General features: G+C 39.3%; 3 protein-coding genes across 3 annotated transcripts in view; 1 reads left to right on the top strand and 2 right to left on the bottom strand.

Annotated features, from left to right (window-relative positions):
• Positions 1-5,222: 5,222 nt before the first annotated feature.
• LOC307270025 (tubulin alpha-4A chain-like) lies at positions 5,223-11,487 on the top strand. The gene is made up of 4 exons (XM_080053154.1): positions 5,223-5,331; positions 8,538-8,760; positions 9,410-9,558; positions 9,931-11,487. Exons 1-4 carry the CDS (start codon positions 5,329-5,331, stop codon positions 10,903-10,905), a joined length of 1,350 nt encoding a protein of 449 aa, XP_079909280.1. The 5' UTR covers positions 5,223-5,328; the 3' UTR covers positions 10,906-11,487.
• Positions 11,488-14,489: 3,002 nt separating this feature from the next.
• LOC307269885 (inactive dipeptidyl peptidase 10-like) lies at positions 14,490-53,461 on the bottom strand (the record flags this gene model as incomplete). Its single annotated transcript, XM_080052967.1, has 27 exons — positions 14,490-14,624; positions 14,919-14,992; positions 16,898-16,970; positions 18,370-18,428; positions 18,764-18,863; positions 19,003-19,057; positions 19,717-19,782; positions 19,943-20,071; positions 20,505-20,574; positions 21,139-21,237; positions 21,531-21,578; positions 21,819-21,937; positions 22,049-22,096; positions 22,309-22,400; positions 23,337-23,444; positions 23,600-23,638; positions 24,057-24,180; positions 25,037-25,134; positions 25,458-25,612; positions 26,435-26,555; positions 27,261-27,342; positions 27,447-27,499; positions 28,615-28,689; positions 30,121-30,215; positions 36,187-36,282; positions 36,714-36,828; positions 53,402-53,461. The coding sequence occupies 27 exons, from the start codon at positions 53,459-53,461 to the stop codon at positions 14,490-14,492; spliced, it is 2,388 nt and encodes a 795-aa protein (XP_079909093.1).
• A 5,053-nt stretch (positions 53,462-58,514) lies between these two features.
• The window catches only part of LOC307270119 (sodium/hydrogen exchanger 2-like), a 7,611-nt gene continuing 6,688 nt past the window's right edge, over positions 58,515-59,437 (bottom strand). Inside the window, exon 13 of the mRNA XM_080053282.1 lies at positions 58,515-59,264. Coding sequence (XP_079909408.1) covers positions 58,948-59,264 — 317 coding nt within the window. The 3' untranslated portion in view covers positions 58,515-58,947. The remainder of the gene's footprint in view (positions 59,265-59,437) is intronic.

Below are 59,437 nucleotides of genomic sequence, written 5' to 3'. Positions count from 1 at the left end.
GTGAGTGAGTGAGTGAGTGAGTGAGTGAGTGAGTGAGTGAGTGAGTGAGTGAGTGAGTGAGTGAGTGAGTGAGTGAGTGAGTGAGTGAGTGAGTGAGTGAGTGAGTGAGTGAGTGAGTGAGTGAGAGAGTGAGTGCGTGCGTGCGTGCGTGCGTGCGTGCGTGCGTGCGTGCGTGCGTGCGTGCGTGCGTGCGTGCGTGCGTGCGTGTGTGTGTGTGTGTTTGTTCAGCACTGATAATAGTGGACCAATGGGGAAATACATGAGAGTATACGGTGGATCTCACAACTGAATAAAAACCTCAATATGGTTAATTTAGTCCAACCAAATCCTTCAAACCAAAGAAATGAAATCATTATAAATCACCCCAGCTGACTTGTTCTCAGCTTTAAATTGCCTGAGACAACGTGACATGTTTTTATCTGGCAGGTAAAATTGATTTTATGGTCTAAAAAAGGTAATAATAAAAATATAAAAGAACTAGTATGATGTTGCCAAAGAGGGTTTTAATGGGCCTGCAGATCAATAGTGGAGGCTGAGGCAGAGATAGAAAATCAATCGATGAAAGTATCGGAAAAACATCAAATTTATTCTGATGGTGAGAATTGACAGGTTGAAACATTAATAGGGGAGAGTGGGGGGAGCTGTGCCACTTTTTACTCAAAGTGACTTAAAAGTGAGGCCTTGACAGTAATGTCTCCAACTAAAATACATGTATGTATATTTCAGGATGTGGTGCATCCCCGGCAACAATAACTTTGGATCTGAAATAAACTTTTTAAGAATAGCTTTCGAAAAAAAGTTGTCTTGTGGCACAACTTGCCCCTGGTGTGGTGTAAGTTGTGCCTTTGGAGAGAATACCATGGGGTAAATTGTGCCATTGATATATATCTCATAAACTGTAATGCAAGACAAATCCATTAGACAATCACTTATTTAAGGTTTATTTAAAGTAAATATTTTACAAAGATTGAAGATCAATTTTCTTGAACAAGGCCTAGCAGATCTAATGGTTTTACCTGCCAAGCTCACAATGACAAAGTCACCATCATCATCTGTCTGGCCATCTGAACTCTCATCAGTGGTGTGGTTAAGTGGAATGGAGATGTCAGTCTCTTCTGAGCTACTGTAGACAATCACCTTTTTTTGGTGACTAGCGTATACAGCCATGCCAATGTCACAACTTTCAGAAATGTACTTTGCACTAGCTGCTCCGTGATTGTAGAACCAACTGCTACCTAGCATATGTGATTCCCCCTCCATTTCTGCCTTTAAATCAATATTAAAGGATTAAAGGTGGAGTCAGCAATTATGGAGAACGCTGTTGTCAAAATATATAGATAGAGACAACACCTTTATATTTATTTTTTATCTCGAGAGCAACAACAACTGGTGGGGTTCCTGAGCGCACACTTTGATCTGTGCATCCATCCAGCTTCAATACGGCTTAAGCCCTTATCACCGCCAGTCCAGAGATGGCCAGCATCAAATACAGATTTACAAGCCGGGTTACCTTCAACGTGTAATCCATTACAGATTACTACAGATTACTGAGCAGATGCCTCAATAGCTGCTGTAATTATAAACGGGTCACACACATATCCATTTGATTGATCCAATTTTTTTTATAATATAACATAATATAATAAATTGCTTGAATTTCAGATTTTCATTGTTCAAAGTACGCCTAAAACCTGTTCTTAGACGGCAAATATTACAGTTTATTGCATTGTTTGCATGGGAAACGGTGCATTTAGCAAAAATTTAAGATTTAATACAATGTTTTAACACTTTTTGAGTCAACATGTAATCAGTAAAACCCTTGTTCTTTTTTATTATTATTAAAAAAAACTGATTATATCCAAAAAGCTATAAAATACTCCTCTAACAATAGCTCAATGTGGATTTAGAGATAGAGAAAACATGGATGAATTAAATCACGTAGCTGTCTTGGAGGTCACTTTTTTTAAGACTTTGTGAGACTTCATTCAAACCACATGGTTTTTTATGAACAATGAGTGGATTTTGTATTAAAACCTAAGTATTTTGTCAGGGTGAAGGGTTCCACTCAGCGTCTAAATCTTCCTGTATTGCAAACAATAATTAAACAGGATTAGAGTTGGTTATCTTTTGCTGGGGGTAAACCCATTCAGGGAGTCCCTTGGCTACAGCTCAAATTAGCATTATCTGAAAACAGCTAACAGGCGTTCAAACACTTGAATCAGTTATTTGGATTATTTCAGACAGAAAGGGACTGAATAAACACCTCAAGATGATGAAATGTCCCATGACATTACTAGCTGAGGCAGATGAGAATTACTTTAGTTTAGTAGTAGTTTGATGATAATCCAAAGTTTTGGGAAAATGTCTAACTCACAATATCAGGTGATGATGTATTTAGTTATTTATGCTATAGTACTTATTGCGTCTTCCAACAGGTGCATTTTCCCACGACGCACACTATATAAAAAAACATTTGTTCTTTCTGTGGCGGTGCATTATGGCGGTTTTAGTACCTTTAAATGTGTACTTCAGTGACCTGCATACAGTTGGGTAGCCCTACTTGCAAAGGACAGATTTAACAATTGACTTTTTGCTGCAATAAGTTATTGATACTACATTTCCATGCGGCCCAAAGCATTACGTAGCATGGACGTAGCGGCATTATGGACCTATCAAGAAAGAGGGCGGCAAGCGTAGCGGACTGGAGGCGGGTGTCTCGTTCTGTAGCATCTAGCCTGGCGAAAACAAACTGAAAGCCGTTAAAAGCCGTTGGGCTAATAAAACGCTTGAGGTGGCGTTTTGAAATGAGAAAACTTACATTTTAATAGTATATGGTCTAAAGATAAGTATGAGCCTATGATTGATATCCAGAAAAAATGTGCAGAGACACAATCTTGTTCGCCGCTTGTACTGTGTGGACAGGGACATCTGCCTACGGGCCGCATGAAAATAAGCTCCACCCCTTACCATGCAATAACAATGGGTTGGCCACATGTCCATGCTGGCTGCTCGGAGAAGGCAGCATCCTGGGGGCCTGGTTTCCACAGGCTGAGTAGCATTCCTCGTAAAATGTATACAGACATTGTGAGGATGTTAAACACTATTACATGTCAAGCTTTCATAAGAATTATTTTGTAAAAGTTTGGTTCAAATGTTTGTCTTCCAAAAAGAGGAAGTTCTGTCAGGTCGCAGTGACCTTGTACCATAATGTAATTTGTTAGGAGTTTTACCTTCTTTAAAGCATTGCCTGCAACCACTGTGGACTTGTATACAATGCTCCACACTTTACCATTTAACACTCAAGGCAATTAACAACTGTTTTAACAAGTAATGAAGTAGTAATCCTTGTTATAAGTAAAGTACTTTGTAAGGAATGAATTGGTCTTTAAACAAATTATTTCGTTTGTTCAAGATTTTAAAAGGAAAGTTTACTCGGATACTTATTGTAAGAGGAATTACCCCTAAATTAAAAACTTAAGCACGTCCCAGTCTGTTTTTTAGTATATCTGTGTTAGAAAAGCTGCCAAACTATCAGGAGAAAGCAAGGACAAAATAAATAGTTTACAGTCTGAAAAGATGTAAAGGAAAAGTAATCCGTGGCCCTTGGAGGGGGGGCGGGGAGGATGACACACAACACTTGAGAAAAAGATTTTCCCATTATCCGTCTATCGAAAGAACTATCTCTCCTTTTCCAAACAAGAAAAAGAAAAGAAAAGATGCTTAGGGGAGGGGCGTTTGAAGAGGACTCAGGGGCTTGTTTGAGAGGATTATGAGGACGTTTACATTCAGAACCGGGGGGGCCAGTGAAAGAGTGATGGACAGGTGGAGCTCACAAACACAAAGCCTCCATGTTGTGCAGATGTAACATGCTGCTGTCATTTCAAGAAGTAGACAAACAAATAAAAAGTTTTTTCCTTGGTGCACTATCATATGCATATCCATAAGGTTAAAAGGTCTCTCCTAGGCGAAAGCAATAACTTTATTTTCAAATGACCGCCTGCTCCTATAAATATGGTTACAGGGGAAATTGTCCAGGTGCTGCGCTCACACATAAATAATGTGACAAGGACACCATCTAGTGGCTGCAAGATGTACTTGCCATGTAAAATGAGCTATAACAAGAAAATTAAAGATAAAAAAAAAAACGATATAGTGAAGGATTTTCTTGGTTGGTTTATGTGCATGGATATATTTATTCTATTCCAATATTATTTTTATTTGTAACAATGCAGCATATCGTTTTAAATTGAGTATAACATCTGAAAACTGCCCCTAGGAAGCCATATCTCACTGTACATCACTCACTGAGCTATAACAAGAGCATGAACATTTAAAAATTTAAATGTATTAATTAATAAACTGCATTGATAAAAAGCAACAAACCATAGTCCAGTGAATATGTTTATGTCAAAATGTAAGTACTTTTACTGGTTGTTTTGTGTGTGTGTGTGTGTGTGTGTGTGTGTGTGTGTGTGTGTGTGTGTGTGTGTGTGTGTATCTTTATTCTATTACATTATTATGTTTCTTTAAGGCCTATTCCAGTGATTTAGTCTTGAGTGACGCATTTACAAAAAAATGTGTTCGAAAATCATTACCACCGAGAGACCGAGATAACATGTATTCACTTCTTTGTTCGAATCAAGCTCCGAAAACACTGGATCCTAAATTTCCCACAATGCAACACAACACTCCTTGCCTACTCCATGCCCCAAGTTTGTATTTTTGTTACACATGACTCTGAGTAGTCTCAATTCCCGAAATTAAAATTGTACATAATACTATAGATTATTCTCAAATGGGTTTTTCTGCATGACGAATACTTTTTACTTTTGGTATTTTCCTTTTACTTTTGATCTTTGTAACAAGGTAAATGTTACTTATAAGAGTATATCCGCACTGTGATATTTCTCAAAGATCTAGTATTTATTTCACCTCTGCTGTTGCAACAAGTTTTATCTGCAACAATGCCGCATATCTTTTTTAAGTGAGCATAACATCTAGATGTGAAAAGTATAGCTGAAGTTGTCAGATAAATAACTTTATGCCCATTTCTTTTAAACACTCAAGTTAGGAGCTTCCGATGTTGCTTTTACACTGAAAAAGCCCCGACAGGAAGCCCTACAATTTTTTTGAACAGAACAATGCTGCAGCTGTTGATGGCTCCTCCTCATCCTCCTCCACCCCCTTGTAGTATCTATAAAAGTCCATGTGTCACCCACTGGTTAAGACTTCACTCACAGAGATCTCATTATAGGTGCCCTGTGAGAGCCGCAAAGTTTCAACTTTTTCTTCTTTTTCTTTTTCAAAAAGGACAATCAAAACATCACAATGGTAAGTATCCAGATGTTACAACTTTTATTCACTTAATTCCTTTAACTCTCTTGTGGGGAAAGGCAATGTTTTCAGTACTTTATGTTCTTCTGGTGAGTCACAACTGAAGTGCGCTTGTGTAATAACCATAGATTTCCTGTTTGCATGTGCGTACTTTAGACTTACTTAGATTTTGGCCTATTGTAATCACATTATTGGGCCACGGCAAAATAACTTTTCGGCATTGCTTTTGCACTTAAAAGTCATGTTTGAAAATGTTTTTTAAAAAAGCATATGCTCCCAGGCATGTGGCTCCAGCTCCACTAAAGGTTAACTGTTTCCATATGCAGCGCTGCCTCCTGTCTGGAGGGCGTGCTTGTTTGCCCGCCTGGCTGGCTCTGGGAAATGCTGATGTGGCTTTCAGTGGCTTCTTGTGTGTTTTACATTTTCTATTTCTGCCCTGTGCAATAACCAATGCTGATAAGCTGCTGCATTCCTGCACTGCCAGACCTAAAGACGCCACTTCTCAATGCATTAAAGGAACACACCGGGTTCAGCTTTAATCAACTAAAAATGCTTATTCTTGATTTTGAAACATGAGCTCAGGCACATGACGGTAAACCCCTTGTAGCCATGGATCAACATTTTTACAAGCTATCAGGAGCTAAAGAACCCTGAGTTAATTCTCCAGCACGGGTTCAGGAAGCTGACCTTTACCCTATAGAGTTTGTGCGTTTAGGGGAATGCGGGGGATGTGTGGGGGGATGTGTGGTAACATTTGCAGGCAATTTGCAAAGGAAAGACGAGGTGTGACTAAAAGCAGTTTGTTGAAGTGGGCAACTGCAAGAGAAATGTCCTGCTTCCCAAATGGTTTTTTAAGCTGTTCTCACTTCCTGTTGGACCATTTGGTGCGCATAACATGAAAGAGGAGGAGTTGTGGGGAGGCTTCCCGCCTTTAGTGTTGCTCTTCTGCCTTTAAAAAGTATTGTTTTTGTGGGTTTAGAAGGAGATCATTATTTGTATTCACTTTTACAATAAGGTTTTCTAAAGAGGATCCGTCAAATTAAGTCAGGGAAAGGTCACATGAAAGAATGAGAACTTAAAAAAAAGAATCCCTCTAGTTAGTTTTTATGTCAATTGCGAAACCATAAAAATGTAGTTTCTATGCTTCTTCATTCAGTCTTGGTAAACAACATACCAACAGTACAATCTCCCACTGTGTTTGAGCACCAGATTTAAGTCCCCCAAATGTCAGCCGTGACGTACTTTCAAGACGAGATACAGGAAGCAGATAATTACTCATTTAACCGCCATTGCCTTGAAGGGGAACGTTACACAGACAGTGTGTCTTGTAAACAAGAGCGGATGTGGTATGTTGCAACTCCAGGCAGGGGAACCACTTCCATTTACAAAGCTGTAACGGAATACGCTGAATATAAAACGAGTTTTGTGGTATCCTAGCATTGCATAATAGCATGTAGAGTTGCTCGCTTGGTCTTATTTTTAGCAGCACCCTGCAGTTCAAGCATGTTATTTCCATGGGAGGATTGAGCTTACAGTGTAAACAGGTCATTGGGGTAGAGTATAGGGCCCTCTGCGTGGGTCAAATGATTGAAGCTTCCCTCAAAATAACCTGGCCGCCATTACCATAGTTGGCGCCTCCCATGTGGCGGTGATGACCCTTCCTCCGCCCTTATCAAAGGCTTTTTGAGGGGGAGGAGGATGCCAAGGGAGTTCCTGGTGGTTGTCTATTTACATAACTGAACTGCCGAATGTTTGGTTATTCGTACTTCGACCACTTGTAGCAGTACCATTACAGGCTATATCACTGTGGCATTTCAACCGTTTACTTTTTGCTATAGCTCAACCATTTTCATTCAGCTCTATATCAGCTATTTAAACTATTAACTTTCAGCTATAATAGTGCAATCATTTATTGATTACTTTACATTTAACCATCACTTCCGGCTACATTTAAACCATTTACTGATCCTTTTTTTTAGCAATTTAACTATGTATCCATTACTGAAAGCTAACTATATTTACTTTTCTTTACTTACTTTTGATGCGCTATTTAACCCACTGTCTTACATTTGTATATAGCTTAATCAGCTAACACCAGTTTACGTGGTTTAAACTAAACGTATTTGGCTAACTTGAAAGAAAGTATAGGTCAGTTCATTTGATCACTTGTGTCAAGTAAATTCCTGATCAAATATCGATACGGGCAAGCCTTATTTGTTTTAGAGGAAAACTTAATCCCAAACTGCTCATCTTGTGAGCTCCTGTGCATTGTTAAGGCCTGGTTTGTTTGTTATGCTAAAGAGGTCTAACTGGAAAAAATGTGAAGAGCTGCCCAGTCAAGATGCCTTTAGGCTAAGCTGTAGGGCTCAAAGCGAGCCTGACTTAACAGGAATTTCACAACAACATGAATATTTCCCTGGCTCTACAAAGTAGGTCAAAGGTAGCAGTCGTGTCAAGCCTATTTTGCCACTGTGTCACCTTGCAAACAAAAAAGCAAGTTAAAAAATATCACAAGGTTTGCTTAAGTATGAGGAAAGACACACCAACAACGGACCGTTTGCATACGTACAACGTCGTTTGCATCCCTAACTTCCTCCGGCCACATCTCCCTTTTCCGAATGATGAGACCGAACCTGTTTCAGCCCTCAGCAAAAAAGACTGCACCCATTGGCCTCCCTCCTCTCCCACATCTTTTACTACGAGGACTAGAAATACTTCAGCAGGGTGTGGGAGCACTTTGGCCCCTGCAAACACTTTCACAAGGACATGTTAATCACGACCGCTCGCTTATTTAGATCAGTGGCTCCTGATTTCTATGTGTTACATCCTACTATACTCTATACTCATCCGACTACAATTTTACAGCTGTGTGCAAATTCCCCCACATATTTGAACACACAGAACTCCAGCTGCAGCGGAAAGTATCAAGAAAGAAATACCAACAAGTTGTTGAAAAGTCACTGTAACATGATGACTCCACCTGGTGTATTTGGCAGGTCAAGACAGGTTCACATTCCAAATCCAACAGGCATGGTATTTTGGTTTGCATGAGGAATTATGACATGTTGCATGTAGAAATGGGAGATAAAGTTGAAACTGATCATAATCTGAATCTAAGTCACATTCGAGACAGCAGAGAAAGACTAAATAAGTATAATATTGAATAGTATCGAAATATAAATTATTTTCTTTTTTGTCCACAGCGCGAATGTATCTCTATCCACGTGGGTCAGGCTGGTGTCCAGATGGGCAACACATGTTGGGAGCTGTACTGCCTGGAGCATGGCATCCAGCAGGACGGCACAATGCCCAAAGAGAAGCCCGCCAGGGGCTACGACGACTCCTTCACCACCTTTTTCAGTGAGACTGGCACTGGGAAATATGTCCCCAGGGCCATCTTTGTCGACCTGGAGCCCACTGTCATTGGTGAGAAAGTCTCACATCCCTCTGGTTCAACTCAGAGATAATGTTAAGGAGGTGGGAGCTAGAGAAAAAGCCTGATCTGGCCAAGTAACTGCAGATAGATGAAAGTGACAATAAAGCAATAAAGATTTACACCAGCTAATAATTACCCATTTTACCTTTTGAGTGTCCTAAATCCAGTCATATCAATTTATGTTTTGACCAAATTTCATTTCAAGCAATTCAAATTTGCCAATCAGTTCATTTTGACTGTGGCTATATAGTTAACGGTCAGAGTCAAGGTTTTGTTCACAAATATATATTAATTTGCTGTACATAATAAATGTAAATAGGTTAAGACAGGAAAACTAAAGCAAGGCAACTGTATACACTATATTTGGAGTTGTGAGGCCAACTAAAAGTCTTAAGTTTTTTAGGAACACTGCCCACATTTGAGTCATCTAATTATCTTTTGTTGAGATAACTTATCATTCATATGTAATGAAAATTTATATTATATATACAGGATACAAACTTCACAATTTGAGTTCTACAAAGAATTTCAAACAAGTTGTGTTTTAAACTTTTTCTCTGTTAAGCCCAATTTACTTTTAATTTCTAAACCCTAAAAAGTATAATCTTGATAAGACACTATCTCTTGTCCCTCCATCAGACGAGGTGCGAACAGGCCCCTACCGCCAGCTTTTCCACCCTGAGCAGATGATCTCAGGAAAGGAGGACGCCGCCAACAACTACGCCCGCGGTCACTACACCGTTGGAAAGGAGCATATTGACTGTGTGCTCGACAGAATCCGCAAACTGGTGAGGACTTTAGAGGCAAAACAACCACACACTCAAATAAATTACAGCAAGATTTTAAAGAAGTCTATTACAGTGATATAATTTTGGCTCTACATACTAATAATGTCGAACATTAACAGATGTGCAAACTAGTTCTCGGTCATACAGATAACAAACAAAACCAAGTCAGTGGAAATGTTGATTCAAACATTAAACAGTGTTAAAACTGCCTGTAAATCTTTCTGAACAAAGAATAAAAAGTTGGCACCATGCCGAACAACTTTCTGGGGGAAACCCTGCAATCGGCATGCAGATACAGTATATATCAAAATATGTTGAATCAGCACACTTTGTACCACACTTATGATTACTAATCCAACCTCTGTCGTTCAGTCTGACCAGTGCACTGGGCTCCAAGGATTCCTGGTCTTCCATTCGTTCGGTGGAGGAACCGGCTCTGGCTTCACCTCCCTGCTGATGGAGCGTCTCTCAGTCGACTTTGGAAAGAAGTCAAAGCTGGAGTTCGCCATCTACCCTGCTCCTCAGGTGTCTACTGCTGTGGTGGAGCCTTACAACTCCATCCTTACCACGCACACCACCCTAGAGCACTCCGACTGCGCCTTCATGGTGGACAACGAGGCCATCTACGACATCTGCCGCAGGAACCTGGACATCGAGCGTCCGTCCTACACCAATCTGAACCGCCTCATCAGCCAGATTGTCTCCTCCATCACCGCGTCCTTGCGATTCGACGGAGCCTTGAACGTGGACCTCACAGAGTTCCAGACCAACCTGGTGCCCTACCCACGCATCCACTTCCCACTGGCCACCTACGCTCCAGTGATCTCAGCCGAGAAGGCCTACCACGAGCAGCTCACCGTGGCTGAAATCACCAACTCCTGCTTCGAGCCGGCCAACCAGATGGTGAAATGCGATCCTCGCCACGGCAAGTACATGGCCTGCTGTCTGCTCTACCGTGGCGATGTTGTGCCCAAAGATGTCAACGTGGCGATCAGCAACATCAAGACCAAGCGCTCCATCCAGTTCGTGGACTGGTGCCCCACTGGGTTCAAGGTTGGCATCAACTACCAGCCACCGACTGTGGTTCCCGGAGGAGACCTTGCTAAGGTGCAGAGGGCCTTGTGCATGCTGAGTAACACCACAGCCATCGCAGAGGCATGGGCGCGACTCGACCACAAGTTCGACCTGATGTACGCCAAGAGGGCCTTCGTCCACTGGTACGTTGGTGAGGGCATGGAGGAGGGAGAGTTCTCTGAGGCCAGAGAAGACATGGCCGCACTGGAGAAGGACTACGAGGAGGTCGGCCTCGACTCCTTCGAGGAGGACGAAGAGGGCGAGGAGTATTAAAAAGCAGGCGGGCTGTGTTTAAACTATAGTGCGTAACTTTTTCATAGAAGTGAATGTCGGTTACATTCAAGCCTCTCAGCTCCAGGTAACTCTCTCTCTCTGTATTTCTCAGTATGGCAGCATATACAAACTGGTGTTGTTCCTCTGGCACTGGCGCAGGGGCTCAAAAGAATCCCAAGAAGTGTCAAAAAGTTTTAAATTGCTGATTCTACTGCTAAGAAAAAACCTGGACGTACAGCAGCGGGTAATAAATCCATGCGCGATCACCAAAAGCTTACCTCATGTAGATGCACCGACAGTTTTGTAATTATTCATAATTCCTCATGTGGGCCACAGGAGTTACGCACTATAGCCTTAAAGAAAGGGCAAAGTTCTCTCCGAATGTAACTGATTGATTTGAAGTGTTCATCATGTGCAGTTTTAACGACTGGATTGTAGACCACCAATAAACACTAATGTTACTGCAGGGCAGCAGTTTGTCCGAGCTCAATCCCATGGTGTTTGGATTATTTAAAATAAAAAAGGACTCTCCGATGTGCGCAAATGTGCCTTTACCTTCTTTTTCTAAATAAAGATGTTTGCACCAAATTCTCTCCATCAAATCTTTCTTGACTTCCAAGAGTAACAGAGCTGTGACTTATCTTGAATTATTAGCCTGTGGGGTTTGATTATGTTTACAAATAATGTTGGTAAATGAAGACTTTTTCGTTGTTTTAAACAGAAATTTCTTATATTTATAGTTAAAGAGTGTTGATATAAATATGATTTTAAACGACAGATCATTGAGGCCACGCTTAGTTGAACGTTTCCATATACTTATACATAACAGTGTAACAAACTGTGTTTGCGACTTTGTGTGCAAATAGTCTGTTAAATATCTTAGAAACTTGTAGAAACTTCTCAAAATGCAACAAGGTTATTAGACACGGTGTGAAATATTTCCAGATCGAGCATTATTGAGGGGGAAACATCTTGTGGTGAAAATGCAGTTTGAAATCATTTGTATCCCCTGGAAACTTTTAAGTATTTCACAAAAAAAGCACCTGATAGACACTGAGTATACTAGACTGAGTATACTATAAATGATTTAAAAAAATATACAACGAAATAAAAGCTTTTACACTTAAAAGTAAACCAACCAAAATTATAACGTCAGAAACTGTAACCAAAAAGACCTAACCTCAACTAAAAAGCAATTGTTAATGTATTTATTGCATTTAATTCAACATCAAAGTGGGAATTTGAAAACTTACCCTTGAGCATGCTGGGAGGCTTCCCCACACGTGTAACTGCAGTCACATGATCAGCACTCAGCCAATCATATAAGTGCTGCTGGTTTCAACTATCGGCCCATTCTGCCACGATTTCAAAATAAGAGGCGCTCACTTTAATCAATTTTGGTGAACTGTGGGTGTTAAACCACAAGGTGACAGTGTTGCCTTACTCCATTCATAACAGCCACATAGTGGGAAAGATGAAAAAGGCCACTCAAATCTGAATTGAGAGATCTTAAGGCCACCAGCTTTCACTGAGGTAGCTCTTTCTTCTTTATAAAAGTGACAGACGGTTCAGTCTGTCTCTGGTACTTGTATTAACTAATTGTTTCTGAAGTTTTTTTTACTCTCCTCCTTTCCTCAGCGGACGAGGCCTTCATACCGGCTCTCTAATTGCTTTGATGTAATTAAGTCTATGCTGTGTGGACATGGGACTTAGAAAGGGCATAAAGGACAGAGAAAAATAATTTTTTTTTCTATTGTGCTGCCAAGTTTTGTAAAAAAAAAAAAAAATAACAGGGAGATGATGCATTGCTGTAGATTAAACTAGCCATGTGCTGATGTGCACACTTAATTAATTAAAAGTAATTTAAATAATTTAAGTAGACTACATATTTCTGATAACATTTCAGAAACATATTGAACTCAGGAGGTTTAATAAAGTATTTTTGGACCATGGTAATTTATTCAAAGTACTAAAGACACAAAGGGGGGGAAAAAAGCTTCAAAGACTCAGAAATGGTCTTATTCATTATTCTTTAATATTAAAACAGCCCAAAAATTACAAAAAGACAACTAGCTTTTCTTTATCCTTCCTTCGACCACATCATTAATGTACACAAAGAATAAATAAATTAAACTCACAGTACAAACCCTTATACAAACAATAAATGTGGCTCCACAGACAGCTCATCAAGTTTGTTCTCACCAGTGTGAGGCAGTTTTACGCAGCCCCTTTCATACTAGAGTGGTTGTATCCAAGCATAGACATATATACGTATATTATATCTATGGTATCCAAGGACATATAACTCCCCAGTCGGCATGGCGATCAACAGCTGGAAACAGACGCACTATGCTGCAAAAGTGAAGAGCGACTGAAATGACTCATCCACAAGATTCTTTTCAAGTTTATAATACTAAAGAAAAAAAGTATTTGCAAATAGAGAAAGCTAATTAAAGAGGAACATTGAAGTGTTTTTTTATAAAATATTAAAACATAAAAATTTAAATAGTAGCAATCAAAACATTAGATGACGAGTTTAGTACAGCAGAAATTGTCAGATCAGACAGTGACTGAAAAATTCACTTATTGCCTCTTTAATCTAAATATTGAGAAGGAAACTGTTGATGTGAAACAATAAAAACCCAATTTTATTAATAAATTAATAAATAATAAACCTCAGCAGAAACACTGATACTGACATTGAGGCGGATATAGTATATAAAAGAAAACATCATATCATGTAAATCTGTTTAGCACTATTGCACAAATCCGTTACCATATATAAATGTTGTTCTCCGCATCCATGTGCATGATGACCACATTCAAGAAAAGTTTTCTTCTTCTTTTACTAGCTCAAATTTGTTTAAAAAAAAGCAAACTTTACTGAAACCAAACCTCCACAGTCCTGATGAGGCAGACCAGACTTTTATGTCTTAAAATAATCTATCTTCTTGGCATTTTAATAATAATAATCTATCTTCTTGGCATTATCGGATTCGTTATAATAGTTATTATAAGTTATCATTGTTCATCAGCTTGGCGGTAAACTCTAAAGCACATAAATATGTAAAGTTTTATTTATAATAAGGATGGTTTTAATTGTCATTTAGATTTTTGCTCATTTAGTCACAAACATTTCAACATAACTATGCTATTTTATTATACATATACCAAGAATGATCTTTCTTGTATGTGCACTTTGTCCTATTTTGAGCTGCAACTGCTGCTCAATTATTTCCTTCGGGATGAATGAATACATTAAGTATTATCTTTCATTTTCTTATACCTGCTAAAGTTGCCTCAACATGGCACGATCATTTTATCAGAATTCAAAAACACAAAAAGGAGCCATTTTCTGTGTTTTGTCCAAAACAGGGAATATTTCAGGTGCTTCAAACCTCAAATAGACTGTTATGATACATTGTCCATCAAACTTTGTGCTACACGTATAAAACACACACACACACACACACACACACACACACACACACACACACACACACACACACACACACACACACACACACACACACACTCTCTCTCAGTCTACCAGGGAGGAAAATTCACAGCCCAGTAACAACCTCTCAGTCGTCTTCACGCTGCTGTTTCTCCAGTAACGTTGACGCGTGGTGCAGACACGCTCTGAAATAACCAATCAGGGAGTGAGTCAGCTGGGTCCGACTGCGTCTGGACAGGAAGTGGCCCTCATCCGGGTAAATCTGTCCGTCACAAAACACACACACAAAACATAAATCTATTGGTGCTTTCCATTTCCAGGCAAACATATTTAAGGCCTTGTTTTTGGCATCTTTAACACTTCTTCATCTATTTCTAGTCTAGTGCGTTCCAGTGCAGTATGGAACAAGGGATATAATAATTATAATTCCTGACTCACATATAAGGATAAAGGATAATAACGGGACTTAATTAGCAGGACACATTGTTCATTTGAGAAAAAATCGAATCTGAAAAATGTTAAAATCCTTGTGTGTCACTTTGTCTGCAGCCCTTACCTGCATAGTGTAGTTGGCTCCGATCTTAATTAAGTGTTTGATGAGCTCTGCCGAGTGCGCAAAGTGGACATTTGCTGTGGAGGGAGAACAACATTTGAGGAGGTTAATTTACTCCACTGCTAGATAACAGGCTCCCGGTCCAGTTAGTTATCGCCTGTCTTTAATAACACACATTACTGGCTGCTGTGGGAATGACATCTTCACACTATGCTATGTGTAAAGACATGGTGTGTTGCAGGCCCGGAGTGGCTAATCGGGAGAACCGGGAGCATTCCCGGTGGGCCGCTCTGGTTTTTGGGCTGCGAGGGCCGGCCCAGTCATGGCACTGGGTTAAAATATCATTTTACCTATTGGTGCATTAAAAATCACATTATTAGTCCGCAGTTAAGTTACTGCTAATGGAAACTGACCATTTCCTACAGCTTCAGTTTCACATTAAAAGCATCTAACTGGCGTAACGTGAGATTACTTTTATTTTGAAGCAGAATTTAGGGCCTCCTAGCCCTGCTGCGTGTCTCTCTCTAGCAGCATGTCGGACTACGAGGTGAAAGATAACTTGTAATTCTGCGCTCATACCAAAGGCTTTATGAAAGTTAGTCACAGCCCCCAGTCATATATGTTCAATGCATGCTCGGGACAATGGCGACTGGAGCGTCGGCTGCACTGGGATGAGCCAGAATCCGAACATGTTGGCCTATTCGGATGAGCACGGATAATGAGATGATCGATCCGAATATGTTTACTTCGCGAATAATCTCGTTATTATTCAGGAAACAACTATTTATTTATTTTGCCTATCATGCACTAAATTGACGCGGCGCGTTCTGCCTTAACATGAGTGGCACCTATCAGCTGTTCATCTCCGCTGCCGTGGCAGAAAAGAGATAGACCAGCTGCATTTATGCATGGCCCCGTGAGCTGCGGTCTCTCCATTCCGCTGGATGTTTGTGACCCCGAGTCACCTTCAGTCCCTCCTGACTTTTATTTATTTCAAATCTCTGAACGTGAACCACGTCTCTTCATTTAATAAAATCGATCTTTAAATATTCGATCTGCAAACACTTCGCTTGTTTAGTTCATACAATCTGTTTATAACTAAGAGATTTGCTCAAAAAAAGTTTCGTTTTTGTGCGTTGATCAATTAGACCTCTAGATTATAAAACGCTGTTTCCTAGTCTAAAGTAATTATTCATTGAACTAAGTTAGAAATTAAAAAAGAGAGGGAGAGAGAGATAGCGAGACAGAGATAGGCCTATGAGAGACAGAGGGAGAGTGAGAGAGAAGAGGGAAATAAACGGGCAAAATAAATCTTATCTAGATCGATGATACAACTTAGTTTAGTTAAAAATAAAAAGGGACAGAGATGAAAAAATAAAATAAATTGGGCAAGTTTATGATTTACTGTGATGTAATAGGCCTACTGTTTCAGACTCTGAATGTTCAATGTCCCCCAATCAAACGTGTAGGGGCTTAGACAGTTATAATGAGAGAGAGAAACAGATGAGTACAGTATGAGGAAAATATGCCTATCTCATTATTGATAATATGCCAATATTAAATCAATTTGAGGCTCTGAAGGGACAATAATTGTTGTTTTTTTCACACATAAGCCCATAAGCCCCAGCCACTTCCGGTTTCATATCCGAATACAGGTAGCCTACATATAGATAGGCTAATTGTGTTTGTTGAACAGATAGCCTACAGATAATGACGTCTCCGTACACTCCTACTGCACATAGTAGCACCATGGCAGGCACCTGAGTAGGCTATAGGCTAAACAGGAGCATTTGAGTCCACACAGTCTAAAAACACAGAATTACAAGGGTGCAGAGAACAGTGCACTTTTGCAGACGTACATATTAAGGTTGTTATTACATTACATTAATAATGTCGGCGTGAAAGTGGGCTGATCTGAGGCATGAAACTCCAGGGCTGAAAATGAGTCCCACTTCGGCCCTGGTGTGTTGAATTGTCCGTACCGTCAGCGGTGCCGTGAGCCAGAAACAGAGATCCTCCCTGCAAGCCTTTCATGTTGGCCAGTACTCTGGACGCCTGCAGGACAAAAAGATATACAGTACATACCAGTTTACAGAGCCTAGGCTGTGTACAAACACTATTTTCTTTCCGGCGCACACACAGTACAGACAGGTAGCGGACAAAAAGTTATTTTGACAAGAAGCATTCTCCAGAATCACTGACTCCACCTTTAAGGCATACAATTCAATTCGAAAATCTCAAGCAAATCTCAGTCGCTTGGATGAAGAGGATTTTCCGGTCAGTTATATGCCCTTTTCTAATCCATTTCTTTCTACTCCGTTGGTCTCAGAGGACGTAGACAAGGGCTGATTTAGTGTATGATCACAGTTCCCGTTCGCCACACACCGCCACAGAAATAGCTGGCCCAGTTTGGAGGCATGGCAACCCACTTTGAATGCAACCTTCACTTAGGAGGACAATCCTGTGGGTTTTCTTTCTTTTTTAAGCCCACACCTCTGGCATTTGTGTGTGTGTTTTTTGTTTTTTTTACACTAATGTCGTACCTAAAACGATTTGGAGCGTTGCCGGAAATTGTGGTGGACTTAACCAAAGCTGATAGCTGTGTGACCTTTACCTTGACACACAAAAAGAAATTAGATATTGTGGAAAGAAATTAAATCATTAACTAATTGCTGTATTTTTGTGTGTGTTTTAAGTCACTCTTTGGTGGAACTACTCACAGCTCATTGACATTATGCAACATGTTTATTTAAGGCGAGACACTGCAGGCAAAAATGATGATGAATGAGATTGTTGTCTTTTATGCCTCCATAACATATCTTCTCTCATACTAAAATAAGTAAAAGGTCTAAAATGTACATTTAGGTGTTAATTTGACTAAACCTTGTCTGTTTGCATCACTATATGTATGCATCGTATTTCCCCTACGGACCCATCTTTAATTTATCTCATTATCGGCCATTATCTCAATTTTTTTTTTTTAATTCTCTGAACCAAATCTCACCTATAAAACAAACTTGCCTTGCCTTGCCTATAAATTCTGATTTATTCAAGTCTGGACTTTGCTGTTGTAGCTTGTAGAAGTGGAGCTTTAACCTCATTTATATACAAAAATATATTAGAAACAAAGACCAAGGGTCACAAGATAAATGTGATTAAAAACGACAAAAGCAATGAACTTGGATTAATTCTTGGAGCTTTTCTCTAATCTTTGCCTCTTTAGGCCTTGAACAATTATCTCGATGTCCCTACAGTTCTACACTGGCGCGACCTTCAGCTATTTTTCTTGGAAGTCGGTTATATATTTTATTCTTTTTCCAGCTTTGCCCATTATGCTGCTTCAGATGAATTGAATTCGATTAAAAGCCCAGGATCATGGAGGTCAGACTGAAAAACGCAGTGAGCTCCGACAATCCACATTTTATTAATTTTATTTGCCGTTTATATGTTTTACCTGGTATCTGTCCTCCTCAGCTGACGGTGAGCCAAGGTATCTCTCCGAGAACGCAGAGGCTAGAAAACAGAAACAGAAAGAAAATTACTGATTTTATATGTAAAAAATACAGAAAATATTCTCCTGCTCTTGTTAGTAAACACTTCAGTCTATTAAAGGTGCCGTTAGTTAATTATTTGGCAACAAACCAACAAATGCTACCTTTGTAAAATACAGCCGGGGGGCCTTTAAATGACTATATATTACATTTGGTTGAAACATATGCTTTTTAAGGTGCTTGCTATCATGCAATTATCTCCCAAAATGACATAGTTAGAAAGATTGTGTGGATTTGGGTTTACAGGGAGCTTTAAAGAATAGGATGAGATGTGTGTGTTTACTGTCCAGCGCTCACCGTACATGGACCAGTCGATGACGGGAGCCTGAGCCGCTGCACATCTGATCAGCTTCTCTGTCGACTTCAGCATCACCAGCGCTAGGAAGCCGCCGTAGTCCTGTAAGAGGATCAATGTTCAGTTTAACACTGCAAGCTCTTTTCTACCGAAGTATTAGGGCCACGGGAGAGGGGGACAAACAGTATCATTAGTAGAGGTGTAGCTCAGGGTCCAAAGTGTTATGATTGAACGGACCAACCTCTCCGAAGACTCCGACACGAGTGCGGTCGATGAACGGCAACTTCACCAGGTGTCTGGAAAGTTTTAAAAACACAAGGAGACCGGTCAATGGATTTATTGCGTTTGAGTTTAATTCGCAAGAGTGGTCGCTGTGAACTACTGTGTTCTTTTTTTAAAGTTTGCTTTATTATATTATTCTAAACCATCCAAACCTGGTACAAAAATCCAATTTATTCTGCTTTTTATGAGAAGTTTGGTTTTGTAGTTTCCAATATTTCTTAACACACTGATATCAACAGCTCTTTATCATCCAGACGACAAAATTGAACCCATCACTCTAATCTGTTCCTCAAAGATGCATCTGGAGCTGCAGTGATTAATCTGCCAATATTTTCCCAATCCATTCATTATTTGTTGTGTAAAGAAGTGTTATTTATAAAAATAGTGATTTACAATCTTCCGGGCACAATTAAATGTTTGCTCACAGTACAAAAGCCCCTAAAATATATATATATATTTCACCAACATTAGAGTCGAAGAAAATTAGAAAATTAACATTTGAGAAACAATATATTATCACAATTATCTGAACCAATTGTGTTTAATTGTGCACGAGAAGAAAAAGGCAGAAGAATAGTGTTTTTCCCTTGCTATGGGACATTTAATAACATTAATAAAATATAAGAAAAAAAAAGAAATGCAGGAAAGAGTTGGTAGAATGTGTTATACGTACTCCAGAGCTGCTAGCTGGTCCTGTGCATCCACTGTGCCGAGTCCTCCATGGAGCTGCTGCAAAACCCTGCAAGATGTAGATGAATTAGAATTAAAGGTGCAGTCAGTGATTCTGGAGAATGTTTGTCGTCAAACTCTTGAATCGCTGACTGCACCTTTAATTAAAGTATGAATTAAAAACACGGCGTCAAAACTACCATAACATGTTGAGTGTTTGTGCATTATACCTTTGACCTTTGAAGCCTGACCCTCTGCCGTCCAGTCTTGCCACAACGACCTGGTCTGACCCCACCAACACCCAGTCCCAGTCCGGCTTCCACTCCTCTGTCACTGCCTGTTCCCCCGGAGAACTGCCGCTGTGTTGTACAAACCGAAAAAACAAACTCATCATTTTATCACATGCTAAAAGACTATCATCTTATTACTCAAGTTCTACTTCACTACATCTATGAGGAAAATGTTTTACTTTTTATTGCACTACATGTATTTAGCCCATTTAGGGCCGTTACAAAATGGTATGTGAGTATGTATAGTAACAGTTTGACAGCGGGTTCAGGAGAACGCTTGTTGTTAAATTTCCCTTTTTGTCAAAATCAGTGAATATCTCCCCACTGATCTGGACAACAGCTATTTTGACATCAAGCGTCCTCCAGAATCGCAGACTGCACCGTTAATTGAAGAGGGAGAAATTCAGCATTTTGCAACTTTACTGATACTTCTCTGCAAAAAAAAAAAGTTCATAAGTGAACCGAAATGTTGTTTGAATAAAATGTTATGAGGTGGAATTACAGGATGAGGAGGAGGCCGTAGATGTTTAACTCTGAGAAGTCGGGAGGATAGGTGAGCTTCAGAGGCAGTTCTGTGAGGAGGAGAGACAGAAACATATCTTATACTTAAATATTGTGTGCAAATCAAACACACACACATCTGTTAAAGGTGCAGTGGGTACAAGTTATATCGGAATGTTTAGTGGCATCTGTTGAAAGTTATAGATTGCAATGTTTCCTTGCTAACCCTTCTCTTTACATTTAAAAAAAAAGCTACGGTGGCCTTCAATGACAAGAAATTACTTACTAAAGATGCCATCATCCACCACTGCCTCAAGTCTTTCCACAATATCATGTGATGCGGAGAGAATATATATTTGGTTCTTTATTCTATAGTACTTCCTAGGTGCATTTCCCCAGGACACCCCTTATATATAAAAACACATATGGCCGTTATGTTTGTCGATTCTGTGACCCGTTTCTATGTAGATATAAAAGGGTCATTCTAGGGAGATAAAAGGAACAACTTTTTTTCCAAGCGATTATTCACTAGTTAAAGCATACTTTTGAACATCATATTCCCTTTCTACCAAGTCTGTTCTGAAAAATGGTCATACATTCTACACACTGAACCTTTAATGGCAGATCATTCATACCAAAGTTGTCATTAGTGATCATCCGGATTTGTGTCTGAACCGTCTTCTTGGTCTCCAGCGCAGAACGCAGCGGGAGGTTGTTCTCCAGGATGAAATAGGCTGAAAATTACAGGAAAAAATGACATAACAGGGGAAACCAATAGCTCCATTAGAAAAGCACAGAAGTTCACCAGACGTATATTTACCCAGGATGCATTTGGTGAGAAAAACAGAAAGGCACATGGACAGCACTTTTACAGACTTATTCCAATTATTTTACATTTTCAACTCTATCTTCCTCTCTAAACTGTCTGTACTACTACCGTAGCTTTCCATATGCCATTTAAATATACTCTGCTTTGTACTATATTTTCCACTTTCAGAGCGGACAAGAGAGAGAGAGAAACACTCACAGTCCACGTCATCAAGACTTAGAAGAAGCACAGCTGGAACTCCAGGACCTGCAGATGAGATTTATATTCAAACATCCATGTTGTTTTTATGAATGTGACACCAGATGCTGAGAAGACACGTTAGAAATCAGAGCTTGTGACTAATTTGGGAGATAAAAAAAAAAGGTAAGGGCCAGACTTAATGTGTAAGTTTTGTTGTATTTATCAGTTACTAATAAAAGGTACTATAGTGTATTATAGATAACTCATTTAAGCCTAACATGTGTATATTTCCTTCTCTTCTCTGACCTTTGCAGTGCAGTATGGCATGCTGTGCGTCGGCCCTGACGTCGGCGGTGAAGAAGGAACACTCTTCCTTCAGCTCGCAGGTCAGGCATCGCCGTGGATACAGGCCCAGGGCGGAAACGCTACCGTGGAAACAATGAACGGCATGCTTTTGTTTTTTTATACCTTTTACTGCAAATATACAATACAAATTGGCATAGTTAATGAATGGATTATGTATTCATGAGCTTTACCTGTAAAAGTGTCTCTGCTGAGGCGAGCCCTCGGTGCTCAGGAAATATCTGCAAACCATGATGAACACCTATTGATACAGTCATGAAGCCATTTACAAAGCTCCTGTCTTCTTCTACAGACTAGTCTGTATACCAAATGTGTTTGAAGATCGGTCGAATATCCCCAACAAAAATTAAGTTTCCGGCATGTTAAACGATTTTGATTGCAAACCAAAGTGAAAATATAAGACAGACAGACATGCAAGATAAGATAAACGTACATGATCTGGTTGTTTTCATCATATGCGACGATTTCCGTCACCTCCCAGACTCCTGACGTAAGGTGTCGAACTTCGTCGCGGTCGCTTCGCAGCTGAAATCAGATTCAGTTTTTAAGAGCTTGGAAAAAATGCCAGAAAACAATACAAACATAAAGGGATAGTTCAGTATTTTTGAAGTGTTGTATGCATACTTATGCATAGTTAGTCTGAGACCTTATGGAAATGGTGATCAGCGCAGTCATTTTAAAGGCAAAGACACACCAGGCCGACTACCGACCGTCGCCAGAAAATGGAGTCTGCAGATTCAGGCAGCTCCAATCTCCCCGACGCGGTCAAAAAAGTGCGAAGAACACAAGCCGACTACCAAATTGCCGTGCATTCTGCGCTTGTGCGGGATGACATTAAGTAGGATGTTATACCGTAGGCTGTCATTATAACGGAGAGAATGCATGCTGCAGACACACACACACTGACACACACACACACACACCTGTGGCCGCTCATCGCCCACACTACCTTGACTATTACTGAAAACATGTGAAAACGTCGTGCACGGACAATCTAATGCTGTGTGCTGATTGTGTTAAGCCTACATGAAAATCCGAACATTCTCAGATTCTATCGATTGCTTCCTAAATCATGTTTGACAAAAGTGAAACTAATATCTGCTCCGCTGCCGTGGCAGAGCAAAGACGAGCTAGCCCTCCACCAATCAGATTGCTCCGGCTGACAGACTAACCGAAGCCGATTACACATGTTGAATCAGGTGAAAAGAAGGCCGACGACATCTACGACGGCCGACGTCACAGAACACACCAAACAGATTTGTGTCCCCGCCCCCTCCAAACTCTCCGACTATGTTCGACGCCTGATTATCGGCCCGGTGTGTCTTCGCCTTTAGGAGTTTGATCGCCATCTCCATAACACACTAACTATGCATAAGTAGGCTACATCATACAAGCCCACTTCCAAAATATTGAACCATCCCTTTAAGATACAAATTGGCTGTATGTGGAGGAGAGAGTCACCTTTTTGCTGAACATGGTGACGTGGTGGTACTCTCCCTGTCCGCCTTGTTTGACGGGCAGCGCCAAAAAGAAGCGGCTCCTATCCGCGGAGAACAAAGGCACCTGCCTCTAAATGGACCAACACAGGCCTCAGAGCTCACATACACACTTTATCCTGCTGCTAGGGTTATATAGCTGATGTCACGCTTATATAACAATAATAATTAAATTAAAAAAAAGGTTGTTGTCCAATATTGATATGAGAAACGTATTTTTGCTTTTACCGGTCTGGAAAGCCACGTCTCAGAAGACTCCTCGTGTCTCTGAAATTAAAGGAGAGGGGAATGGCAAAACATTATTCACTTTTAAAGTTATTTCTTTCATCTTGAGGAGCTGTGTGTGTTCATACTCTACCATCTTGTTGTTAAGTCCAGACACACAATAGCAATGGTATCAGAAGTTATGCACAACAACCATACGTTTCATAGATGACTAATAATTAACCTGGTTCATGTTAAATGACAATAATTAAAATAAACTTTATGAATATAGCAGTTGTCCTAACAATGTTACAAAGTGCAATGAAAACAAATCAAACAAGGAAGATAAAATGAGAATAGGACATGAACATAGACAAATTAGAAATAAAATAAATAATATACAGTGTATAAATATAGGAATAAAAACTGTATAAATAAAGTAAAATATCAGACATTTCCATAAACTTTCAGAAAGACCCACCTGGATACAGGATCCTATGGTGATGTCACACACCATCAGCAGTGATGCATTCTGGGGCCGGTTGAGCCAGCGCACGGCCAGGTGAGTGTCACTGATCCACTTCACCATGGTGACGTAGAAAGGCCTGCAACAAGAGGAGGATCACATTTAGGATTTAGTGCTTTATATACTGTATATATATCAGTGGTTCTTGAGAACCGGGACAAAAGGCCGTCTTCCATATGTAACTGCTGATATCTTTAAAGATAAAAATATTTAAAATTGTAGATGGGATTAGGGATTAAGAATAGAATGTCTGGAGCACAATAATCCCCTTAATTTACATTTTATCATTATTATGTCAAATATATGACAATTGTTATCTTCTCATGACGTCCAAAACAGTGTGTTTCAGAGAGGGTTTCAATCTTTCATATTCAATAAAACCTATTAAAAATGTACTTTAATGATTAAAAAGTGTTTTTTTCATCAAAAGCAACACTAAATAATCTCTTATATCAATAAAAACTGTTTTTCTTCAACACATTCATGTTTCATATGGTTTCAAAGTGGTGGGACACTTTTTTAGTAACGTTAAATATGTCAACACCGTCAGATATCAAAAGAAATTATATTCATATACATTTTGAAAATATTTGTTGTGGTCTCTATCGGTTTTGGTGAATATTTGTGATCACTATACATCTCATGGGTCTAGCATAAATTGAGGGAAAATGAATTTGTGTTTTTTGGTGTCTGACGGAGATGACACAAAATAAGGAATGGCAAGCTAAAAAGCCCATTTTGATAAAAAGGACAAAAGCTGGGAGGTTGTGTCAAACCTTAGCTCAGTAGCTTAGTATATGTTGGATACATACATGTAATTTGATTTGCCTAAACAAAGGGTTTGTATTTTTTCAACATTGCACCCTGTTTTGTCCCACTTCTCAAGATTCACTGATAAATATATTTCTGTTTTATGGATATGAACTGTATGTCACCTGAGCCTGAGCTGGTCTGGAGGCTGCAGCTCCTGAGTGTGTGTCACTCCAAACAGGTTGACCACTGACAGCCTGACTGTGGGGTTTATCTGTCCAGCCTAAAGAGGGGAGGACACAGAACAAAAGTTATAAAATGGGGTATTACAGGAAAGTAATTATTATATAAAGTAGAGACAGCATCAATCAGATTTAAAGGTGCAGTGTGTAGAATTTATTGGCATTTTAGGTAGCAGGGATTGTTGCAATCTAGAACTTCCATCACTAGATGCCACTAAATATTCCGATATTACACACTGCACCTTTAAAGGTCACAAAAATCATCAAAATGTTTAGGTTCGAAATTGCCTTCCAAGAAGCCCAGTCTGCTCTGATTGGCCCTGAATCTAACTGCCAGTGTAGATTGCAGTGTGTTAAGGCTCACCATAGGGTACGGGTACTGCAGTCCCCTGGGGTAGGTGTTCCCGGTGAACTGGGGCAGGAGCATGTTAGGCACTAGCGTGTCGTTGACGGTGAGGAACGCAAGTCGCTCTCCGTCCGGCGACCACCAGTGAGCCAGCTGTGAATGCAGAATCTCCTCTGCAAAAATCAACATTTGTAGCACACTTTTAAAGAGACAAGATTGTGGCTCATTTCATTGGTGAAATAGGACTTAAAGGTGCATCGTGTAATATTGGAACATTTTGTGGCATCTAGTAGTCAAGTTTTAGATTGCAATGCTCCCCTCCCTTTCGAATAATCACAGATGCTACACCCTGCACCTTTAACTCTTCCCCACGCTGTAAAACTACCAGCCAAATGGTTACGATCGAAAACAATCGCAAATTTAAAGAAGGAAGAAAACAGAGCTTGCAGTTAGTCTGCAAACAGAAAGGATTCCATAATGTTTCCCATCTGTGTTTGTGCTGCTTTCTGTGTTTACACCCCGGCTTAATGGATTGTCGAGTGGTTTATTTTTATTTTATTTTTTATTCATTGCCCATTCGGCTTAGTTTTTTTAATGCAGAAGGACACATGTTTGAAACAGATGAGTGGAGATTAGTCCAAACAATGCTTCTTTCCTAGTGGAAAAAGGTACTTTACTTAATTAAAAGTACAAAAAATCACAGCAGAAATTTGTATTTAACATTCATATTATGCAGAATACTTGTGTTTTTATCACATAACAAAGACAAGTGAGAGCATTTTCATGTGGTACTTTGTCAATGTGGAGCCAAATTTACTATGATACTTTGTGCACTACTGGGTCGATACAATTTCAAATGCTCATGTATGGAATCTGAAACCAACAGATTTTTGAAATACAGAGAAAACCTCTACACATACACACCACACACACAGACACACACACACACACACACACACACACACACACACACACACACACACACAATCACACACCTTCGTACAACCAATCAGACAGTCCGTTGAAGACGACTCCCTCCCTGCCAGAGGAGGTGATCCTCAGGGAGTTGCTCCTCACGTCTGACTGATAGTAGATGTTATTCTCAAAGATGTAGATCTGAGGAGAGAGAGAGGAGGGAGAGGGGGAGAGAGAGATAGAGAAAGAGAGATTGTACTGGCGCTCTTATCTCATTCCTTGTGTTCCCTGTTTTTTTCCATCGGTTTTGCTTTTTGATTACCTCCCTGATGAGATTTTGTTTTCTAATTCTAAAGCTCTGGGCGTTATCTCAGTCAGTGTTTACTCTCCCTCTTTCCATCAGTGTTGTAATATTTGCATTTGATCAGCCCCGCCGAACACATACTGAATGCATGTCCGCCAATAAAACATTCCCTGTGTAAAAGACACTGCATGCAGAAATCCTTATTATCGATTATTTGCTGAATGGTATAGCTGCCTCCTAGTTACAGCTACAGAGAGAAGAACCAGGGCTATTTATTACTGTCTCGCTGTCTGACCTTATTTTAATCTTTTTAACTTAATTCCTCGTGTTTTTAATACCTTGCACCACCAAGTCAAGCGATTCTGATATGTCCTCGCTGTGCACTCACAAAAATTAGATCATGAACACATTATGGTCACATACTTTCGAGGCAAACAGTACAAAAGTATACACAGCTTATTCTGCAGAACTGAAGTAAGAATACTTGTATCAGATCCCAATTGTATCAGGCAAGGACGAGGAATGTATAAAGAGAGAGAACGATTGAGAGAAAGCAACAGAGAGAGAATGTATTGTGTGAGCAAACACACACTGGGCCTTACCAACTGCTGTCCTTGTTTTCCCCAAGCTGCGTGTTGGAGCACTGCGTTCTGAACCTCCGGAGGGTTTAGCTCCCAAACCTCCCTGTTCAACAAAACATATAATAATAAATACACACTGACATATTGATATGAACAACCAGCGTCTGTGTCCTGGATGCCACATTGTGTCAAGAAGGTATAACGTACCGGGTGTAGATGTTGTAAACGATGTAGGACGCCGTGTAGGAATATCTGTATATCTGCAACGAGATATCATCACTTAAATGTTAAATCTGTTCATATATATAATGCATTCTTACCTTCGTTCTGATCTAAAGGATTAATTCTATACTGTAAAACTATTTATGCTTCCCCTAAAGCAACCGAGAGATTGTAAACCCATCTTTACTTGTTATCCACTGTCTGACAGCATCCCTTCATATTCAGTATCCGCTTGTTCCACCTGTGCGTGAAAGCTATATAATGGTTTTCACCGAAATGAAATATTTAAACCGATGTCTAATGCATCCTTCTACAGTATAGATTTTGCCGCACAAAAACAAATCAAAAGCCTGACATACAGTATTTATAGGAACTTTTCTTTCACTGCAGGTGGGCTGTGCTGCACAGCCGGACTCTAAGTAAGTTGTTGTTTATTTTTTCACGTTGCCCTGGCAACAACTAAATCAATCAATTAAGCCTTTATATACAGAAGAGGAGTGGAGAAATCAGTGTTTTCTATATGCACTGGAGGGTGTCAGATTCAAGAGAGAGAGGATCTTAAAGCAAGATGTGGATCCGGCAACGATTACAGAAACTATATATTTGCAAGTATACATCAGCTGCTGCAGTGTTTCTAAAACTGAGCCCTGCCTAGATCCATGTGTTTGCAAACAAGTGGAGGGGGAAAAAAATCAATGAAAAAAGCCTCGACTTTGAGAAGCAAAAAAGACAAGTTTCATGGTGGATGACTGAATGTCAGCACAGAAAAAAAACACACTTCATACTGAGATACACATCTAACCAAACGCAATCATAACAAATACATTCACGCCTGTTCAGTGCAGGTGGCGCAATCAGACAGCTTCCCTCCAACTAGCATCTCTTCAATACACCCTCAATTGCAAATTTTAAGTAACAGAAAAGGCAGCAAAGTAGTCCGTAGGGAATATAAAACAGCATCAATATGGGTAGAAAAACAACATGCCTGAGCTTTTCGGTTTGTTCATGCATGGAGATGGGTTGACTGACAGCTCCCCTCGGGGATTGAAATATAAATGACAGTGTGTCGGGAGATAAACAACAGGCAAAGAAGAATTGTGGGTAACGCCGGGGATGATCCACAACTCTCAGTTGCTTTGTTTTGAAAACTCACCGGTTTCACATCGTAAGCGAAGAGCGCATATTTCAAATCTGCAGAGAGTGAGTACTTTGCCACCTTGAAAGCCACCTGAAAAAAAAATAATCCAAAATTAGCTGAACAATTGCGGACTTGGTGACTTAGTGTTTCTTTGGATGCTTGAATGTGTCTTTGTGTGTGTGTGTGTGTGTGTGTGTGTGTGTGTGTGTGTGTGTGTGTGTGTGTGTGTGTGTGTGTGTGTGTAATAATACATTAATACAATAATTCATATCATATATTATTTTCAGATTTTAGCTGTGCAGCCAGGCAGCAGATGTGTTCACTTTGGATCAGTGGCGTGCAGGGGGGACCATTTTTAATTTGCTTTATAGGACTAGGAGTTACAATCCTGGAATTTTTTTTGTGTTTTAATTCAAACCAGTGTATTTAAAATAATGGGCTATTGAACTTCCAAAATTCAAGTAGAAGGTCATACAAGGGTTTGGGCTCAGGTGCCACTCTCATGTGACATTAGAGCATCAAAGAGAAGGTCCCCCTTTTTACTCCCCCCCCCCTGCTTTTGGAAAGGGCGTAAATACCAAGCCACCTCTGCCTTTTTTTGTGGGGGGTTTCGTTCTGCATCGTCTGACAAGCTTATACCTTCACAACCTCAAATCCTCATCAAATCCAGTTATGCAACATATCAAAAGCTTTAACTGGTGCGTGGTGCAATTTTGCAAACATGTTGGCAGGAAGATGTCATGCTGTATTTGGCCCTGCTTTCTGATTAACATTAACGTTGTTGATTGGATTTGGCTGAAATTCCAAATAGGATTACATGCAGACATATTTTCATGTTCCTGGAAGTACACATTGTGATTTGATTGCGTCAGGAGCATAACCTGAATTGCTCAATTCTATACTGCTGATTGTTCTGTTGTTGGGTGAGGGGAGGTGAGCGCATTTTCTTAGCTCGCCCACAGTGTGTGTGCACAGGCCACCCTCTGCCAGGTATTATCATATTCTCATTGTGAAGGAAACGGGAGTGATGAGGCGCAGCCGGAAGCTCTGACATGTTTTCCAGAGCCTCTGGGGATCCAATCCAAAACCAGAAAAGACATCTCTATTTTTTAAAAGAGGTAGAGATCAGGACTGGACAGCATTTTCTTTCTGTCTTTACAGCAGCAGTGTCAGATGGATACATAATGTATGCATCTTGTGCTCCTTGAGCTTGTTTTATCTTATTTATATCACATACTGTATATTTTTTTGTATTTTTTCATGTATTGATGTACTGTAGTGGACGTTCAGGCCACTGTGCGACATCTGAGTGTGATAAATACCAAAAGTCCCCTCGTAGACGTCAAAGATGGATTTCAAACTTTCCATTTTCTCTGATAAAATGAAAAAGAAAAAGAAACAAATTTCCCGACACTATTTTATGAGCTATCATTTAAGTGGAAGGGAACGCTAAAGAGATAACAGAGCAGTCAGAGTTTAGCATTTTAGCATTTACACTAACATGTGGTGAATGTTACTTACAAACGTGCTGTTGCTCAGAATGACTTCCGTCTCGTTAGAGGCAAAGTTGAATTTGATGACGTGGCCGTCGCGGTTCCTGTAAACCACCTCCGAATCTGGGAGAGGAAACACAGCGAGGGTCAAGTCAGAAGATAAGCACTGTTAAATGTATGACATGAAAGGCAGCTTTGAACTACAGTAGACGGAATTAAACTTATCCTTTAACAAAAATTAAAATAAAAAGGGTTGTCTTTGTCTCTAATTAGGCAGAGTAAATGCAAAACACCTGTCAGATATTGAACTTGAACACCTGAACAAACTGATTACAACATAAGGGGCCGAATTCACAAAAGGATTGTGTTGCTTTTGCGGTTGCTAAACCTTTGCAAATTTGTGTTACAAAAAATAATTGTTCTAATGTAAGTTATCAAACTGGCAAAATGTCAGTATGATAACTGTTAGTATTCCGTATTCATCTGCAGTATCTGGCCTTAACATAATGTTGTGTAATGTCTGAGTGTCCACCAATGTCTCCCATCCTCTGTTTGCCCTTATAGAGGATTTATTGAGGACATATTATTAAAGAAATTATGGTGCTCTCGTCTTTGTCGTAAACAATGCATTATTCACGTTGTTATATTAGCATGGGTCACTGCTGAAGATGCAGCCGATTGTTTGTGAGCACATATGACAGACTCCCTAACTGGATACACACTCTTATGTAAGAACCTATGGGTGTTTTTTCTTCTTCATCTGATGTAAACAAGCTCTGCTTTACTCGCCATTAACAAGACACAATGTAAACAAAAACTGCATGAATAATTCACTCCCTTTACTATACAGTCTATGACAAGGTCCCCGTGGTAACATTAGGAAGCAACGTAACATCCATAACCCTGATGAGAATGCTTTATGAAAATACCTAAATAAGCTCCGATAGGAGAATAGGCTCTGCTCTCCACAAAATGTTGATGTGTATGTTTAGTTTAATGCAATAAAACATGTCACAAAATAGTATAATACAAAATTTGACAAAAAAGACTACATTGAAAAGGGTTTTTCCTTGTTGGCTGCATCCAGCATGCTACATCTGGGAATGCTGTTTCCGGCCTCTTTCCAGACTTTATGCTAAACTAAGCTAAGTGTTTGAGAGCTGTGAATCACTCTTATCATTTACATCTCTGCAGGAAGGTGAATACAACCCTGTAGTATTACTTTAAATGAAACCCTGCCATACACCAAATTATGTTTTTCTTTGTTGGACAAGAATCTAACATCCTGCGGTGTCTTGCTTGGTTTAAGTCTGGCGAATAGTGAAGTTCTATTATAGGAGCTCTCATGTTAAGTGTCTTTCTCATGCTATTAAATTAGGGGGGAGCAGCCAACCATTCTAGCTTGACTCCTGTGTTAGAGGGGAGAGGAGAGAAATTAGCTGGAGGTTGTCAAGGAAGCCATTTCCATTACCAATGTGTTTGAATAACACCCCCAGGAACCCCCTGGGAGTAAATCATGCCCCAGACCAAAGGCATCTACTCTACTTTTTTCAGAAAGCTTTGGTCGCACCCCAGCTCCACTCTAGATTTACACCTCAAAACATGTCAGCCAGTTAATTTCCCAACTTCACACTCAATCCTAGCACCACAGCTAATGGGACGGCTGACCCTGTTGGGTTGAGAAAATGCATTATGGTGGAACTACAGACCAAAGTGAACTCATTCCCCCAAGGTTGATGTAGTGCATCTAAGCTAACTGTGTACTCCAAACTTTTGAACAAAGCACAGTAAATCCATCAGTGCACTAACCAACTTATCAATATGATCTATTGCTTCTTTAATGTATTGCTTTGTTTGTATTTGCTTATGTTTTTAATCTTAACATTAGGTGGGCATCTCTTACAAGCCTTCAGTGGTTTATTTGTTCCCCACCTGTGCATGTTTGTATGTATAGCCTTCATGTTTATTCCTATGTTATTTCAATCTAGTTTATTTCGCACTAATAAATAAGTGAAAATGAAATTAAATGAAAATCTATCTTGTGTTTTAAAATCACCTGATCTGCTCACAAACTAATCCATGAGTACGGGTTGTGTTAGGATGTTTACATGGACATTTCAATGATGAATTCCTGCTATGTTTAAGGTAACTTGAGTACTCCTTACTAAAAAAGTTAATAAATGTGTTTCTTATACACCAGATTTTACAGTGTATATACACAGTGTTGTTGAAGGCCGTCCCAACCAGTGCCCATACAGTATAGTGAGAAGCCACATGCCTGCAGGACAAGTCATTAGTATTATCTCCCTGTGGTATAGGGAGGGACGCAGCAGGCGTTGGATCTCAGAAAAGGCCAATCTCTCTCTCACTGTCAACTCTGTCCTTGTGTATGTCCTTCTGTCACTCCCAGCAGGCCCACAAAGGTGTTAGTTAATATGGACACATTTAGTCATCTCCCTCCCCCCTCCCCCAAACTTACCCATCAAAGCGATAATTTGCCTGTCATATTCTAAACAGACCACGCAAGTCTATTTTTTTTTCTGTTCAGCTCCTTCCAGCTAGATTTGCTATGTTCTTTCTCTCTCTCTCTCTTCCTCTCTCTCTCTCTCTTCCTCTCTCTCTCTCCCTCTCTCTCTCTCTCTCTCTCTCTCTCTCTATATATATATATATATATTTAACTCACTAATAATAAAAAATGCATCGGTTTATCCAGCTCAATCCCATTCAACCCCTCTTTCAAATAATAATTTGTGTTGGCCTCGTTTTATTATTTCAATGGCTGGCATTATATTTTTAATATAATCTAATTAAGGACTGTGTATTATTGGGTATGCCGGTGGATGTGTGCAGGGAAATTAGATGAGTGCAGTTAATCGCATTACAGCAGTAATGCAATATGTAGAGGATGAAGTTCAACACTGTTTTTTTCCCTGTGACGGTTGCACACTTTTATCAATAAGTTACTATGATAAGTATGTGTTGTTGTCATGATAGCTTGAATATGGTTTCTCACAGTGTGGGAGGATGTTTTGACCCACAGGCCGTTCTACTCTGGACTCAACACTGCGAGGCCATCTGTGTTTGGACATGCAGGTCAGCAGGAGGCGCTTCAATGACTTTATGTTTATGCAATGTGCAGATAAAAGGTAGTAGAAAATATAAACCATCAGTTATGATGATCCCAAGTCAGTCAGTCAGTCAGTCAGTCAGTCAGTATCTATCTATCTATCTATCTATCTATCTATCTATCTATCTATCTATCTATCTATCTATCTATCTATCTATCTATCTATCTATCTATCTATCTATCTATCTATCTATCTATCTATCTATCTATCTATCTATCTATCTATCTATCTATCTATCTATCTATCTATCTATCTATCTATCTATCTATCTATCTATCTATCTATCTATCTATCTATCTATCTATCCATCCATCCATCCATCAATATATCTTACTATAAATCTGATTATTTATAATGAGTTAAATTCTCAATTCAATTATTATTTTATTAACATTTAATTTTATTATGAATTGATATTTCATATTTGAATTAAATTTGGATACCTTTTTTGTGTGTAAATAACATAATACAATTAAATAAATCTATAATTTTACAAATGTGATTGTTTTATATTACATTAATTAAATTTTTCTTTTTTAATTATTTTAATAATATAATATAATATCTTTATTTATTTTTTATTCTTAATTTTATATGTCAAAACATTTAATTCATTAATATAAGTGAATAAAACATTTACTTCGGATTGTGGATTCCTTGATGAATACCCTGTAAGTCCACAGGCAGCAGCAAAGTTTACAGCTCATTTTAGAGCCCTGGAGATCTTGGAGAATAAATGGCTTTAATATATAAGGACGTGATAGTGGCCACCTCTCTCTTCACTGACAAATGTTTGGAGGCTCTAATGAAAGCTCAGGTAGAGAGAGATTCTCATTTTCTGTTAACGCACTGAACTTTTTCCCGCAGCTCTCTGTGCTTTGTGTTCCCTCCCCTCGTAAGAACAGCACATCCATCCACAGGGTTTTTATGAATTCATCCAGACGATATTGGCTTTTTATTACACTCATATGTTCAACCAGTCAGCACCGTCTGGCCCAGAAACAATGGATATAACAGTTTGAGTTAATTAACTTTCATAGCTATAGTAGGACCATTAAAGGGTATTTCGGTATTTTTGAAGTGGGGTTGTATGATGTACTTAGGCATAGTTACAAGTAAAGGCCAGGACACACCGGTCCGACTACCGACCGTCGCCCGAAAATGGAGTCTGCCGATTCAGGCAGCTCCAGTCTGCCTGTCACGGCCAAAAAAGTGCGAAGAACACACCGAGCCGACCACTGACTTTCCGTACGCTCTGCGCTTGCGCGGGACATAATGTCTCCATAACAGCAGGCGGCGCTAATCTGTATTGTGGCCCAAAAAAATACGGAAACCGGAAATGATGGAACAGCTCTCTAGACATAAATAGATAGATATAGATATAAATACGTATTTATATCTATGGACCATAAAGAGCACCATTTTTAGCAGAGAGTGTCCAGCATGGTGTCGAGCAGTCAAGAAGGGTTGATGCATGTGAGTACTCGCTGAATGAAACAAACAAACAAATTAAAACAATGGCTAGCAATGCGATACTGTTGTCAGCTGTTTGTGCTACCCGCCTCACTTCCGGGCTTCACTGATTCGCTAGCCCTCCACCAATCAAATTGCTCCGACTGAAAGACTGCCCGACGCCGATTGAACATGTTGAATCGGCTGAAAAGAAGCCCAACGGCATCTATGACGGCCGACATCAACGAACACACCAAACAGATTTGTGTCCCCGCCCCCTCCAGACTCTCCGACCATGTCCGATGGCCGATTATCGGGCCGGTGTGTCCTGGCCTTAAGGAGTTTTGGAGAGACGTCTCTGTAACAGGAGTCCGCCTTGTACTCTTGCAGACAAGGCCAGAAGAAAAAAAATAATTCTGCAAATATGGCTAACTTAAAACCAAAGCTCACCACCGTAATTTATTAGCTGCTAAAAACTCAATGAGAACTGTGAAAATCAATCAAAACAATGAAGTTGAAGGCCAGACAGCTAAACAATGAACTTAAAGATGCTACTTAGCTCTGTAAAACCATGGGGGAATTGCAGAAGTGAGTGATAATCCTTTTTGGTCTAACCAGTACAGGCCCTGCAAATACGTCGAGCAACAAAAATATGTTGCTCGACGTATTTGCAGCCAGATGTAACCCAGATGTTCTATGCAAGCTTAGCTCACCTGACCCAAGAGCACATTAGTTTCATTTTTTACGGAGGTAAAAATAGCACACAGGGCCATGTCCAGGCTTCGCAAACAAGTCCCTCAAGCCTCCTCTCAAAGTCAAAGTCGCACCGTTTTTGTTCCCCTTTGTTACATCACCATCACACCTTGCTCTCAAAGTCACACTGCCCATATGAGCATACAGAATTAAAAAATACTTTCTCAGATTGTCGTACATATAACATAACAGCCTCACTTGATATGGTGTGACCGCTGGCTTATGGTGGTTAATGCTAGCTTCAGATTCAGATTCAGAATGTTTTTTTAATCCAATTAAATGTTACAGTCTATCCCATCTATATAAATACATAAACTTACGACAGCAATCAAACATCAGCATCAACATCAACATCAACAACACCAACATGCCAGTGACAACAAGTTCGCATATAGCTGAAGGAATTTGCCTAATGATTTGTTTTTTCCGTACCAACCGGCATAAATGAAAATTTCCTGGAAAGTGCATTGTTGAAATATTATTTATTAAACAGACAACCCATTGAATCAGCACACACGTGCGAACGTCAAAAGGCTCTCATAAAATGTTCTTGCAGACACCATAAGATGTTGAGCTTCCTCAGAAAATAAATTCTTTGTTTTCCCTGCTTGACGATACAATCTGTATTCTAATTGAATTTCAGCTGTGAGTCGAACACTGCTCCTAAATATTTGTATTCTTGTTTACGATTTTTACATCTTCAGCTTCTTTTAGCAAATGTGTAACCTTTAATATGAAGACTCTTTAAGGGCAGGACTCACCACTGATCCACAAGGCCTCGGGGTCGTGAGCGCTGAACTCTGGTTTGTACAGATCGGCCACGGTCAGCCTGGACTTGCTGTTGCCAGGGATCTCCGCTGGAAGAAAAAACAACTATTTGAAATTCCGCTTTTCAGTTAAATGCCTCTGCAGGGCATACAATTGCCGAATGGTGATAGTACAGCGGTGGTAGGAAATGCTTTAAAGAAGATACCGTAAATCTCATAAGAAGCCACAATAAACGCAGTAACCTTTGAACTCCAAAATCTATGAAGTTCATCTTTAAGTCTTCGAGTGGACATTCGTGCAAACTTTGAAGAAAATCCCTAAAAGCGTGCATGCGATATTGCGTTCACAACACGCAAGGTCACAGTGACCTTGACCTTTGACGTCAAAATGTAATCAGTTTTTCCTCTAATAGAAGTGTGAGTTTGTAACAAATGTTGATGAAAATCCCTCAAAGCGTTCTTGAGATATAAAAAATCTAATCAGTTTATCCTTGAATTTGAGTGGACATTTGTGCAATTACCAGGTGTGAGGACGACCACGGACATGCTGATGAGCGAGCACACCGCCACGATCACCAGCAGAGAGATGGCGATGCCTTTCCAGTTCCTCTGTGGGGGGCTGACGTCCACAAAGTCCTGCAAACACACACATAAACATTAAATACAAGTTGTCAGTGTTGCATAGTACCCTCTAGGCATAACCATCCAAAACCTCTGCTGTTCCAAACAGAATAATATAAGGCGATATATCATGTTTTTTTTATGGCATCAAACGTAGAATGAAATCCATTTTTATCGACTTGTCCTTCCACATTAATTGGTTTTCGGGGCAGCAGCTCCTCTTGTAACTCGCATACAGCTCAGAGCTTGTACATGTCTAGACAGAGAAAAAACACTTTTTTGTGAAAAAATTTTATAAAAAAAAATGAGAAAGAATACACTTGGGCTCGACATATAAAAAGTAATCTTGAGTTTTCGACTTTCAGATAAGGCCTTGTACTTTTAAGAGATGAACACTAATGGACGAACAAAACTTTTGACGTGAGGACGGCCTCTGAACTCACAGGTTTTGCATAATTTTCTCTGGACTGATCTTTTGGGTCTCTTCAGGCAAAAAAAATTATGAAAGTCACCTGTTGTCAAGGCCTTAAAAGGAGGAGGAAATGATGCAACAGGGGGTGGGCTTTTGAGTTCAAGCCCCCTATAGGATTTGGCCAGAAGGTTTTCAAACGGTGACACTGCAGGGAAGTGTAATAGGTAGCTGTCATGTGGCGTTTAATTCGCCCCTCTTCAAAGCTCAGGAGAAAGACAGAGAGATACATCAAAGGCCTGTTTGGCACATCAGAAACAGTGTCTGAGCTGAGCGGCACTGCTCGTTTTCCTCTGTAGAAAACTCCTTCTACAGGGGTAAGAGAGGACAGGAGGGGCCCTTTGCTTTTTGAATGGTTTGAATCAACAATAGAATAATCATCCCCAGTTGAGTAGTTTTGAATAACACTAGTAGACCATTCATATCCAAGAAAAGATAACCACGACTTGTGCTCTTACAAAATCAAAACCAGCGGTTGAAAAGTAATCAGATGCTTTACTTAAGTAAAAGCAGAAATATCATTAGTCCAAAAGTACTAAAAATCCATGTATTAAGAATGATACTAAAGTTAAAGAACAGAAGCATGATCAGCTACTATATTTACCTCTGGAGTAGTGACGTTAAAAGTATAACATAGAGATACACAAGTACGTAATACTTAGTTATATTCCGCCACTGATTAGAACAGTACAGTAAGTAATACATCTTTGGAAACAGCCTGAAGCGTTTTAGTTTCAAAGATTAACAGTATGGCAAGCAGTAGTTGTATTACAGTGTCACATAGTGCTGACTTTTAACTGGAACCAAAGGATTATGATCGTGAAACCATTTATCTTGTCTGACACTGAAGATAAGAGGAACAAATGTGTCCCCAACAATCTGCATCACATGAGCTGTCGGCGAGGTAAAAATGCTTTAATTAATGAAGCGGGTGAAAGTACATACACACACACACACACACACACACACACACACACACACACACAAGAGCACATGCAGAAACAAACTCACGCTCATCAGTGGGTAGAGCATTCATTGCACACCACTTTGCGAATCGACTGCTCCATTAGTTCAACATCTTCGAGCTAATTCTCCGCATGCTCTCACATGTGTGTGTGTGTGTGTGTGTGTGTGTGTGTGTGTGTGTGTGTGTGTGTGTGTGTGTGTTTAGCAGGCTTTGGCAGACACAGTCCACTGCAACAGTCTTTTGATCAGGTTCCCTTCAGTGGAAAGTAAAGCAGGCGGGGGAAATCAAGTGTGTGTGTGTTTGTGTGTGTGTGTGTGTGTGTGTGTGTGTGTGTGTGTGTGTGTGTGTGTGTGTGTGTGTGTTTGTGTGTATGTGTGTGTGTGTGTGCGTGTGTGTTTGTGTGTGTGTGTGTGTGTGTGTGTGTGTGTGTGTGTGTGTGTGTGTGTGTGTGTGTGTGTGTGTGTGTGTGTGTGTGTGTGTGTGTGTGTGTGTGTGTGTGTGTGTGTGTGTGTGTGTGTGTGTGTGTGTGTGTGTGTGTGTGAGAGAATGAGATAGAGTTAAAGCGATAAAGACACTGTAATAGACCATCAATCTGTATCTGGGAAAAAACAAAGATGTTTTCCAGGATAAGACCACATTTCAAGGACATCCACAAAACATTTTATATGTTTTTTACAAATACATGCATAAAACATAAATCATCAACCATGTTCCAAAGAAATACAACCAATAGTGGTTCCAAAAAACACCTTTTAGGCAAAATACGTCACACTATCTGCACCAATTAGAGCCAAAGGTAAAAAAAATCATCGAACACTTGCTGAAAAAAAACAAATGAAGCTAATTGCTATTGAGCTCTGCACATAGAATATAGAGGGCCATATTATGTATGGGCACTGCGCGTAAAATATGAGGTAAATAAGAAACACTGAAACTAGTCAGACCCATAGTAAGACATCCTGCAAGTTCTTATTTTCTTTATATTGTCTTGTCCTCTACAACTGCTGAGATAGATTATGCCAGTACTATACAAGCTGTATTTGAACGGTATAATTACAGTATTTCCATTTTATGCTACAGTATCCCACTACTTTACTTCAATACATCTCATAGGCAAATGCTGTGATTTTCTTTACTGCATTTCATTTATCCAACATAGATAATTCATAATAGTTTGTACTTACAATATATTAAACTACCCAGTAGTAGGCATATGTAAATGAGTTACAATATTAGAATATTAATTACACATGAATAAATCAGTGATACTGTAACAATATATAACAGGAAAACCCCCACAATGGTCTTTTTTCAGTATTATAAGTACTTAAAGTAGCCTACCGTTTGCAGATAATATTAAATTAGGAAAATGTACTACTTCTTGCACTGGCAGTCATGTTTACATTTGCAAAAATCCAAATATTCCTCAACTGTTTACCTTAATCTTACTGCACTTCAATCATTTTAGTATTTGTCATCATCTCTATAATATTCTACCGAGCAGCTTGAACTGATCTATGTCGTCAGAGCTGACATAATAAAACATAATTGTCTGTATATCTCTATCTACCTCATCCTGCTGACCCTCCTTTGGTATCTTCTTGGTAGTGTCTTTGGACGCTGTCATTGTTCCGGAGAAACGGTTCTCCTCCTCAGCCTGAATCCAGCGCCTCTGCCTGGGAGTAACAGCCAGACATGTCGGCACGAGAATATAGCAGCAGGAGAGTCAAGCTGCCCGTAGGCAAGAAGACTAGGGAGATTTACGGTCGGGCTGGGACTTTCACAATAAAAGCTTTTTTTCCCTCTTAAAGGGTTAGTTTAATATTTTTGAAAAGGGGTTGTATGAAGCACTTCTGCATGGTTAGTCTGTTACCTTATGGAGATGGTGATGAGCGCAGATATTTTAAGGAGTTTGGGGAAGACGGTGCTGTAGTGGATGTCAGCCTTGTAGCCTACTGTTGCGGAGGGGGTCAGCAGAAAATCGTTTTTTTTGCCACCTAATAAATGCCTGTCTAATACAAAAATATCTGTTCAATTGTACGTAAAATGTAGGATTATTTCATTGTTTATTAGCAGAGTAAAACGCTGCAGTGCACCGGCAGGAGTAGGCGAAGTAATAGATGGCCGGACTACGCTCGAAAGAAAGTGCAATAGTAAACAGCTGTTTTCCTGTGCTGTGCAGCGGATCAGTCTGCAAATCAGCAGTGAAAGAAATTCTACATTTATGTCGGACAATTGAACAAATATTTCTCTATTAGACAATCAAATTTATAGGTGGCAAAAAATGATTTTCTTCTGCCCCTCTCCGCAACAGTACAAGGCTGACTTCCACTACAACACTGTCTCCCCCAAACTCCTTAAGATGACTGCACTGATCGCCATCTCCATAAGGTAAGTGACTAACTATGCATAAGTACCTCATACAATCCCACTTCAAAAATACAGAAAATAAAATAATCCTAGTCCATAGTGGGATAATTTTCATATAAAACTGAACTAAGAAATGTTTTCTTATCATTTTAACTCTCCATTGATTCCATTGTATATTTTGATCTACATGGATTTAATCATCCTTGTACTTTAAAAGTCTATTTCCTTATTTATTTGCCTTTTATTATTTGGGTTTTGTATTTTGTTTTCATCGCAAAATCCCTTAATAGCTCTGTTAGACAATTTGCTACACAAATAAATGTATATGTTTTTTTCCTCTTGTATGTATATTGTACTCACAGTAGTTTACAAATAATAATGTTCAAGTACAAAACACAAAACTGCTTTCTAGCTTCACTGTATAAATGATATTGCACTTAAAAACATTTGTCATGAGCTTTTATTTTCTTATTTAGTAGTAGACATCCGGTTTGTATGTGCGCTGTCCGTGGTGCTGAAAATTCAATCTGTCTTTGTAATAGGTGCGGAGCTCTATACTCCAGTAGGCCTATTACTGTTATTTCAAGGTTGTGGAAATCATTAAAGGAATAGCATTATGTTATAAAGGCCCACTGCAAACTGTGGTAACAAACACACAGAGGCACCTGTAGCTTTATCATAATGGTGAATATCTTAACTGTAGTAAGAAACAGTGGTAGTGAGACACGGTATTTTAATAAAAGAAAGCAATACGATACCCAAAAGCACTCATATTTGAATTCATTGCCCTTCCGATTTGAGATAATTGAAATGCTAATATGGTAAAGGTCATACACTGAGCCTTCCCAGCACTTCCATGATAGCGATTAGTTATAGTTTTCCAGTGAATAAGTATTTGTGTAGCAGGGAAAAGGGGCTCACAGTGTGGAAGAGTCTTGCACTTGGTGGTATTTTTGTCTCTGATGACGTCACTACAGTATCACGTTGGGGATTAGCCCATTAAAAGCTCCTCGGTATTAGAATATCCCTAGGAAATAAAAGATAGGGATTTTAGAGTGAACCGGACCAGGAGGCGGCTTGGTGTGAAATCCCCTTCAGAATGGAGAATGAGGCGAGACAGTCCAGCAAGTGACTGGATACAAACTGATAGGTGTCACAGATAAAGCCCTGAAGACACAAGCCCTCACTATCACACACACACACACACTCTCTCTCTCTCTCTCTCTCTCTCTCTCTCTCTCTCTCTCTCTCTCTCTCTCTCTCTCTCTCTCTCTCTCTCTCTCTCTCTCTCTCTCTCTCTCTCTCTCTCTCTCTCTCTCTCTCTCTCTCTCTCTCTCTTTCACAAACACACACTATCCCAACCCGAAAATAGAAAATGAAGATAACAGGAGAAGGGTGGAAATGGAGTATTTAGACAAGAAAAGACAAAACCTCCACGATACAATCTCCTGTTGCGTGTGTGTGTGTATCCGTGTCAATCCCACGAGGAAAGAAGTACTTTCCTTTGATTTCATTTGATATTTTTATTGTTGATTTTTGTCAAATTGGTTGTTGTTTCATGTAATGGATTTAATTCCCAACTATGCTGCATGGAATAATTTGTTAAATGTGATGAATGCCTGTATTTGAAAATTGTTGGCGGAAAAACACCTGCCAGGGTCGTGAGGCATTCTGGGAGATAGTGTTGTGTGTAGCGGCAACAATTTTGCAGCTCTCTACCACGTGTCCGATGCCACACTAACTAGCTTATTAAGCTAACAATCTCCTGAGTTCGTTGAACAAAAGGCTGTCTCCAGTTGACTATTTTTTGTTTCTAGTTGAATCTAATTAAAATGTAAACCATGTCATAATGCACCGGATGGACTGTGTAGGCCTATGTAATAGAGTCAGACAAAGACTGTGCAACAGGTCAGCAATCCCACCGTTTGATCTTCCAATGAAGAAGACATGAATTATAGAACAGCCTTTCTTTTGTACATCTATGAAAATAATGTAATTTGGGTAATAATACTTGCAGTACTTCATCCTCACTGACTGGAAATTGTTAGCCGTATGCGTAAAATCGTAACCCAAAATAAAAGAGAAATCAACCTTTAGCAGCATCCAAAGAAAAGTGGTCTTAAAAGGATTTCTTCTTAATGTGTATGTTTCCCACACAGTCAATGCTCAAGGCTTTCCAGAGCCCTGCGCATCTTTGAATTGGGAATGTACAGCCAGTTTTAAGGATTAAAGGAAAGATGATATGGGAGTTAAAAGTCATCAACATAAGCAGATGCTCGGGGTCAACAAGCAGGGAATTAAATGGCAGAGGATCAACCTTTTCTGAGAAAAAGCAAAGGATGGGTGAAGAGAGAGAGAGAGAGAGAGAGAGAGAGAGAGAGGGTGAAGACGATGGAAGTGGAGGAGGGGAAGAGAAGAAGAAAAGTGGTGGTAGAATAGAAAAAGATCGTCACCATCGGGCTGGACTGTCTTCCCTCCTCCATTAAATATTTAGCAGGCGGAATCAGAGAGCACATGGAAATTATCCCTCTCTCTGTTTCTGACCTCTGCTAGTGTTCGGGTAGTTCACTAATGTCCCAGAGGCCGAAGTGTTCTCCACCGTCTTCAGACCTCAAGCCTTGGTTTGTGCACGTGTGCTTGTGCACGTTTCTTGCAAGCATATACGCCAGCCCTTCATGAGTTTGCATTTGAGAACAACTACCATTGTTAATATGGAGACTGTAGGAGAAAAGGATTTCATTGCCTTCAGGATTTGATTTATTGTATGGAAAAATAACATATTAAACAATTGTATTGTCGTGTTTTTTTCTGCTTTGTACTATTTTATTTTATTATGAAGTAATTTTGAGCCTCACTAGGATGTGTATTTCATTGGCTGCAGTCCAGACTGGCTGACCCCAATTTCACTTAGCCTTAACCAAACCTACAGTATAAGTAATTGGGATCAACATCCAGATGCAACATCTTCCAGAGAGAAAAATAGCCTGTTGCGAGAGACAGCAAGCAGGCAACACATGGTTTTTAAGGGTCTCGGGGGTTGAGAGTCCTTGGTTTCATTACTGAAAGAGACTGATTTACACCTGGGATGCCAGGTCAATGTAATTAACCTGAAGGGCAATGAGACTGGAACCACTAGTTTGGTTGAGAAGTGTTTTTTATTGATATAACAAAAGGTCCCTAATTGGGTAAATTGACCCAGGGCGTACTGAGGAAAAGTCCTGTTAAGAGCAGGTTACAGGCTCAAAGCACTGAGCAAAAGTGTTTCACTGCTCGTCTTAGATATACAGTATCACACTTGTACTGCACTTAGAGTTTTTGGTTGGTGAAACCACACAGATGAAAGTAAATACAACTACACTTGAAGTAAGCTTAACAAGAAGATATAATGTAAACTAAACTTGAGACTAATAGTTATATTTTCTTAACGTTTTAACGACAATCGGTTTCCTAGATTTTTTAAAGTAAGGTCATCTTATTTAATTTTACAATGTGAAGGAAGGCCAGCTCCAAATGGCATAATTGAAAGAGGTTTGAGCCCAGCACCATCAACAGATTGCACATTTTAATAGGAGCCAACTAGAATGCTAAAAAATCACTTTAGGCATGAAAAGGGTTCAAGCCTACATCCTGCAACCATCCTACTAGCTGTAACTACACAGTTTGACTGGAAAAAATATTTTATTTCTGTGAAATATCTGTGCACACATTTAAAGATAAATCACAATCTTTCAACTAAATCGAGACGGAGAGGAAAAGTATTTGTTTTTGGCTAGTGCATTTCAGATTAATTTAGTTTAACAGGCTGTTTTACTGTCCATACAGGTCATAACGGAAGGAAATATAGTCAAGGACCAATCGGTAAACAATCATAATAGAATGGAAGAAATTCTATTCCATACCTGAAACACTGAATTGTGCCATTTATATAAATGCTAAATTGCAAACATTGCAATCACAAAGACAGTGATCTGAGTGGGAGTGTATTTGCTGCTGGAAGTTGAAGGCCATGTACCTGAACAAAAATATTACTCAACAACTGCACGATGGATTTAAAGTGTATAAATCAAAAGCTTCACATGACTAAGTGTTACTCAGACTGGGCTGTTGAGTGAATCAGAGCCAAACACTTCGATGTAGGGCAAGTGATGTCATCAAAACACACAAATATATTTTTAGAACTGTATTTGCATAATTTCCCCTTTTTCTATGTGATACATGTATGTGCCTGGAAGCACTTTGAAGCATTTAACTTCAAATAAATATTTAAAAAAAACAGTGGTGGGAGAAGAATTCAGGTTCCTAAGTTAACGGCCTTGCACATTTTTGTATGTAGTGGGTGTCCCGGGAAAATGCACCTGTTGGAAGACGAATAAGAAGTACTATAGAATAAATAACTAAATACATCTTCACCTCATCACTTGATATTGTGAAAGGGCCTGAGGCAGTGGAGGATGATGCCATCTTTAGTTACTAGCTTCTTGTCCTTGAAAAGCCACCTTAGCTTCTATAAATTCTCAGAACAGGAGGGGTAGACATGGAGCGTTCCAATCTAGAAATTCACCACTCGATGCCGCCCAGAAATACTCCTACATTACACACTGCACCTTAGATTCATATTAATTATTAATAAAATAAAATATGTGGAACATTGAAATGACAAAGGTTGACACAAAACAGAAATATACTAGGCCACAGTCAGTGGGGCTTTTTAAGATTCACTACCTTGACCTAGAAAATAAGTGGGCCATGGTTTAGTGACTGACCCATTAACCAGCCCGCGAGGCCCTGTGGAGCTCCAGCATCTAAAGAAACAAGGTTTAAACTGTCAAGAAACAAACTGCAGGGTTGGACAATTTTGCCGTTGGGTTCTTGGCCAAGAAGAGCCTCCTGAGTCGAATTAGTCTTGAGAGTGTGACTGCAGATGTCTCTGTTAAAATCAAATACCTCCAGGATCCAACTCAAACAAAAAATGGGTTTTCGAATCTCACATCAACGTCAGACCTGGTTCACCTATCAGAGGAATAACCTTATTTTGATGCTGCCATATTGAAAAAATGCATACACCAGATTCAGACTAGGTTTTTAAAGGTGCTCCGAGGAACTTTCAGTTTGTGTAAATTCTTGCACCACATTTGGAAAAAAGCGGTAGTGTTTCTAGTACGCCAGCTGTAACTCATGGGTGAGCGTACCCATGACAAAGAAATTAAGAAAACACATATAAAAAATAGCTTTCTTTGCACTGATGGTGCAAAGATCATCAGACAAAAAAATTGACTGTTTCAGAAATATCTGCTTCCTGCTTTTTCCATTGGCTCAACTGTGCACAGCTCAGTCTCGGCATCTCACACTCCCCTCGAGCCCATTCATCAATCACTCCTGAGCCACAACAGCCCGAGTCCTGACACACTTTGAGTCCCCATGGATGCGTGTCTGTTTCTCGGAGCTTCCACGCACTTCTGGGACTTAGCGATAAAACACACACACACACACACACACACACACACACACACACACACACACACACACATACACACACATCACTCACCTGTATTGATTTTCCAGCTATGAAAGACAATTTAAGATATTTTTTTTTATTGTTTAAATTATTCCACTACTGCACAAAGGCCTCACTCAACACCTTCCAGAAGAAACCCCAAACAGAACATTTCATTCTCTAAATAAGAGCGTATTGACATCTCACCTCAATGTACTCTGGATCCATCACGTTGACGTCTTCTCCAAGTCAAAAACACAGGAAATTGGAAGCACAAATCTCTAGGGCAGCAAACGAGACTCACTCCTCCAAGTCCAATTATTTCTCAACCCCTACAAAGTGGCCAGTGTTGTCCAAAAGAAGACAAATAAAAAATGCATTCATTCTGCAATGAAATGGAGTGGGGGAAAAACTACAATAAGAAGGAAATGGATAGCCTTCCTCTTCTGCTCGTGCCACCAGCGTGTCTGTCTTTCTTTAGCTTTTCCCTTCAGAGTAAATAGACATCTGGCACACACACACACACACACACACACACACACACACACACACACACACACACACACACACACACCAAACCCCTCTGCTCTGGTTTTACTACTTATAAAATGGTGTTATAAGTAGTTTAAAAAAAACAGTCAACCCAGTTTCACTTGGCATCGTTAATTGATTATATTATGTCTGTAACAGTGGGACTTTGCCTGGTGGTGACCCCAAGGACCATTGAGCTTAATACCACTTAGTTTATGTCAATCGGACTATGGTGGTTTCAGAAGAAAAATGTCAATCTATCTATCTATCTATCTATCTATCTATCTATCTATCTATCTATCTATCTATCTATCTATCTATCTATCTATCTATCTATCTATCTATCTATCTATCTTGTTCAGAGTATTGGGAAAAAAGCGAATGTTCAGAAAAATCCATTAAAGATGCTTGTGTAGGAGAAATATTCAGATGCAGACAATCAAGGTTTTGTCAAATGAACACCTAAATGTACAAATTGGATCTTGTGTTATACTTGTATGAAATAAGACTATGGTTATGGAAGCACTATTTCATCTGTGCAAAAGTATAGTACAGTTTTTTCAAGATGAACCCTTAGCTACTCTCAGCTGCTGCTCAAACATAAGAGTGGTTTAAATCTGCTCAACTAAAGAGATTCCAGGTATTATTTAGGCGTCAGTAAGTAGGCTTTAGAACTTTTTCTAAAATACATTTTCCCAGTAAGAGCTCTTTAAGTCTCTCCACACACACCACCTGGAGAGAAGCCATGGATCACAGAGTTCATTACCGATTAAGATGAAAGCTTTTTATTAATCGTAAAAGAGCCTCGCTCTTTTTCCTGATACCTCTGTACTCACTCATTTGATTCAGTTCTATACTGGACCAACTGTCACCAGTAGCAGTTAAAGGTCTGCAATTCTGGAGAATTTTTGTTATCACAAAACTTTTGTCAAAATCTGTGAATATTTCTTACGATCCACTACCTGTACATAATGTATATAAGCTGAAAAAGGTTATGTAAACAAAGTAGGGCCACTGTAGCTATCAACATGCCAGTTTACAGAGCCTAGGCTGTGTATTGAAACTGGTGTTTCCTAAAGATCACATTAATGCGTTTCTGTAAATTGAGGTGTTACTACTCTCACTATGTTGGACATTTCTCGAGATATGCTGTCTTAAAATGATATTTTTATACTAAGATGTAGTAGTCTTTTTATGTACTTAATTAATTTTCACTTTCTCTGGAGGCAATAAAAGCAACCTTGACTTTGAATGCTTCCTGCACATCACTGCATGTTGCTTTTAACAGCAAATCATTTCAGATGTTATTGAATTTTTTGACTGAATTTCAGCACACCTGCCACTCGTTCCCTCGTTAAGTCTATGCATATGCACCAGGCACTTTCTCACTGTCTGTCTGCCAGTTACACATGTTATCACCTCCTTCTCTGTTTAGACCCGGATCGTACAATATTTTCCATGAGGAAAATAGTATTATCTTTTTATGTTACTTTATACTTTTATTCCAATACAATTATTTGATAAATGTAGTTTCTCGTTCCTTTACAAATCATGCAAGTATAGCTAATTGATTGGTCACTTTACACTATATTATGGACTCTCTGGCTTACCTGCAAAGTTCAGCTGTACCGAGGGAAGCTGTTGCTGCCCACTAGTGCCAAATTGCAGGGTCAAAGTTCACCATCGCTGAACTGCAGTTGAACTGGATTTAATTGGATTCACAGTAAAATGTTTTTGGATTGCATTCTGGCCCGTGACATACAGTGCATCTGATGAAAGCAAATGTCCGTCCTCAGTTTAATTTTGAATTGTTTTGTCTAATGTTGACCAATTAATATCACAGGGACCCTGCAAAGTAATTAAAAAAATCTTCTCTTCCTACTTTTGGTATATTAACTATGATTTCTGATTTTCTTAGCTGTTTTAGCTGAATTTCTTGCTCCTATATTATTTTATATCCTAATTGTATCCCTACTTTTATCCTTTTGTTCCTTATTTCTGTGTTATCCTTGTTTATAATATCTTATCCTTGTTAATCGTGTGTTTCCTCTTGCGCAACGTCACTGTTAAGGAGGGCAACCTCAGCATCTCTCAAGTGGAAATAAAGGTCATTGTTTTATTGATTGATTGATCATTGGAGACACCTGTCACAACAGGCCTTGAGCTATGGCGTAATAAGCTTCTACGTATTATCCTTTTTTTATTACAGAGTCTAATATTTGAATTTATCCAAAGAACGGCAGCTGTGAGACTAGTTGTGTCCTTTATTTATCAGTGTATAGGCCAATTTTTCCAGACTGTGCATTTTGTTTTGTGCTAGAGGGAAGCGGCTATGACTAAATTATGAGAAAATATACGTAGTTTTTTTGTCCTTTTTCAGTACAGACTTACCCGAGATGTTTCCACATGAGAAACAGTCTGACTCACACTAACTAACCCCTCCAAAAAAAGAATACGCCCTAAACTACAAAGAGGGGGATGAAAGAGGAGGACTTTCAAATAAAAAGTAAAAACAACTGATGCATTTAAGTGGATTCCTCAAGCAGGTTACTGTGATGGGAAAGCATACAAAAAATGTAAAGATGGGTAATTTTCATGGTACAGGTGACTCCCTGAATCTAAATGATGAAAGCCTTATTTTTATGCCTTTCTGTTACATTTGTATAGTTTCTCATTACATCACTGTTAGCCAGAAAAAAAAATCCACACACAAGTGCTGAGCGAGTCTTGTGTAGCGCTGCACTCTAGTGTCCAATAGCAGACTTGCATTTATTTATATGCTACTGTGTGCACCACGGCCCTGTGTATACAAAGTCAGGAACTTGACCGTGTGATTTCTCATCTCACACACAACTCACATGTTAACAGTGTAGGCAGAGCAAATGCAAACAGCTCATGTTCGCATTTAGGACCACAACTCTTGCCTTTTTTCATATGCCATTTCTTATTAAAGGATTAAATATACAGCATCATAATATTGTTCAGGTCTATCTGCTTTACTGACCGAGCAACACTCAAAGGCTCGCATGGTTACAAGCTTCTTTACTGCATGTCCATCTTCACGGTAACAGATGGCAGTGAGGGCACAGGGCTAATGTTAATATTCAGTGATTCTGACTGTGACCGGGAGCTGCACACACAGGCTGCTAAACTCTGTGTTGTGTTGGCAATCTGTTCAGTTTCACAGGTTTAAGGCTTTTTGGAGTTTAGCCCAGGGAAAAAAGTTGTTGTTTCAGAAAAGCATGTCAACTGAAAGCCAAGTTCTTGCTATTAGAGGAAAAGGATTGATATATTTTTTTTCTCTTGCATTTTGAGTTACTTTTACAAATATGTTCGTTCCATTTCTGGTGAAAAGGTATTTTTATTTAATTTTTTTTATTAACCTTTATTTTTCTAGGAATATACTCATTGAGATTCAAAATCTCTTTTTCAAGAGAGTCCTGGCCAAGAAGGCAGCATAAAAACATAAAAGTTTCACATTAAAAAACAAAATTTCACACTTAAAACAAGACACAAAACACAATAAAAAGTAAACAAAAATAAAATAAAAAGTCACAAAGCATCAATCTCATTGGCAGTAAGTCAGTGTTCAGTAACCGGGCATGTACAGTTTGCGGTTAAATAGTCCTTAATCCTGCTTTTGTAATTGTTCATGGTGATAAGGGATTCAAATTTAAGGTGTTCCTGTAGCTTACACCATGATGAGGGGGCAAAAGATTTAAAGGCACTTAAGGTAAATGAGAAGATGTTTGACATTTAAAGCCTTTCTCGAAATATGACGAGTGACAAGTACTGGAATGGGGAAAGGTTTCAGATATTCAACAAGAAAAAAAGCACAATGTGTATAGAAGAACTATGTTTTTATCTTATTTCATACCACATGAATCATCTTGTGACCCCTCGAAATGATCTTGTGACCCACTCAAGGGGCCCTGACCCTTAGTTGAAAACCACTGCTTTATACAGATGAGCTTTAACTGTTGCATCGTCTTACTTATGTTGTCAATGTGTTTATAGGCACCTACCTACAGTATATGTAGCTTGTGATACAACTCTCTCTTGCTTTAATTGTTTTCCTTTTTTTCCTACACAAATAAAATCCTACTTACTCGTGGTTTTCAAAAAACTTTTTTCAATTATGTGGAATGTGAGCTGACACAGAGGAGAGCCGTACTTCTCGATGTCAACAGATCATCCGACTTCGACACCGGCTCTAAAGATGAAAGGAAACTGTTTTATAAGAATTTTTTTCTCATTCGAAATCGATGCCAGTTTCTTCTAGCACTGACTCACTACCGGCCTCGACCATGTAATCACACACCCACTCTCCTGACCCTGTGCTAAATGGGATCTGACTGATGAATATATATGATAAAAATATCCTTGAATAACAAGTTACTTAGCAACAACCAGCATGATTACAGCAGCAAATTCACCGAGCTAAGGGTGTATGGGCAGGGTGTCATACTGTATGGAATGTAAAGCCCACTGAGGCGAATGTCTATTTGTGATATTGGGCTATACAAATAAAACTGATTTGATTTCAAATTCAGAAAACCAGAGTAAGCAATGGTCAAAAAGACAAATGAAATACAATAAATACTAAACATACTATATATGCGTTGATATTGAACATGAAAATGATAGAAAACCTCAAAGCTTAACACATTAATAAAGTCGGCTTGTAAAAAAAGGGGGGTAATTTAAAATATAATCGACCGTCAAGCCCGCTGCTGCTCCTCCGCTGGAATACTAAGGGACAACAACTTGCATTGTTCATATGGACAAGGCTTTGGCCATTACTGTTCATCAAACAACAAACAAAATGTGCTGAAAATGTGTTAATATTGAAGAAAGGTGTCAGCGATTCCTTTTTAATGTCCATATCTTAACTGCATCACTTTATATTTGCTATGTCTGCTTTGGCAATGGCTATGTTTAGACTTGACGCTTCCGGAGCACCTTTGATTTCAGACTTGTGTTGAGAAAGAGATGATAATTGTTAGGTGCTAAGCTGTTTGGCGGATGTTTTTGTTCAGGGCATTATGAATTGAGGGTCTGCAGCATTCAAAGGTGGTGAATTAGCCCCTGTCACTCTGTATAGCGATGGGTCATGAGTAGGCTGACAGACCAACACATTCTGTTTCGAAAACTTCAACATCCTTTGCAACCCTTTCATTTTCATTTCACAGAGTATGTACCAGATTTCTTCATTCAATAGATGGTTCCCAGATATTGAGAATTGAGGATGGAGTTTATTATAAATTATTTTATGTCTAAAATGTTAGCAAACTTCAAATTTACATAAAGTAGTTTGCTGAGTCTTTTAGGTCCACTCCTATCGTTTTCAAATGTTTTCCCATTTCCCATTATCCCATAATTGTTGCTCGTTGCAACGCAAATTACAAACCAGTTTGTCTCTTTGCATATTGGAAGCTAAAATGTTTATCCTCTAATCTATGCCTTCATTAGCCTCAGCAGCTTTGCGAAATTCTCATACACATCTTTTGTATCTCGAGAGGCAGCAGCTTATTGATGAAGCAATAATATGGCACATGACAGTGGATTACTGAGCTAGGATTTGGAATGCAAGCTGAATAATGCAAAAGGGAAAACAAAGGAGCATCCCTCGTGCTTTTTAAGTATCTTTGTTGATTTGTATAGTTCTGGGATCAGATTTGGAAATGTCTTTACTTCTTAAAGTGTGGTCAAGCTGGAAAAAAAACATTAAATCCCATGTACCTGGGGACGTACTTGACAAAATGTGACACATGCTGTGGTTTGCATAAATTATGGAAGCTCGCTCCTGCCAGATTATTCCCATGCTGCTGCTGATTCTGCAGTAGGATTGTATGGGATTATATACTTTGGCTGTTTGTCTCCGCGTTTTAGGGGAAACCGCTAACAGCTAAGAAGCGCTTTGCATAAACGGTGAGCAATTATGAAGCTCTGTAATTCCAAAGACCTTATTTTTTCTTGCTGCTGGATTTTTTTTCCCGCCGCATACATCCACTGTAAAAACAAGAGGATGTCACAAAACATACAACTGCGCTTTGATCTCTGATTATGACCAGAATTAACTGGTCATAGTCCACATTAACTAAAACGTACAGTAGATGTTTAATACATTTTACCAGCTTCTCCCATGTTAAGATTCTCTGCTTTTCTCTGCTTTCTTTCCTTTGAATCTATGTCAAGAATTTGAATCAAGGGGGCACCCTTAGCTCAGTTGGTAGGGCGTCCCCCTTGGGCCGGGCCCAGCAGCAGACCCGAGTTCGATTCCCGCCCGCGGTCGTTCTCTGCATGTCACTCCCCTCTCTGCCCCATTTCACCTCTGTCTCTTAAACACTATCAATAAAGCATGAAAATTGCCAAAAAATATCTTAAAAAAAAATGAAAATAAAAATGTAATCTAACATTCAATCTATCAATTGAAGAATCTTTAGTGGAAGTCCGATTCTAAAAAGTTCAAAATTAGTCACAGTAAAATCCCGCTTGTACGTTAAGGCTGAGTAATAATCAACTAATATAGAACAACAGAATATAGAATAATACAATACTTTTAATACTTTAAACAGTTTCCTGGTTACGGACTTTTCAATGCAGGACTATTGGGACTTTCACCAAAGTAAAAGATCTGAGTACTTCCTCCACCTCTGGCTGGATGACTCCGAGGGCTGATTAAAACAAGTGTGATGAAAGCAACACTCCCATTAGACAAATAAAGGAACTGACACCACAAATAAATCCATCCTACCTTGTCACCCTTTGCACTCTTGCAGTCAATCTGATGTGAGACAGACGCAGTTTGGTTCATCTTTCTATCTCAGTTTCACCGAATGCTCCTTTAAAAAATAAATCTTAAAAAAAATAAAATGCAGCTCAATTTTTTTTAAAGTTTCCTCCGACTTCCCGTACAATTGCACCTCCAAGCTGACCAAAGCAGACACGGATGATGATAAAACATAGAGAGCTGAAAGCTGCAATGCTCTCCCAACGCGTTGGTGTTGGACATTAAAATACACAATCGTTTTTTTTCTTCTTCTTTATTCCCTCTCTCTCTCTCTCCCTCCCTTCTCTCTCTGGCATGACATTTGAATGCAGTCCCTCCTATTCTCCTCTTTCCTACTGCTCTGTGCCACTGACAGACAGTTCATAAAGCAGGATGTTGCCAGTGCCTCCCACATGCGAGAAAACGCTTTTCCCTTCATCAGAATGCAAATTGGCTGCAGGCAAAGACATCGCAGGCGTTTTGTTTTTTGTTTTTTAATCCAAAAGCATTTTCTTTTTCCCTGACGTTCATGTTCAAAAGCTTCTTATAACACGCGTTTGGCGTTTGGATGAAAGACATTTTGAAAAGACATGTTGTCTGTTTGCTTTTGAAAAACACGTTGATGAATGAATGTTAAATGCAAACTCTGACCCTTTGAGAAACCCGCTGCTGAATAAATAGTACTTTACTTAAGACAATAGATTAAGAAGAGGGGATATTTACGGAAGCCAAGAAAGGCCATGATTACAATACTTGAAGTAGGCCTACTCGTTATAACCACCAAACAAGCTCTGTTTTCTTGAGATCGCAAGATGTTCATTGAATATTTGAATACAATCAAGCACTGCCCCTCTTTATCTCTTTTCCCCAGATTTGTTGTTGTACCTTACAGTAACACTGTTGTGTCCATTATAAATGCATGAGCAGAATTCATATTTGATGAGCTGGCGAATCTCCACTCCACCAATCATATATCTATCACAGAGTGTAATCGCTTGCTTTGAGCACGAGCAGCTTTTAGTCTCTATTGGATGTTTCCATTCACTTCCATTCCATGAGGTCAATTTCCCGCTCTGGCTCTTTATGCATATTAGAAGTGGAAATACAGTAACTATAAAAGCGTTCGGGTCTTAGTCCGTGTCCGTTTACATACACTGATTCATTTCTTTATCTATCTGGATCTCTATTAGGCGTCATTAGCACGCAGCTTTCTTGCCTCAGCAATTTGAATGTAACTATATGTATATGAATCTAAAAATAGGAAATATATTAAACAAATGCTGTTCAAACAATACAAAAGTATTGACAGAAAACTCCCCTTACCTCCTTTTCTAATCAAAGACAGACAAATTATTTGAAGAATGGATATTTAGTTAAAACGCCCCTTTGGGATGTAAAAAACACAGAGCAAAATTGTCACTCTTTTTAACAGGTACGTTTATCTTCATATTTTCCCCAATTATCGTAATATTCCCAATACTGTATGTGCATTTGTGATGATTTTGTTTTTCTTTACTTTACTTTCTTTACTACAAATTGTTAATTTCATACTGTGGTGATTTGAAGTTAACAATAAAACACTGATGATCTTGTTGGGAGATCTTTCATTAGAGCAGGAAGCCGAGCGTAATCGTAACCCGTTTATATTTTCTCACTGTGCCATTGCTGAATTTCCCCTTTTCAGTCTCTGTCTGAAATTCTGCGTTTAAGAGCCTGTCTCTGAAGGCAATATATTTTACACTTTTTTCCCTGTGTGGCTAGCAGATACAAATATGTTAACTTTGAAATTTGATCTTGGGTTTGGAAGGCCGTCAGAGAGTCCAATAAAAGAGGACATTAAAGCAAACGACTAGAGCCTTTATCTACTCCTTTCTCCTGAGTTTAATAGTTCCTGCTGGTCCACTATGTGTCTGGTTGCAAATGTACTGGTTAAATTCTAGAATACAATGATGTAATATAACTCCATATCCATATGCATCAGGTAATAAAACTGGATCTATAACCTAAAGGAAATCCCTGTCTTATTTAATGACACTGGCAGGAAAGCTGGAAACTATAATGGAATAACATGAGATGATGGTATTATATTGTACAGGAGCAATACAGTAGTACAAATACCTTAAACTGAAACACAAATATATTTAAGTAAAGTACAAATAACTAAGAATTGTACTTAAATACATTAGTGGTAGAAGTCATAATATTATGTACTTTGTTACTTTCCTTCACTGAAAGCTGGCTTGACATGTATATTAAAAGTAACAATTGTGCCTGTGTTTGAGTGAGCTCAATAATTTTAATGTCTTGTACAATATTTTCAGACAAAGATTTTAGGACTCATTGAAAAAATGTTGCAGGTTGAGTTAAAAAAAAAATTCAGAGAAGGGCAGTAAGAAAAAAAACAGATGATGTCACAATGCTTTTACGCCATAGTAAAAAGTCGGTTTTATTTGTATCTTTCACCAAGCTTTGAGCATAAGTTATGTAATAATCTTCCCAATGTTATTTTAATCATTAAAATGAGTTGGTCCTCACGAGCATCTCCATTCATTCTGTGTCGGTCATGAACTCTTGGACCCTCGCAACCCCTGTAACAAGTTGTTACTAGAATTATTTCATCAAACTACCCAAGTATTTGAATAATTGAAACTGAGTCAGGCCTTCTTGGAAGCAGGTGAATTTACTTGCAAACAGCAGCAAGGGTCAAACAACAATGTACCACAAATGGGCTTACATGATTGAATACATCGAATGAACAGTGTACAGAGATTATATGCAAGAGAAGTTGGTGTGTGCGCAAACACATACTAGGTTTGGTGTGTCCAGCCCTTATTTTGCTGGCGAAAGCAGAAATGTTTTAATTAGGCATACATTCCCAGAAATTCATCTCAGCTGGTGTTATCCTTCATACAATGTCTGATAACAGAATATGGGGAGTGAAGCTACTGTGCACATGAATGCGTCATACCTCTGTATGGGCCAAAATCTTATTAGGCTTCAAGGCTAAACAACAAACTTGTAGCAAAACTGGGACAAAGTTCAACAGCCAGAAAGCATGTATTGTGCATTAAAATATTATACAATAAAGCAAATTAAATTCTGTTAACATTCCACCCTTTTTATAATATTTAATGCAACTTTCTTGCAACACTTCAAAGCAAAAGGGCAAAGCATATGAGTAAATATATTTCAGTCAAGCAGAATAATATCAAGTACATCAACATCACAGTTGTGAAAATGCAAGTGTGTGTACTGGTGCAACTTTGTCTATGTACAGTTTCATAGAGGACAGTCTTTGTAGAAGCCAGGGAACAGGAACCTAGGTCGTCTTGATGGTCAACAAGTCCTTTTGTGGCATTCTGACGCAAAGTGTCCTTCATATCACAGTCACTGGGGGAATGGTTATGTAGGATATTACCATAACCGATTCAGATTGTTCCTCAGTGTCCAATTGTCCTTATTGAAGCATGGTCAGCTTGGTCTTCTCCTTGCATCTGAAACAGAATGAATTCGAGCAGTAACATGTTCTCAAAAGAAATGCTCATCATTCTGCCAGGGTTGTTTCTAAAATATCATCCTATCCATTTTGCTTGCTCTAGATGTCACAATTAACGCACAACAACATTTTAGGATAGGTTTGATTTCATTCTTCCACATGGTTGTCTGTGTTTGGGCAGCATTCAAGCACACACAGGCAGGCAGTGAGACAGGCCCTCCCTTTTCTGCATGGGACTGAATCACACACACACCACATTCCTTCTAGATATGAGAAGCTCTCTACTTCTCCAAATCTGACATGGTGTTATAGTTTGTTCTTCAAATAACAAAAGTTAACATGTAGGTTAAGTATAGGTGTCTTTACAGTTAACCAGTTTTTGAATCAATTTATATCAACAATACACATTATGATCATATTTTCAGCATAAAAATCCCCTTTAACTTGTAATTCAAATCAAAAGCATTGAACAAGTCTTTTTAGTGAACATTTTCATAAAAAGAACACAAAAGGTCGCTTTTTTGTAAGTTTATGCTGGAACTTCAAATGATTGACTGCACCTTTAATCTTTAAGGTTCACTATGGGTCTCAATGGAAAGAGACACAGGAAGGGGTAGAGGAGACTTTTTTTTTAAAATGTAAAATCTAATATCAAATTACCCAGTAATCTATTTAAACAGGATGAACACCCCTATTCCCTCCAATTGATTAACAAAATTCACCAATTTAAAACTAGAACACCCTATGTGATGTATTCTAAACAAAACAAATAAGTCTACTCTGCAGTTGTAGACTATTGACAAACATAACAAAACAAAACAAATAAACAACCTGTCATAGACTAACTCCCTGGAGCAGTACTATATCCCCAGGCTAAGTAACAACAAGCAGCCAGATATCAATTTGTTTCCATAAAACCTTCCCGAATTACAAAACTCTCAGTTTAATGGAACAAACTATATCTGTCAGAATAAAGGGACCACCCTCGACCCCACACTAATGATCATCTAATTACGTACGTGAGACTTTTGTTTTTAACAGTGTAAATTCTCAAACACCAAAGGCTGAGATAGGTTTGTCTCTAGTGCATCTCCCCAAACACTACAGGTTGAGACCCCAACGTGGGGCCCGAACAGGGACTTGAACCCTGTTCAAACCACTCTATGTAAGCCAGTAGTTACCTTACTCGTCTCTATGTAAGCCAGTAGTTACCTTACTCGTCTCTATGTAAGCCAGTAGTTACCTTACTCGTCTCTATGTAAGCCAGTAGTTACCTTACTCGTCTCTAAGTAAGAACAAATATAACACAAAATCAGCTGTTTATATTCACCTGATTTCAAGAAAGCCCCGACTCGCTCAGGCTCTGGATTCCGTCACCCCTCTCCGTCCAAGTCGAGTCTGCAGACAGCCTCTTTTGTAGCTCTGTTTACTGGAGGTCTTTTGTCGAGAGATCTTGGACTCCCCCGTGCACGGTGCAGGCTCTTCTTGTCCAGAGAAGAGGATGTTGGATCCGGCTCACTCGAAGGACCATTTGTTACTAGAATTATTTCATCAAACTACCCAAGTATTTGAATAATTGAAACTGAGTCAGGCCTTCTTGGAAGCAGGTGAATTTACTTGCAAACAGCAGCAAGGGTCAAACAACAATGTACCACAAATGGGCTTACATGATTGAATACATCGAATGAACAGTGTACAGAGATTATATGCAAGAGAAGTTGGTGTGTGCGCAAACACATACTAGGTTTGGTGTGTCCAGCCCTTATTTTGCTGGCGAAAGCAGAAATGTTTTAATTAGGCATACATTCCCAGAAATTCATCTCAGCTGGTGTTATCCTTCATACAATGTCTGATAACAGAATATGGGGAGTGAAGCTACTGTGCACATGAATGCGTCATACCTCTGTATGGGCCAAAATCTTATTAGGCTTCAAGGCTAAACAACAAACTTGTAGCAAAACTGGGACAAAGTTCAACAGCCAGAAAGCATGTATTGTGCATTAAAATATTATACAATAAAGCAAATTAAATTCTGTTAACACAAGTGTCTGAGTAGGGGGTTTCCTGCACAGTTATCCAGGGGGGCCTGGTTGTCCGGTACCCAGCCGGGAGGAGGACAAGGTGCTCCCCCTCTTTCTCCTGCACCTTCAGAGTCAGTGGGGTCTTCATCAGCCAAATGCAACACTGGTGCTCTGCTTCCAGGACCCCCCTCATCCAAGAGATCCACCCCAGGAGAGGAGGAGTGTGGGCGGGTGGAGGCAGCTTGCTGCTCCCCTGCTTTTGGAGCCTCCTTGATGGTGTTCAGCCTCTTCATAAGTAGAGAGCGGGTCGAGGAGCGGGTGGACACACCAGCTAACAGTGGAGATAATATTCAAGCATTAGTTTAGTTAATTGGGGGGGGCACTTCAGGTGAATAGGGGAACATCTTTTTCATTTTATAAATACATGAATACTATGTACACGTCTTAAAAATGCATTTTCAGCATGTTTTATGAGGAAAATGAATCACAAATCAGACAAATACC

This window comes from Ammodytes marinus (genome assembly GCF_949987685.1).
Source record: "Ammodytes marinus genome assembly, chromosome: 24".
Lineage (NCBI taxonomy): Eukaryota > Metazoa > Chordata > Actinopteri > Uranoscopiformes > Ammodytidae > Ammodytes > Ammodytes marinus.
This window is presented reverse-complemented; position numbering and strand designations above follow the sequence as displayed.

Bases quoted from the DNA above. Each gene is read 5' to 3' on its own strand.
- LOC307270025 (XM_080053154.1), top strand. The intron at 8,761-9,409 runs GTGAGAAAGTCT...TCCCTCCATCAG, and splicing joins CCTGGAGCCCACTGTCATTG to ACGAGGTGCGAACAGGCCCC. The intron at 9,559-9,930 runs GTGAGGACTTTA...TCTGTCGTTCAG, and splicing joins TCGACAGAATCCGCAAACTG to TCTGACCAGTGCACTGGGCT.